Raw genomic sequence first — 69771 nt, 5'->3', positions numbered from 1 at the left:
CTCCCGCTGCCCGCGCTCCGCCGCGCTCGCACAGCCGGGATGCAGCGCCGAGCGCGCTCCTAAATTAGCTTTACCATAAATCTTTTAGGCTCTTAAATAAATAAGTAAATAACACTGCTCCCTTTTGCCCTCTTTTCTTTTTTTTTTTTTTCCTTTTTTTTTTTAGCATGTAACTCTTCATCAGCCTCAAGCCATTGGACTTCACTGACAGCAGTAACAGGAGACCCGTTGAGTTTGAATTTTAAGGGTTTTGGTTAGGTTGGGGTTTTTTTTTTCCTCTCGCCAGCAACTTGCTACTTTCAAACTTTGCACAAGGCTTTGGGTTGGGTTTGCTTCCCTGCTTTCAAATGACATTATGATTTTAATCAAAACGGACTGGTTTCTGGAGAAGGCCAGAGCAAACTGGGACGGGGAGGCAGCTCGGCTGGGCGGTTTACAGCAGTTCAGAAGAAGGTTTTGTAAACAAACACGGCTCAGAGGTAGAAAAGCAAATACAGTGGGTGAAATTTGGCCTCCTCCAAAGGCRATGGCACGGCTCAATGGGGCCAGTATTTTCACATCCACACACAACTTTTCCTCCAGCAAACACAAAACCAACAGAGACGCAGGTAATGGAGAAAACAGCTCCCAAACTGCATTATTATTATTATTATTGTTGAAACAACTTGATGCTGTCAGGCAAGAGCAACTAAAACACAAGTAAATGACTGAATACAGGGAGCAAACACCCTAACAGCTTTGCTGGCTAACAGAGACCTCCTGCCACTGCAGTCTGCCCCAAACATCGTGGCCCCTGAGCTGGGCCAGAAGGGGTCCCTGGAGCAGGGTCACAGCCCCCCTTGGTGCTGATCAGGGTTCCTGCACAGCGAAACCTCAGAGAAACTTCAGACACAAAGGTTTAACTTTCTGTTATCCAGATATTTCTCTTGTAAAGCCTGGGGGGGAAAAGTGGAAAATAAAGGAGAACTAGACAAGGTTGCAGGATTGATTCATTTGGGGCAAATAAGAGAGTAAAATCCCCTAAAATCAGCGTCAGGGCTCCTCTGGCCATTTGCACAGGCTGTGATTCCAGTGAGGAGCCCAGGCTGGGCTGTCTGTGGCACCTTTCCCAGCACACACAGGCTGGGAGCTCACAGAGCCCAGAGCCTCTGCACCTGCAGCTCTGTCACGCCATGCACGGGGACACCTGAGTGACAGAGGAGAAGCTGCTCCCAGGAGCAAGAGATGCATGCTCTTATTAAAAAGCAGAAATTAAAGTCCCCCTGCTTGGCTTGAATGTGTCCCATTTATTCCCACCCCACCTCACTGTGCTCAAACACATCACACACCTGATGCTGCTGGGGAAAGGGCCAAACTCTGCACCCCAACAGAGCTCACCCTGTGAACARCCTCAGAGAAAAGCTAAAAGAGAGAGAACCTCACAACCTCACAGGGTGAGAAAGGGCTCCCAAAGCAAACCCTGACTGCCTCTGAACCAGGGTGAAGAGAAAAATGAGTCAAAAATTGCCAAACTGCAGGCCAGATCCTGCCAGTGCTTCCAGGGCCAGTAGAGGTGGCCATCCCACAGCTCCTCAAGTCTCTGCTAAAGGATGAGCAAGCTGAGCTCTGAACTGAGATTTAGGCTCCGTTTGCAGATGCCTTTGTGACCTCTCAAAGCCAGGGAAACCCTTCCAGACAGGGAGAGCTGCTGTGTGACAGTTTTTGACATTAGAGCCATATCCCATCTACCTTTGTCCCTTCCTTCCTCCAGAAATGGGAGCATCAGATTTTAAAAAATAAAAAAAAAAAAAAAAAATAAAAAAAAAAAAATCAAAGGGAAAACATTAATAAATAATAATCAAGATCATCTGCAGTTTTAATGATAAGCTATTTAATGAATTATAAAGTACCTATAACTCAAAGTATGAGACTGTGCATTGTCAAAACTGGCATTAAAGTGTATGGAGATAATTAGGCAATAATGACCTCCACAGAGGGCTTTTCCTGGGAATTAATGACCAGTCGGGAGGAGCTGATGGCTCAAGGCACAAGMAAGGGCCATTAACCCCAGCTGGTCATTAATACTCAGGAAATGCCCAGCTCTGAGGCCGTTATTGTGAGTATATGATAAAATAAAGGGGGAGCTATTATGAATATCTGAATTTGTGGGCTGAYGGGAAAGGTGAGGCTTGCAGGTACTCGGGTCCAACCTCAGCCCTGGTACTCCTGCAGCTGGGTGTGCTCAGGAGGGCACCCCTGACACAAACACACCAGGTTTGGGGGCTCTGCCAGCACAAACAGAGCCTGTGAGGCACCTTTGCAACCAGAAGGAGTAAAAAAAAAAGAAAATAAAAATAATAATTTAAAAAAATAAAAATATAAAAACAGGGGGTTTGTTTCAACACAAATTTCAAGTATTAAATCCTTGTGCTATTAGCAGCTCCAAAGCCCAAGCCTCAGGCTTATGTAAGTGGCATGTCGTGTAACATACGACACAGTTTTGGGATCRTCACAGCCAAACCCAGCCCCTAGAGCAGGACCCCAAAGGCAGAGCAGCCTCATTTCATCCCAAACCCGCAGGCGCCTCTTCCCAAACTCGTCATGACTTCAGCGGGAGCTGGAGGAGGGAAGAGGAGTGTCACCTTCTGCTGGGGCAAAACAAAAGCTGATGTAAAGCTGATTCCGTATGCAGGACTTGCATCCTTTCCTGCCMCGCACGGCACTGCAGCAGCGGGCTGGAGCATCGACACAGAGCCAAACAGCAAATCTCTCCCGGCCCCAGGAGGGCATGGAAGAATTCGGGGAGCCAGACCCCTGGGATTGATGCCCCGATCCCCCCTCCCCGTTGTAAACAGAGGGAGGAATTAGCTTGAGCTGTTTTGCTGGGTAATGAAGCCCAGCTGCCCGCTGCCCCCAGCCGCTGTTTCTGCTGATCTCCGTGTCCCCCTCMCCGACACCCCCCAAGGAACCGGGGTTTTGTACCTCTGAAAGCTCTGAATCAACATCTCCATTTTCCCCTGGCTGCAGAGGGAGGGGAGGGGAGGGGGTGTCCATCCCCCGGCACAGCGCCCACCCCGCTGCAATTATCCAACCTTGTTCTAAATAAACCCGCAGGGGAGTGAAGGGACTTGATTTCCCTCTCTAGCCCCTCTGGTCATTTATTTACCCCAGTGCCATATTCCTGCTCTGAACACGCATCCGTGTGCCCGAGGGTGACAACCCCGGAGCATTTTGCCCTGTAGGATCACAGCATATGCAAATGTTCACCTCCACAAACAAATCCATGATGGTTGTAAATATTTCCAAATGATTCTCTGCAGCTATCAGCACTAATCACGCTGTTTGTGAGAACACAGCAGCGATGCTTGTTGGCAAAATAAAGGATCTCTAAGTTTCTTACAATCTGGAAAGGAATCCAGAGCAGCTCAGCCACAGCGTTCCTCCTCAACTGTTTACAATCGATCAGAAGGAAAAAAAAATTAAGTATCCCACTGGCAGTGTGGAGTTTCCAACAATCGAACATTAAAACCTGCTATTGCTCAGCATAGGAAAATCACTACMTAAGGAAAATTAGTGCTTGTTAGTACATGTAATATTCAGAATCACGAGGAGAATAAAAGCAGCAATGCAGAAACTGTTATCAGCAGAGGGAAAATTATTCAAGTATGCATTTGAGYAATTCTGCATTTTAATTTAACCCTTTGAAACATTAATCAAACCATGGCTAATTATAGGAATTAAGGAATTAAACGATGGAATCTTCTAAAAGATATTATTTAAAAGGCAGTTTATACAATTACTTGTATAGATGTTTGCTTTAAAGAGGGAAACATTTCTACTGTAATGAAAAGGGTCTTAGAAAATTAAATTAACAAGAGGGGACCAGGCTGATATGAAACTAAATTAGCATCAAATGCAAATTACAGGGTACTTAATGGTAGAAACAGGTGCAGAGCAGGTCCCTAAATGAGATAAATGAATAAAACATCCCTCTGCACAAATGTGGAAGCTGACACAAAGTCAATGATATGAATAATTCAGCAGCCTCAACACTGCTGTTGAGGTCAGCTTTCCTTGACCTTTGAAACAGGAAGTAAAATTCTGTCCAAATTTGAGTGACTGGAWATGCAGCAGTTATTTGTTGGGGAAGAAAAATAAAATTAAATTWAAAAGAAAACAAACAGAAATTTCAGATTATTAAAAAAAAAGAAGAAAACCAACAAAAATACAAATCCACAGTATGTGTGTGAAAATGTATATAACATATATAAGAGATTTTAAATCATGGTATGATCTAAACATGTTCAGAGCTAAACAGTTTCATCTTTCAAAAAATAATTTAGTTGTGCTAAAAGGGATATTAATAGAGTCAAAGTCATTGTATTCCAGGCATTAAAGAAATCAAATCATTTATAAGTAGCTGTTCAAAGCTCAGTGATCAGTCATTTACTTTGCAATAAAGTTTTTTAAAGGAGCAGAAAGATTTTTTTTTCTTGACTTTTTACCTAAGCTACCAATTTAGTCACTCTTGCACTTCAGACATTGAGAAGTCGCAATTTAAACTATAAACTTCCCTAACAACTGCGTGTAGAGAAACACAAGTGTGCAGAAGTGTGAAAGAAGCTTTAAAGTAGAAATTATACATAGGTAYATATTTTATATTGATATCTTAAAATGTAAATAAACCCTAGAAAAAATCCTTGTATTCCAAAGAATGAATACTTCTCCCCTAAAGAGAGAGAGAAATTAGGCAGCTGCCTTAAAGCAAGTGGAATATCTCAAAATTTACATCCTTATAACTAAATGAAGAAGATTTCTGTGCCTTTCCCTATGACAAAATACTCAGCTAAAAGCAAAGCTCATATMATTTCTGACTGCATGTATGGTCCTCATTTTAAATTGAATTTGGCACTAAAACAGATTAATAAGGTATGACAAATAACTAATTTCTCCAAGCTGGAAGGAAGAACATCACCCCTGCAGCTTGTCTTCTAGGGCAACAAAAGATGTTAAAATAGCATAAGTTACCTCRGCTCTTCYCTTTGTTGCATTAATCTCTCTTTACCTGCTCACCTGTCATCTGCAGAAACTTRTGTCTGATACAGTTATAAACAAAATAATTAATTTTATTTTCTCTGCTTTAGGCAGGTGAAGCCAGGAAAGGGACTGCAGGGTGCATTTCTGCCTCCAGAAACTTTGGTGAGGAGTTCARCCCTGGCAGAAATCACCCTGGAAATGCACATTAATGAGATAAACAAAACAAAAAAAATGAGATAAAAAAAAGGCAGCCCTGAAATGTCATAATCCCATGTGGCCAMGGCAGCAGGGGCAGTTTTGGGGCTRAGCTTGGGCTCTGCTCAGSRCTGGGGTTTCTGTGCAAAGTKGCTCCCTCCAAACGCSGGCTCTGAGAACCCAGCTGGTTCTCATTTCCAAACAACCAGTTTCTCTATCCCCAAGTGCTAAAGAAAATAATCCCAGCAATCCATGACTACACGCTTTCACAGGGACAGCAGTGAGAATTTGATTGTAGAGATAATTAAAGTCATTCCTGAAACTTCCAAGGAAAAGAAGCCAGGGTGGGGGGAGAGGAGGGGGCCAACAGGGACAACGATGCCCATGTTTAGTTTGTGTTTAAATTGAGCTAAGCTTGGAGAAGTAGCGGGACACACACTACTTTTGGGGAATTTGTTTTCCTGAAAATTCTCTCTTCTTCATTCTCACAGTTGCAATATTTGCAAAGAAAATGTAATAGGCTGTGGCAAGTAGGAAGATTAGAGTGAGGTTTGGAKCCTGGCTGTTCCTAATTTGGCAAGAGTATCCAGAGGGAAATGCTTTCACATTCTGGTAAACTTGAATAAAATTACGTACAGCCACTTCGATTAGAAGGGTTTAAAGGGAAATGATACCATAAAAGCAATAAACTCACTGCTATCTGCTTCAAACACTGAAAACATCTTTTTAAAATTAATGTTTCCTGCAGCCCTGCCATGAGTTAGGGCTGAAATAATTTTAATATTAACAACACTCAGGAGCAGGTCAATCTAGAGCCAATCACATGACTGCATTAGTYTTCTCCATCTTTCCAAATGTCCTCTGCATCTTTCCAAAACAGTGGAGTAATTTACACCACTCCAGCTGGTGTAAATCAGCAGGGTGTCCCTGRCATCAGGAGAGATGGGAAGCACTGGCCTCACTGAAAAATAATCACAATGATGATGATTAAATGGAAAAGAAATTTACAATTAAAAAGAAAAAAAAAACCAAACTCAAACAACAAAAATAAAAGCTTTGCTGCCAGCAAAGCTAAATTATACAACTGCCGTGTCACACGTCTGCTCTGACCCTCGTCATCCTGAAATGGGTGTGAAATTCAGAGATGGAGAGAAGGAGTTTAAAGCACTTGTAATCTCTCCGTCTGCACTATCTGCCTTGAGCAGGAAGGAGGGATCCGCTCAATGAGAGCTATTCAGGGCCTCTCAATTAACCTGATTAGTTCAGCACGCTGCTCTCATGAATGACACCTTATCTTGGAAATGAAGGGAAAAAACTTCCTTCTTCTGGAGATCCAGGCGGCCCCAAAGGCAGCGCAGCGGCGCCCACGGGCCGGGTCCCCATCTCCCCGGGGAGCTGCTTTAGGGGTGGCAGGGCCAGCAGCCCAGGTGGCCCAGGCAGGGAGGGGGTGTCCCTCTTTGAGGCCCATCCAGGCACATGATGGGATTTGGTGGCGGGGTGAAGGCTCCCGGAGCTGGCAGAGCCGGGGGCGGCCGCAGGTACCGCGACCCCCGGGAACGCTGCCGAGTGTCGGAGTCTGGAACTCGTTTCCTACGTGACAGATTAATGAGTAATAACTGGGTTACCATGGCAAAAAGCATTCCCAAAATTCTCTTTTGTTTCCCTGAGAATAGTCTCCCTATTTTATTTTTCTTCCCCCCTCCAAATCAGGCCACTTTGCAATAACACAAATATTAACTAACGTGTTATTCCTCCAAATGCGCACGGCTGCGGATGTCAACAAGGCTGATCGTTACACACAAACTCCGAGGATTAATCAGGGAAAATAGGTATCTCAATTACAATTATGATACTGAAAACTCAAATTTATGAATGGCCAGCCAACTTTGAAGACATTTATTAGGGAAATTCCGATGACTTCAAAAGTATTAATGTACTAATGAAACATTAGRGCATGATGTATTAATGTTCTTGTAATTTCTGACAAATTGAGTTACCATTGTCACAGCAGGGCAATCCTTCAGGAAAAAAAAAAAAGAGAAAAGTTCCTCTCTCCTGCCACGTGGTACATGACAGATGACAATTTACGTACACATAATGGGGTTCAGCGAGAAGTTTTCCTCCTACACCACGGTACAGTTTATTCCGTTTTTCAGAATGCCAGAGCTATTATGGAGCTCACTGTGCTTTAAAAAAAGAACCTAAGGATTGTCTTGCCTAAACAGCTCCATAGGGCAGASACTCTCCCACTGCATCCCTCGCTCAGCAGCCTCAGAGTCCCACAGGGCACAGAGACACCAGGCCTTGGTACCAACAGGAAGACCCAGAGAGAAGGAAAAAAAAGCTTTCCGGAGCTGCTTTAAGCACATAAACCCCAGCATGAGAAACAAATTCTGCCCCAGACCACAGYAAACTCCAGGGGACTCCTTTGTAATGCAGCCAGGCTTCCTCATTTTTCTTCAAAAAGGGGCAWATCCTGATCTGAGSTGCAGGTCCTTTCTCTCTCCTGCCWGTAAAAYSYCCAGCAARACATGTCAGGGGTGGATTCCTCTGTGCAGCCAAAGCCCAGCTCATGCAGGACTGTGCCAGAGCTGCAGAGGCACCTGGAGCAGCWGGGAGGAGATGCGACCATCACATCTTAATAGCTCTGAGTGTGGCTAATTTTATTCTTCTTTTAGAGCAAAGAACTTCATAATGAGTACAGAATACATTTCTCCTCTCCTTGTGTCATCTTTCTACAAAATTTGAACTAGGTAAAGTGGTTTTTAACATCCACTTATCAAAGTGACTTAACATCTGGGAAGTCAGCCAATGGTTATGTAGTGATGCAGATGCCAAAAAATCCGACTGAAGGATTATATTGAGGGAGTTTACAGAGAAGACCTGATTCAGATGGGTGGAAGGTAATGGTTATCCTGGTCAGGAGAGSCTGAGAATCTCCCTGCAAAACCATGGATAATAATTGAGGGAAAATATTATGTTTTAAATAGCTTATTTTTAATCCTTTATAGACACTGGCTGTATCCTGCACGAGTAACTTTTTCCAAAGGCAGATTTTGAAATCAACAGATGAATAGTTTGTCAAAATCCAATAGGAAATGAACAGAAAATTATTTCTGCCTCTGACAATCATTGAGACAACACGAAGAAGAAGATCATTTTTTGATTGCTAGACAACACACATTGGAATATTAAGTATTACTAACATTTAGCTATATAAAATTAATCCTTTCCAGGGTCACAGTCATGTCACTTAAGGGTGTCTTCTTTTCTTTTTTTTAATTATCTTTGAAAAAAATTACCTAAACATTCAGCTAATTGAATAATATGTTTARCTGAATGTTTGCAACTCTAATTAGAAAGTAAAGGTGAGAGGAGCACCAGGAAAACCCAAGAATCAAGCAGGCTTGTATGACCCTGGCATTGTAGCACCACCTTTTTTTTTTCAGTAGCCCCATTTTTCATCTCTTTCTAACCCAGCGTGGCAYTGGAAGAATTAAAGAAAACAATAAAAGAACAACTGAGTGTACAGGGTAGGATTTACTGGCATTTACTTTTAATTCTATGGTCCTTTGCTCTGTGGCTTATCAGCCCTATGTCAGCCCTTTTTCCTCCTTTATATTTCATGAGGGGACCCACATGCTGRTACTGAGAGACAGAGCCCAAGTGTCTGTAAGCTTTTTGTCAGGTAAAAAGAGAAGAAAAAGGCAAGGAACAAGAGGAAAAGCAAAGCTAAGAGGCATCTATTAGATGTCACTAGGCTTTTGTATTCATGTCAATGATTCAGGATTAGAGTATTTGAAATAATCTTATTGAGAGAACTCAAAAGCCCCACAGAGGGAAAGCCTGCTCGGTAGCATATGGCAGAGCAGCAGACAATATCTTATTAAGGATGTGTTAGCTAACACCATTACTTTTTATATTACATTACTGAACTCTGGTGCCTCAGCCCGTTAGCGAGATGCCGTAGTTGTGGAATGCCAGATTGGAYGTGTTGTTACAAACCCAAAAAGATTTGGCCAGGGGCAGGGAAAGGGGGGTGGCAATGGGATGCTGCTCCCTCAGCCCTCCCTGGGAAGGRGAAATGATGTCCCCAAAGGAAAGGATGGCCACACAGAGCTCAGAGTCTGTGACAGTACCCAGCTCCCCCCACTGYGGGTGACCCCTTCTCAGGGGTGCAGAGGGCGGGCAGCTGCTGCTCCAGCTCCCAGAAAAAATCCCAAACTATTGCCAGACTCCGCTTCTTGTCAGATGAAGGGAATTTAATTTTGTTATAGTGAATGCTGTTAGTCTAAAAATCTTTCTTTGCTCTTGGACAAAAGCTTGTAATTGGAGAAATAGCTCTTTTTAAAGTTATCTTCATCTGCCTACACCTTTAGAGGCAGCAAGAAACCAAAGACAAAACAGTACTGTTCATAGCATTTCAATGATTGCTCTGAAAGGCTCTATATCTGGGTCACCTTACTACAGTCCAGTCTATAATTTCAGTGACTTGATATAAAGCCTTTTAATAACTAATTTCATATCATTCACATATTACCAGCGACAGAAAATTCATATACTCGTTTCTTATTTCCAGATGCTGTTTTTAAAAGGTGGGTAGAAAATTATTCATTCCACTTTAAAAAGAAAAAAACTCTAAAATACTGTCCTTAGCAAAAAAGTAAACACCCAGTTGATACAGTAATATATTCTGATCACAAACTACCTATGCAAAGTTGCTAATGTGACACACTGGGAACTTTGTATGGCTTTTCTGTACTTTTCCAGAACTGTTACAGAAAAAATATCACGATGTTACAGGGAAAGAGGAAAAGTCATGCCAGCATTTCCCACTACTACTACAGAGACTTGCTGCTCTCCAAGGACAGTGTTAAAACCATTTCTAGAAACTTAGTCACGATTTGCACAGTAACCTGCAAGTGTTTCTTACTCTCTTTTAATTTYATTAGTTAGATGTTGTATTATAATTAAATATCTCCAGCAGGCAGAAGTGCCTTTGAATTTAGCATAGTTATTTTTGTAAGTGTGGCCAATTACTTACAAGAATACATTTYGGTGGCTGGAACATGCAAACATTTATGACAACTTGCAGGAAGAAAACTACTCACAYACACCTCAGCTCCTGCAGAATAAGGCTCAGGTTGTGTTTTTACCCAATAAACTCTGGGGTARAGCTGAGATACATTTTTCATGTTCAGAAGAATTTTAGCTAATCTGCATTAAAACTGAGGAYGATCTTTGCAAATACATTTCCCCATTGCTCTTATTCATGTATGCATTCCCACTGCGACAGCAAATATGGAAATAAATCAGGTGTTAAGATGGAACAGGAAATTTATCCACTCCAGAAACTATGTGTTTATATATATGCATATGAGAAAAAGACGGTATCTTTTTCCCCAAAAAATAAATCCTCACTCTTGAGAGAGAAGAGCTGGCACTGAGCTGCGTGGAGCCCACTGCGCCCAGCTCATCCTCCCTGCTGCAGGACATGCTTTGAAGTAGGAGTTCATATTAAGAAATCGATAGGTATGGAGAGCACATTTGAAGTTTTGTGACAAGAAACAAAGGGATGGATCACCCTGCCAAGCCCTGGGCTCCTACTGGGACCAGAGCATTCAGAGCTTTCCTGGTGCTGCAGGAGGTCACTGCATCAAACTTTTTTAAGCACCTCCAACCTCGGTTGCCCAAATCTTCCCACCAGAATGGAGCAGCAGAGTAATCAATGAGGTCTCAGTTAGAATCCTTTGCATAAGAAAATCTACAGGGACTTAAGGATGGACTTTGAGGACTAAAACAAACCCGTGCTGTCTCCTAAAATTGTTAACTCTTGCTGAACAGGACTGAGATTTTCAGGAARAGCCCAAGGGGCATTCAACACAAGCTTTTTATTTTCCATAGAAAAATCTCAATCTCAACTTTTRCTCTGCATCTGGAGAGCCATTTCTCTTCAGGAATGGGATCATCTCCCTGTTGAGAGACTACAGARCATTCAGCACAATGAGCCTGCTTTTCATTTGCTACATCACCAGAGATTTTAAATAGTAATAATCAAGTGTAAGATCACAGTTAGCTAAAGCCCCAAACACTGCTGCGGATTCAAAAGGCATCACTGAGAGGAGTAAGTAACTATTAGAGTAGTGTGAAATGTTTGCAGTGAAACCCAAAACCACATAAGACTTGCCTGGTTTGGGATTCAATAACAAACTGAAAACTCAGAACAGGTTTGCTGAGAAACTCACAAACCTTCTGAGTGAAGCTCAGACCAAATTAAGGGTTTGCATAATTCTTCTGAGATGGTACAAAAATTCTTATACTTGGAGGCAGAGAGAAGAGAAATCAAACAAACAATAAGCAGAAGCTGTTTTGACCCTGACTAAGTTCATTCAGACCCAAGAGCAAAATAAAGGAATTTATAAGCAGCAGTGATATGTGCCAACCCCAACAGRCTGAAACCAAGAGATTTTTGCAAGAATCCTCACAGAGTTACCCCCAGCTCTAGTGATTTCATCACCAGAAAGAGGACTGACACCACATGCATGAGGAGCATTGGTAGAGGGGCAAGCATGCAAGCCCAAATCTCAGTGTGAGAAGCATYTACGGATCAGAGTCTCCCATTTATCTCACAACAGCTCAAAATGCCTTTGGTTGCCTAAGTCATGTGGGAAATGTTCYGGGTAATGCTTCTCAGCTGCATCAATCACAACCAAATCCTGGAKGATGTGTGTTTGGGTCCCTCCCCTGTCAGAAATGTGTGGGTTCACAGGCTCCTGGAGCTYACATGGAGTGCTCGAGGCCAAATTCTGCCTCTCTGAACACCCTGCTTAGAGACCCGGGGGGGTTTAGGCAGCACAGCCTTAAAACACAGCCTGGGAGACATCTCTGTGCAGTGCTGGGGGTGGCCCTCTGTCACCCAGGTTCTGCTCCTGGGCCTCCCTCCTGATGGATCAGTAACTCCCATCTGGCTCTGGAGGGGGCCCAGCAGCAAGGGGGGTRCTTTCAGTACAAAATTCCGGATAATAGACCAATATTCAGGCCCAGGGACATTTTGCACCCAGATCTTGTGGTCTATCAGAGAGTTCCATGCCTGCCCTCCTGTTCCTTCTGTGTGGAAAACCCAGCCAAGGATGCAGCAGTGATGGCACCCCCAGGCTGYTGCAGCCCCATCCCTGGTGTGAGCAAGGGGAGAGCAGGGCACCAGCAGACACAGCTTCCTCTGACTCCACACAGCCAGGTTCTGGCACTGGTATGGCCAGGGGGACAAGATCTGACCAGGACAGGCCAGGAACTGGGACTCCTGCAAAGGAGTCACTGCCAGAGCACCTGGCATCTCCTGCCACRTCGCTGTGACACCGGTGCTGTGACAAACCCACGTTCCTGTGGTCTGGTGGGGATCATCTGCAGCACTGACCCCATCCCCTGCAGCAAAGCATCACTCAGCAGCTCCTCCCGAGCAAATAAACCACCTCAGCTCCTCAACAGAATCTCTCCTGGAGGGCAGGCTCTGCCTGGATCCCCATCCCCATCCCCCCAGACATGCAAAGCTACTGCAAAACACATTATTTGCCACATCTATCTAAGCAGTGTGTTTGTGGGGAGGATGCAGGGAGTGTGATACAGACACTTTTCCACCTGCCTGGTATTTAGGATGAAAATATTATCAGGCCTGTAAAATACAATCCACTAYGTGATGACTTGTAAAGTGTTAAAACAGAGGTAATGACTTTCCATGTCATTGCACAGTGAAATCCTACCCACAAACATAAAACTTTTCAAGCTAAAGGCTGAAAGATCTCAAACCCATCTGTAGTAAGTTGGCTGGGTGTGCTGGSACAGGGTACAGAGAGCCCAGATGAGCAACCTGCACATATCAGAAGCACAGAGACCTTTCAGACATTGATAGCAGGTCATGCATTAAAATGTACTTTGATGTCATCTGATAACAAGGCACAGAAAATATTACAGCCTCCAATCCATGGGGCCCCACCCCTGCTCCATGGACAAGTGATGGCACTGCAAAGCCACAAACCTCTTCATTGCCAGAGGGAGCCTCATTGCTCCCAAATTGCATCCAAAACGCCACCTGAAGAACCTCAGTGAGTTACCAGAGCAGGGCCAGAAGAAGCCCTGACCATCCCCATGGTGTTCTGCCCCCAAAGGTCACACAAACCCACCCAGGGGGCCTCCAGCATGAAACCTCTTGGTTTATTCCTCAGCTAAAGATTATCAATCCAAAAGGCATCTGCTTGTTTYCAGCCCTTTTTCCATGCAATGTCACAGGCAGGATATACATGATGTATATGGTATATATATTTTCTGCCACTATATTTGGGATTGCAGTGGTTATTCCTATTTTATCAGTCAATAGGACTCCTGTTTACTGGATGCTGCCATAAAAGGTAAAGAAACCCCAGAGGCATTGGTAACACCATTAAATATCGGTCCTGACAATGGGAAATTGAGTTTAAAAGTTTGGAACGTAGTGCCAAGAGAGGAGCCTTTTTCCTGAACCAAGGAATAACATAAAGCCCCACTTTCTCCCCTATGTGACTTTTGTCATTATCATCTTTTCTGATTCTTACAAAGCAAACCTAATTAGGAAGCTCTCTCATTAGTCTTCCAGAAAAATTAGCACAGCTTATGCTAATTACTCCTGTAAAATTTAATAAACTCGTTGAAATGGGAATAGTCTAATGAGGTTTTATTTATTGAACTAAGATAACTGTAAGGAAAAAGGTTAGGACACCAGGATATCCAGAGTGGTAATAAAACTACAATTTATTCAATTTCTTCACAGGAATTTTATTGCGAACCTTTTAAATTCAAATATGAGTTACAATTTGAAAGTTAAATCAATCTAGAATTTAATTTAATAACAGGAAGTGCTCTGTGTTTTCTTTAAGTGTGATTACAATACAGCTCTGCCACTGCACTCGTAGGAGAAATTGTGCATTTGTATTGTGACAATAATACCCCTTTTAAAATGAGTTCCTGTTCATCAGATCTTCATCTCACCACATGTAACTGGATTATTGATAAAATATACAGGCTATGCTAAGAAGATGATACAGACACACACAGGTTTCCAAGAAATTTCCTTGGGATAACTGCTCTGTAAGCATAATAGATTGATTTTGTTCTCCAGAGCAAATTTAGATCACTATTTTATGTGAGTATAAATTTCTTTCCCTTTCACTGCTGTATTTGCTGATACTGTACTAGAACAAAGTATAAAACAATTTGATAAAGGATAAAGTCAGAGACTGTTTCAAAAATAGCTACAGACCTTTTTTAAATCCCACATTTTCATTTAATAAAAATAAAGAGTTTGATTTCACATATAACCAGGGTTTGAAGAAGAATACAGCAYATGTAACTCTGAAGCTGCCAAAGCGCCTCTTTTCCAAGTTCACCAAACCACCACAAATCTGAGCCTGCTCTATCCTGAGTCTCTCCAGCCTCATCAAAGAGAATTTATCAATCAAAAATAATATTCCAGCTTGTCAGAGGAGGATAGCATTTCCATGTAAGTACATATGTCAAAAATCCCATGGATAGATTCTATGTTAAACTCTATGTTAGGTCAGAGTCTGTGGATTCACAGGATTTGATGCAAGAGTTATATTAAATCCATAGGAAAAGACTTGATCAGAGCGTCAGGCATGTGGGAGTGCTTTAGCCCAAATGGTAAATGAATTCTCTAAGCTCAACRCAAATAAAAATAACTAAATATGGCTTTGCATATCAATTGACATAACAGTTAAAAACTGTGTGCATGGAGAAGTGACAATGGAGTACAACCAAACACATGGCCTGACTTGTGCAGGCATTTTCATCAGAGAACAATTTTAAAGGACTCGTTTTAAGGTAAAAAGGCTCCGGATAAATCACTTCATCCTTTCCAAACCAAAGGGGACAAGAAAAATGAATAGGATAAATGTCACAAGAAACATCACTAAAGCCACTAACTGTATAAAAGCACATACTTGCTTGGCCTAAATTGTTTGAACTAGCCCYGGCCAAGAAAAGGTTTTAAGTACCCTACTGGGACAGATGCGAAGCGGCAACAATAGAAGCCACACTAATGCAATCCAGGTAACACAATCCTGTTTCAAAAACACGGGGAGGGCTAATTACAGTACTGCTGAGTCAAATTTCTTATACCATTGCAACCCACAGGAACAGGTCAAAATCAAGTGTTATTCAAACCACAGTCATATCAACCTTCTGTATCAAAGTCACAATTTAAAACCAAGCGAAGAACTTAAAAGCTTAACCCATTCACAAGCCAAGTGTGATYCAGTGCGGGTGGTAAGGCAGGGTTTGTGTTATCAGCTTTGAATTGTGTTTAGCTTGCATTTTAAGAAGAAACTTCAAAATTKGGAATTATTGCATCAATTCGTGTGAATACTGAGGAATGGATCACTGCTAGGAAGCTAAAGATGTTTTTTTCCTGTACCTATTTTCYTCATTTTGCAGGAAGCATGTAACAGACAGCATCTCTGGCTTTCAAAATTGAAAATGATTTGCAACTGGCAGTTTTGCATACTAGATAGTTAAACAAAATATTTCTGTAAACCTGCCATTAGCATCTTAACATCTCACTTTCCAGTACAATGAAAAATTCATGTGAATTTTGTAGCTTTCATGTCACTCAAAATGCCACTCTAACACCATGTTTATAGTGTTCAGCTCTGCAGCATGCTTATAAAACACAGCTCTGTACAGGTTTCACTGTGGGGTTTTCCCCCCCACACACTTTCTCTGGTGCTACCTGATGCTCAGAGAAGATGAAAATATGCCTAGTTAAAATAGATAGAGATATCTTCTGAGAGTTAAACATTCTCAGGATCACTTATTACAGCTAATCAAAACATCTGCTATAAAGCATCCAATATCTGCACTTTCCTACCCAATCCATCCAAGAACAGGGAGCTGGGATGAGCACAAGGCTCTGGACTGCTCTCCACGTGGGGCCCCCAACACATCAAACCCTCCTCGCCTCCTTTCTTAAAATGGATGCTCTGGCATGGAAGATAATTCAAAGTTTATGCAGCAAACATAACTCAGACAGGAATACAAGGAGAGGCACATGCTCTGTGCCCTCACCCCTGTGTGTTTGGGTGGCTCCCTYTGGGGTCCCTCTATCAGTGCAAGGGTGTTGCTCTCCCCAGCTCTGACAGATGCTTTTGGTGCTTCACAGTCATTTAACTCCTCTAGAGTGACCCTACACAATACCCTGGCTACCACACGTGGCTTTGGACAACGCATTTGGACAATTAAAATGCAAAAATGGCTTTTTGGCTACCATCTTGCATGATTTGCAAGCAACAGAAACTACACATGGCTCAGAACAACTGGAATAGATGCATTGTGCTACAAATGATTGACTCAGATTAGCAATATGGATCTGTTTAAAAACACAATAATTATGACAGGCAAAAATGAATTAATCAACTGACAATACAGTCAAAATTGTATTCCAACCAAAGAAAATAAGAGGAGGAAAAAAACCTTACGTTGCAGATCTRTTTTCTTAACTGTTTTTATGCATAAATAAAAGCCTTAAAATGTAGATGGATTGCATCCAACAGAACTACAGTAGCTAAGTGATAATGATTCAAACATTTTTCAAATAAAAGTTAAATATTTATAAGCACCCRACCACATTTCATAAATCACAAACTATTATTATTTTATTCCTGAAGCTTCCCTGGCATAGCATGTGAATTGAGTCACAGAAAGTCAGAAAGAAAAATCTCCTCTTTATGCACATGAATCAGTTACAAGATCTGGAGCTCTCCACAGAGCAGGGCGCTCCAGCATCCCTACTTTATCCCACATATGGCCCTTCCAAGGCAATCACAACTGCAAAGCACAACTAATTCTGCATCAAAAAAAAAAGCAAAATTTCATCCGTATATCCTCCTAATTCTTCCCCATTAGCAACACAGGGCAGGTGTTTCATTATAATGAGGAGAGGGAGGAAGGAAAAAAAAAATGGAAGGAAACAATAGCAGTCCTTACCTGTCAATTATCACTGGATCTGATGGAGTCTCATTTCTGTTGCCACAGCTTTTCTTGTCACAACAGCGGCTAGAGAGCAAAAGCGAAAGGATTTAGTGCRACCATTACACTGTAAAATCATCATTACGAACATGGTGGGTTCAAATTGCCGGCTCGAGTTACCCTGCCGGCCCTGCCTGCAAATCAGTCAAATGTACTGGGTCACATATGGGTTAATTACGATGTTTAACTTCTTGCACAGCTGGTTAGCAATGGAAAATATAAAAAGAGAGGGGTTTTGCCCCTTTCACAAATAATAACTCAAGGATTGCCCGAAACAGGGAGAGCTGCCTATTCGTAGGCTCTTTTCCGAGGGGTTTAACAGTTGTCCCGCAGACGCTGGCACACAAAATAAGGCAGATTTTTCCCTGCTGAGCCTGGTTTTTACATTTGCTTAACGCTTGTGTTACACATGTACAAGATATTGCTGCTTCCACGCAATTCCCAGCTACTGGCAAGCCTCCCCCAAACTCCGAAAGCACAATTATTCTCCCTCTAAGAAACGCTGGTGTTAATGGGGGAGCTAAAATGCAAGCAGCAGCAGCAGGAACAGCTTTTTATGCTCGAGCGCGCCTGTTTCCCCAAGTTTTCCGAGCATGTTAATGATCACTAATGCCATGGAGAGCTCTGCTCTGGCGGCTGGTGCCCTGCACCAGGTCAGATACAAAGCAGGCTTGTGAAATATAAGCTCCATCWCCCAAAGCACTGCTCCATGGCTGACCTCGAGGCTGGGATTCTTTTGAACTAAGGTGGCTCATTGTTTCTTAAGAGAACTTAAATTGTTGTTTGTGATGATTCCTTGTCAGGGGCTGTTTTCTGTAAGGAGGGCGTAAATATATTGCAGGTGAGTTCATAGGAGAGGTGCACGTTCCTGCTCAAGGTGGGAATTCCTCCTGGTGCCTCTGGAGCTGTGGTGGGGAGCTGCCCTGCTCTTCCCACCAGAGATCAAATCACAGCTACAAAGGTCAGCAAAGCCTTTAGCTTTCACCCACCCACTCAACCCAGAGAGGGAACCCCCATCTTGCAATGAAAGCTCCTGTTTATTGATGTCTCTTAACAGAAAATTCCTCACTGAAGCCAAGTCTTCAAGGGATAATAAAAAAAAAATACAGAACAAAAAAAAAAAAATACACTGCAAAATCAAGAAGCTCCCAACTTTCCCAAGTCTTTCTTGATCCCCAAGGACCTGCTTCAGGGCTGCAGGGACTCCATCCCATGGTGACACCAAGTGTCAGGCAGTGAGGACCACCCCAGCAGCTCTCCCCGGCCTGACCTGAGCACATCTCCCTGTTCAAYAATTTTCTGGCCAGCTTCAACCACACACAACCAAATCTTTGGAAACCGCCAAGCTCATTCCCAATGGCATCCCGGGGACCTGCATCTCGCCCGTATTTCAGCAGCRGTCAGGAGCCACCACTGCCCACTGTCCCTCTCAGATGAACTATTTTCCTTCCCCCAGAAGGTGGAAGAACATCAGGGCAGGAAGAAGCCCTCAGAAGTTCCACGCTATATAAATAGCCCTGTTGGGAGTATGACAAAGGTTCCCTTGTGTTGCTGAACAATAGAGTGAATAATATACAGTTACCCACCAAGATTAGCAATAAAGCAACTAACCACACTAAAGATAACAAAAAAGGGGCCTTTTACAAAAACAGCCTGTTTAAACACGGSTTTAAAAAAAAATAATAATTTTGTTTTCAAAGAGAGGAAAATACATAATTCTTTTCACCGCAAAAAGCTTCAAGGCAACTATTCAGGGCTGAAACTTTTCACAGTTAACACATGTGCGGTATCTTCATTTCGGTGGAAGTTACATTGTTTGGGATTGCCAAAAAAAACTGCTTAATTTTACAGCACAATACCACAATTGATCCACCAGAAAATGCCAGAGCCTTGGCACCCTGAAAGTATTAAAATTTAGGAAGGAATAAAATATGCTGTAGGTAAATAGTCATGGGGACATTCAGGGGCTTTTTTGCCTATAAAAGGACTTGTCATTGGAGTGCAGCTAGAATGTGTGGGGTGAGAAAACTTACCCACAAACAAGGCAATAAAAACTGCTAATCATTTTTAAATGATTAAAATGTAATTAGAAACAGAGTTGGCACAAGTTAAGACAATGCAGTTCTTGTGACTGAAGCGAATCAGGRCTAGTCCTGACATTCTCCCAGCAGACTGGAGGGACAAAAATTGCCACACTTACTCAGGCAAGCAAAGGTTCCCAGGCTCCCAGCACGAGATGGGCAGATACCACCACTCCTGCACCACCAGGGTGAGAGGTTGGCACCTCCCTGGGGCATTAACCCAAAGGGAGAGGTGTCCACAGGAGTTTGGGGACAGGGACACTTCAGTCTCACCTCCTGCCACMAGTGGGATGGGGTCAGGCACTGACCAGTGTGGACAACCTGACTTTAAGAGCAGGGGAAACTGTTCATTGTTCTTCAGGTGACACCTTAATTGGGTAGAGCTTTCCAAAAGTGCACCCCAATAGTCCCAAGTGATAGCAGGAGACCTCAGTCCTTGGCCACAATTTGAGGTGATGTGGAGGGGCTGCAAGGCTGGCACATCCCACCATCTGGTGGCTTTCTGGTGTGAAAGGAGAYGCTGAATGTTCTTTCATGATCTAGAGAATTATATTTTACAATTTAATTTGTCTTTTGTGATTTCCTCCCCCCCCCTCAAAGCAAGATTCAAGGCCTCCTCATTCTAGTTTTTCTATGCAGAGAATTAAAACATCATGCAGMTCTTGATTTTCAGACCTGGTTAAAAGTGCTTTTAATTCAATTTCCCTCAAAAGCTTTGGCTTTTAGTRCCTACTTAGCACTTGGAAATAAGTTCCTAAATATTCAGCACCCTTTCTCCTTTCCCTGAAAGAATTTTAAAATTCCCAGGAGCTTCTCCAAACCACTCAGAAACACCCTGCATCTCCCAGCAAGGCTCTGTGCGAGAGCAGGGAATGCAGCCAGGAGGACGAGGACTTGTCTTTGCTGCTCTCCCTAAGCGGGGCCAGGAAACACAGCTCAGASACAATGCCAATGTAGGAAAAGCCTACAAAAATTGAGTTTTGGGCAGGGTTTGCTTGTTTTTAAAACAAGTAAACCTTGATAGTAATGAAGGCTTCCATCATCTGCAGTTCCTCGAACACCCCGCTGCTGTTGCCATCCTCGTGGCTCATTCCCGAACCCCTCACCATCCCCATTCTGCTCCTGCCCGGGCTACCACCACCCCCAGCTTTTATTGCTGCGTTTCTCCTCATCCCAACCCTTCAGGGACCTTCTGCTCTCCTGCCTTTTTGCTCCCTGTCTCCCTCCTCTTCCCATCCAYRGGGAGGATCTCRATCCGCGCYRCYYGGGCCTGCAGGACGAGGYCTCCTCACCCCAATGTCCRTCACCCCAAACCCTCCCGTGCCATCCCCACCCCAGTGGCTGGAGAGTCCCCCAACRAGAGTATCCCTGCTCTGTGTGTCCTGGGGACAATGAACAATGAGAAATTAGGGGCCTGTGGCTCGTGGCCAGGCCGAGACGCCTTCCCCACCATCGCTGGCCAGCGAGGCCTTGAAGGAGATCCTGCACAAGGTGCCATCGCTCCCACCAGCGATGCCAAACCCACTCCTCACCCTGGAGCGTGGAGATGCGGGAGCCCCTCGCCAAAACAGCTGTGAGATCTTATTTAACACAGACAAAACCCATATTTTACTCCAACCTCATTCTGAGAAATCACTGAACCRTTTTAGCTGAAACTTTCCAAAGAAAGTCAGCCCGAGGCTGACACCCTGCAAAGGATATTTCAGCCAGAACAGTTTAAGTTTGGCAAAGCTGTAAGCCACTGAAGGTTTCATAATGGAAATTGTTGAGGCAATATTAACTATGGATGTCCCTCCCCAYGCTGCCTACAATACTAATAAATTCCACTGAGGTTGTGAATTCTCCCCAGCTATTAACATTTTCACCAACAGTGTAGATTTTTAGATCTGACAAAAACRCAATGAAATCCTTTGAAATAAACAGCTACCTGAAGCAAACCTCAGCTTCGCTCTCCTACCACAGCCAGGACTCTCTTATACATTTGAATTCTTTGTCTCCTCCGTGCCGTAGCTGTAGTACACTATAAATACCCAGCTTTGTCACATAAATGCAAAGTTTTATTGTGCAGTTAGCCTTGATAGAAAGCACTGCTGAAAGTTGTTTAGAAATTAAATATCTAAAACAAGCTATTTTAAAATACAGAGCCCTCACTATTTCATGTCTGAAATGAAGAAATTTCATCTTAGGGAGAGCAAGCTGTCTTTCACACCATATGGCTAATGGTAGTGCATAGCAATTAGCTGGGCTGATTAATGGGGAACAGACTCTAATTTTATGCTTATAATTGAGGCTGCATTTGCACCCCTGGTGCAAATTCAGCACATCCCAACTTCCACTTACAACAGGCAAGAAATCAAGAGAAACAGAATGGTGTGGAGAGAGAATTTTTCCCCCTTCTAGACCCCTAAAGAGCATCAGATTTGCAATTTAAAAGCGTGTTAGCAGCACAATAGATGACAGATTTGTGCAATAGGGTCAAGCGGCCTGGTAAACAAACAGCACCCTCTCCCACATGTATGGGCAGCAAAGGAAATGGGGAATATCTAATATGAGCTGTAAGAAATTTGAATATGTCTCCCCCACCCTGTCAGGAGCACAAGATTTGCCTACTACAGTCAGTTTGGGGTTTTTCTACCCCTCCACCTTACAGCCATGAAACACAAAGCAAGGACTAAGAGTAAATAAATAGGAGGATAAGACTAAAGCTTCTGAGCCAGTGAATTTAAGAACAAAGAAAGTGCAAAGTGCTTTAATAAAGGGAATAACTGCACATCTTTCCACATTCCCAGAASAGAAATAATTTTGTCTCAGTCAAGGTATATTGAACGGCTGTAAATCTGTGATGTGGGCACTCAGTCTTCTGGTTAAAACTCAGCCCACTATATAAAGTTTTAATCTACTTCTCACACTTTATGTTTCTGAAGYATTTGTAAGAAAATTAATGCTTTAAAGTAGCTGATTCTGGCTCAGTGAGTAATTCCAACACCAAACCTTGCTGGTTAAGGATCAGGAGGGCACATCACCCAGGACTAATGGCAGATTCAAACCCTGACACTGCAGGCACTTGAACATGTGCTTAATTTTACTCATGTGTCCAGTGCCACTGTTTTACTGGYCTGTTACAGGAGAAAAGTAAAAGGCACTTGAGTCTTATCAGGTCAGGGGCCTCCTTTAATATTTCCACGAATTGTTCCTAGCTAGGTACCCAGCGTGAAAGTCATGCTAATTGGGCCAATGAATTTTAGGGCAATTACAAGTTGTCAGCATGACTGGGTTTCCATTTGGGAAGGCAGAAGTGGCCTGGAGTCCTCAGCAAAGCWACGARGCTCCCAAAAMCAGCACCTCTTGGAGACMCCCAGCTGCTGATTGTTCTGGAGCTGCAAAGGGTTGTCTTTGGTTTCCTGGAAGAAGCCAAACCCACTGAAGGAAGCAGCCTAAAAAAATATGACATGAAAACTAAAACCCCCCAAAATCTTGCTGCAAGGAAGAATTTTGGGAGCGGGGGACGGTGCAGGGTTTGACCCAGGATGGCAGAACAAGGACAGCAGCTCCTTCTCTGCCTTCATCACGGGGTACTACCCCCCAGAAGAGTTTTATCAGGAGGAGCTGTCAGTGGAGGACAAAACATGCAGATCCCAAGAATGAGAAAAAAAAAAATTGAAAATAGAAAAATCAACCAACAGAGAAGTTTCCATCTGAGTATTTTGTCAAAAACTCTCCCCTGCCACGAAACCCTCATCCAAGTTTATTCTCTTAGAAGTGGGCACTAGTTTTTACCCTCAAGTTACTCCTTTTTAGTAAATGTGTTTTGTAAAAGTTACAACGCATGCAATGGCATTTTTACAGTCTTAAAACAACTGATTGTAACAATGAGCTTATGCAAGAACGCTTCGTCTTCCACCAGGCATAATTATTTTCTGCCATCGAATAACATGTAACAAATGATTTTTTCAGACATGCAAAAAACACCCACTGACTTTAATGAGACWGAGAGGTCAAGCTCTCTGAGGTGTCAAAGGGGTCTGTGGTAAAAAGGAAGTAGAAGAGGCTTCACCTATTTCAACCAGCCAGAAGAGAGAAGGAAGCAGCTGCAGAAGTTTGGGGGASAAGATATTTGACTGAATTAAAGTCACCAACCCCAGGCAGAGCAAGAGAGCACAGGGCAGAGCCCAATGGGGAAGTTTAAAGAAAATCAAGAAGATGACATTCTTTTTCATCAGCTGCTTCACCCCGGCCGAGCRGGGACCTCACTTGAGCAGCAACCAGGACAAAACAGCCCCCTGACCTCACTCCTTAATGCACATCCAGAAAAAAAAAAAACCAAAACCTACTATTTTGTCATTTTGCYGAGGAGTTTTTGTTGGGAATTGGGGACAGAGACGTTTATTGCTACAAGACTATAATAGACTGTTAATTTCGGTGAGGAGACCTTTTGTGGGCTAYAGTGTCTAAATGAAAACCAGCAGCRTTCTGTTAAGAATAACTCTTTATAAATAATTGAAAACTAGTGTGACGACTGAGACCTTGCTGCTAATTACACACACTGAACTGTGTTATTTTGGGATTGTTTAATGCAAGAAAGATAAATTTAAGTCCGAAAATAGCTGTAGGTTCAACCTAGATTTTGGGAGACAGATTCATCTTCTCATCACTAATTAACTGGAAGAGGGGTATTTCTTACCTGCACATTATTTCATGCGTGAGCAGGACTCGGCACATTTCTGGGTTCTTGTCTTGGCCTTCATATACTATTGCCTAGAAATAAAACATCTTTTTAGTTGTGCATAAAGTTTTTGGAGAAAATAAAAACACAACACAGTAAGCAAAGGCCCAGCGAGTTGCAAACTGCAGCTCAGGCTAAGGAAACCACGGCATCTCCACCAAACCTGCTCCAAGGCTTGCAGCTGAAAAACAACACAAGCTGAGTACAGCTAAATTCCCTTCTCTCTGTTGCACATCTCTCCAGCGGTGTGTAGGATGGGTTTTATCAGTAGTCAAGACAACCACAATTTTCTTTTCAATTCAGAATAAAATATAAACCTAATAGCATTAAAAGGAAGGGAGAAAAAAAAGAAAAAGAAAAAAACAGCAAGGCTTGGTATACTTTGGGTCCTATTCATTAAAAAAAAAATACAGAGAAGAGAGAGCTCATGCATTTTTAATTACAAAAGCTGCACAGCCCAGGCGTTTTCCTGGTAGCTCCTGAGAAAGCATCTGGGCCTGATTCTTCCCTTGAACCTCCTGATCCAGCGCTTTCCAGAGAGCACCTCCGGAGTTACGGGGATATAAATAAGTGAGGAGAAGGCCCTACCAGAGCAGAGGAGACCAAAACAAACAGAGGATCAACCGACTTGAGAAATTTGACTCTGAGACAGAACGGGGAGAATCCTTTAAGCTAAAACCGTGGAAAGGCAGCGCAGTTCACATTTCAAGAGGAGCCTACATCTGCTCCCACCAGCAGCACCAGCGGCGAGGGATCGGCATTACACACGGGCTGGGTTAGCGTTCACAGCCCTGCGGGACAGGGTTTCCATCTCTTCCCCACAGAGTCATGTTTTCCAGCCACCCCTGCKCCAAGGCACAGCCCCCCCAGCAGCAAAATAAGCAGGAAAATAAGTTTCCTTTGCAACAGCATCTTTTGCTGGCACTGAGGTTTCTAAACCTTGTAGGGTGCCACTCCAGAGTTGGGATCGGAGCCCCACTCTTGGAGGGATGACCATTCCTGCATCCAAGCATCACCCCTGAGTTCGGTGTGACCTTTTGAGCCTCTAAAATACAGGCTTTAAAGGAAGAAATGGGGGAAAAAAATTCAGCAGGTAAAATGACATCTGAGATAGGTCTCCCTAAAGCCAACAATAAAATACAGACTGAAATATGGATGAAATAAATTATAGGAATGAGATCAATTTGAAATGAAAATGTGGAAAATACTGACAGGAAAATAAGCTATCTTAACAGAGGGTAAAGTAGGATCATATGAACTTCTTTACAGTCCTTACAAATGTAACCCACCAAGAAAAAGAGGTGTTGTACCTCCAGAAGGAGCACAAATCTCAAGACACATAAATCTGAAGAAACATAAGTTGACCCTTGCACAATTTAAATAGCAATATGTTATATTAATATTATGCATTATAAAATTACTTCATAGTTCCATAAATAAATACCAAGAATGGGGCTATATTGTCTTTGCTAGTTATAATTCTTTAACTTTGGTATTTTAGTAGCCTTCCCCTAAAACCTCAGAGCCCGTGGGCTGCGGTTTTATTGCTGATGAAACAAAGGCTGCCACTAATTGCCACAAATGGGCCAAGTCTCCCCTGATTTCTGCCCCCCATTTCCAGCAGTGAGGCACAAGAGCTGTGAACCCAGCACTGGGATAAAGGAGATGCACAGAAAGTGTCCCCAAAACAGAYACCAGCACCCCCAACCCCAGCTGGGACCCCCACCTTGAGCTACTTCCACATCAGTGCCCAAGAGAGATAGAGATGGTTTGCAAGAAGCCTTGGAAAATGGCATTACATGTGGGACAAATTCAGAAAAGCCTCATTCCCAGCATTGAAAGAGAAGATGGGGAGAAGCTTCTCCCGGGCAAAGCTGGAGAACTGAAGTWACTGGCTGACACCTGGTGGGGTCAGTCAGCGGGGACATCGCAAAGGCTCCAGAAAAGCCCAGATCAGATTCCACCCGGCAGTGGGACAGGCCGGGCGAGGAGGAAGTTCATGGCACTTTTTGGACTTCATCAACAGTTAAAAAACAATCTCCTCTTAAAATGCAAAGCAGTAGGGGAAAGAGCAGATCTACCCCTGAGGCCTTTAGTGGGGACCAACACCTCCAGCCCCCCATCACCTCCAGACAATCACAGCGTGACACGGGAGGAGAGGGCTGCTGGACTTGGCTCATTCTTCTTCTACTTCCAAACATTAAAATAAATTTACCCAGGATGGGTTAGCTTGTTGCCARCRGAGCCAAGGAAGCGCTAGAAATTAYAAACCAGAACACAAAATTTACTTTCTCTTTTTCCCCTGCCCTCTCTCCTCCTCTCCCCTTCCTGCTGCTGTGCTTACTTAACCTCCAGGTACTCGCTTAAATAACTCAACTAAATAGCAATAATGAACGGGCAGAGTCAACACTGTGGTACATAATCACCTTGTCTGTTGTGTTTAGCATCAGTGATCCCTCCTTTGCGTGCATGACATCCTTCTGCCTCCCTCCAGGTTCAGGATTTGCTTTTCACTTTATTTGCATTCAATTATCGAAGTTGCACCCGYGCACATTTTGTTTTCTCCGCGTTAAACGCGGCTCCTCTCGCCTCCCCTATTCCTGCAGGAATTTCTAGGAAATTCTAGGAATCAGGAGGACGTGCCGGGTTCATTTCTGAGCAGATCATCCCCATCTCCCTGCTCCCGTGTCCCAATTCACTCGTGTGAAGGCACCAACTGTTTGCCCCCATGAATGGCTGCCCGAGAGCCCTGCAGATACTCGACCGCCTCGCAAACCGCGCCGCTCTGAAGCATTAATTCTACAATTAGTTTCAAAAAGGAAACAGGAACTGCTAAAGTTTCAGATCGTTAGAGCTGCCAGAAGTATTTTTACAGGAAGGGTCTACTACGTTACTGTTGTGAAAATGTTTAGCTCTCGGATTTGAAAAGCTACTATTTTTTAACAAAAATATCTTCATTTTTTTTTAATAAATAATGGCAGTTTTAAGTTCACACTTTGAAACGGGGCGATTGCGTCGGAGTTCCCTGTCATACTAACGTTGCCGTGATTTTGTCAAATAGGGATCACATTAATGAGAGACAAAGTGAAAGTTACAGTGCATAACTTAGACCACAGCAGAGCTAAAAATAAGTCTGCAGATACACATCAGAGTTGCACAACAAAACACCRGCAAAGGAAATGCAAAATTATAGACTTAGGTTTTTTTTCTTTTTGTTTACTTCTTGTCGCTTTAACTCGGTGGTGTTTCATAAGCACTTGAAAATAGCGTTTCTCCTCCTGAACAACTCAAACATCTCTCCACAAAATTTAACTTCCATTTTGCCAGCTGTTACTCACCCAAGTAACCTTTCTACAAGAAATCCCAATCACTACTACAAGAAGTAACAATCACTCATGCACAAACGGACTTCAAAACCAGGCCCCGAAAAATTAGCGTCAAAAATGTAAAACTTCCTCACTTCCATTTAAATAAAGCTGCATAAAAAGTTAAATCAAATTCAATTCACTGCTTAACAGCAAATAAAAATTACTAAATTCAGCACATCGCAGTCAAGTACGCCCAAAAATTCACCTCAACTTTCCAACGACAGACTTCGTTATTAAAAAGAAAAAAAAATTAAAATAAAAATATAAAAAGGAAGGGAGGTAATATAAAAGTCAAGGCTACAGTTCTCATTTAATCCACTTTTTCCCCAATAGATGCGGTAGGATAAAGCAATAAAAGAGTTGACAAATAAGATCGAAAAAATACAGAGACAGATTTTGTCCTTAACCATTCCCGAATAAATCCAGATTTATGCTGGTACAAGTGAGGGCAGAATCGTCTCRTGGTGTCAGTTTGCCAGTCAAGCAATCCTGCTTTCAGAACTGGACGAAAAACAATCTTGAAGGAATGAGATCATGGTCATTATATTACTCAGTTATGTCATGGCCTTGATTTTAAAAGAGTAAGAGAAGGAGAGAAATCACCAACGTGCATCTAAATCCACTTGCTTTCAGATTCCGTGTGCCTCACAAAACAAAGTATCTCCCTTACAGGAATAAAAGAGAAGGGAAYACTCATTAAAATTAGGGTCTTTTCCAAAACAGAACTAAAATGATTTGGAATGACGTTTACAGCCGTACACACAGGGAGAAAATAAAATCCTGGCCCCACCGAATTCAATAGGCGCTTTGCAATTGACTTCAGATGGGCCAGAATTTCACCCAGAGAGGATTAGGCTTGTATCCACTATATATCTACAGAGAAAAWACTGTGAATTACATTTATTTGGCTTTGAATCCTTAACCCTCAATTACCCGAGGCTTTACCCCTTCCCCAGGCAAAACCTCGACTCATCCCAGGGTGGTTTATCCCGGACAAGCAGCGTGGAGCTGGTCCCGGGGCGAGGACGGGGAGTTCTTACTCTGCCTCTTAACGCACAATTCAGAAGCATCTGATTATTTTATCCAGTCTCCCTCTGCCTTTGATTCACAGCCTGCTTATCGACGTATTCACACAAATTAAATAAATTTATCTCTCCTAATATGTTCATTTTTAATGGTTTTCAAACATTCACATGGAAACAGCTCTAGCGTAAATATCCCAGAACAAATGGCTGTATATTATACAGGAGGGAGCAGTTGGGCTGCCAGACTGGGAATGCACCAGGCCATCTGGCTCAGGCAGTCTCTCCAAAATCCTCAGCTTTGTTTTCACCCTCAGACTCCAAACAACACATTTTCCACTGTGATGAGTTTACATTTTCCCAAACACAGGTCCTGATCATGCATGCAAATTCCAAACTTCTCCATTCCTCTCTGTACAAGAAAATTAAAATCACCTGCGCTTCTGACATCTCACCAAAGGCACAAGAAAGCTGCTAAAATCTGGCGCAATGTAAACTTTCCCYGTCACAGGGGTTAGGTTTTGTTTTATGTTTGTGTGAAATTTCTCYGAGTCTGCTGAGGCTCCTCTGAACTTATTGATAACATTTTTTTTTCCCATGCGTGTAGCTGCCAGAGAAGGGCCATGCTGAATAGAGCACAGAATAGAGCTGATCAAATATCTGCAGACACCAGAGAATGACAGACAAGTCAACAGAAAAACCATTTGCATCCAGAGTTATAGCTCTGAAAAAAAAAAAAAAAAAAAAAAAAAAAGCAAGACATAAACAGGGTTTAAGACTGAAGGAAGGATTTTTGACTCATGAGGGCTCTCAGCAATAGACAATAGTCATCAAGCAAAACTTATGATTTTTAAGATGCCTGAGCCATATTAGCATCCGTTATGCCTCATGGATGAGAAAGGCTGAAGGAAAAATGGGTGGGGAACAAGTATTTCAGATTTATTTCCTCCATCTTTCCTAATAGTGAAATATCTCAACTTTATGAAAATACAGCCAAAGAAATAGAAGGCATCTCCTCTCCRTAAACATATTAAAATCCTCTGACTTGCCTAAAAACTCCAGTTTTATTAGAGCAGACATATTTCACATTTTGCAGGCAATTTCAAAATGCATCACTGCTAGAGCCAGATCTTCTGCGGGAGGAGCTGCTGCTTTACGGAAAGCAACAGCTATAAAGTTTGGGATCCTACAGGGTTTYGAGCGCATTAGGAATGTGATCCTGACATAAAATGAGGTGCCAATATAACATAAAAGAAAATTTAATTAAGCCAGTATTGACGCCGAGTGCTGTTACCCGAACTGAAAAGAACTTCCCTGCCACAGGAATRGTTTGTGCGTAGTATTTATAATTTTTAAGCGATGGGAACGCATTTGGGAAACTTAGCGAGACCCCCGAAAACCACGTAATTCCCATTTTACTCAGCGCTTCTGTGGGGCCAGCACCAAGGGCCAAGTGCAATATCCCAAATACGACTCCGAATGATGCACTCTGAGAGCGGAACGGGCTGGGTTTCCATCTGGAAGTCCCCCAGCCCAGGCTCCCAARGAGCGCTGGTGCAGCCCAAGCTCCTGTTTGGGGCAGTGCGTGCACAGCTCATCCCACAGCCCAGATCTGCCCTGAGATGCAGCTCACTACAAAACTCCTGGTTGCTTCAGTGGTGTCAGTCTCCAGCCCCACTTCCCATCCTGGTCCCCAGCTGGCAGAGAAACACACGCACCAGGACACGAAGATCCCTCTGCTCCACCCAGGACAGCACTCTGGCTARGAGTTTCTTAGCTGGGCACAGCCAYTCGAATAAATCCTGGATTTAGGCAGAGCAGGAACATCTCCTCTTTAGTACATACACAGCCCCCAGCGCAGCCAAGCCCTGCCTACCTCCTGGTAAAACACATGCTGCTAGTGGGACATCCACGTTAAATCTCTGAGCAGCAGTCCGATGTACAGAAATCTAGGTCTGATTTGCAGAAGGGCTTTTATTTTATCTTACCTAACTTAATAATCCACAACCGTACAAAACCTTGCAATTTGTAACTGCGAGACAAAGGGAATATATTTAAATMTGATGTGTCCATATTAAAAAATAATTTAAAGAATAATATTAAAAAGAAAAAAAAGCCACAGATACTTTCCTGTATGATCTGGGGAACCTAACTCATTCAAGCTTTGCTTCTGTGGGATTTTTAATTTGCCACCAGAAACCTCAGAGTAGCTGTAATTTCGGTCTGGGAATTCACAATTATCGAGTGTGTGAATGTGCRTGTGTGAGGACTGAGCAGATACTTGCCAGCTGAAACGTGTACGCTTCTGCAACAGTTTCATTTAAAAGTAATCATTTCATTATCCAATTTGTTCTGAGCGTCATGCATTAAAATACTACACCTTCAAGTAGACTGACAATATATATTTAACTTTCATTAAAAATTAAAGAATTTTCAGACAGTCTTTGCAATATTTAATTACAGTTTGATGATTTGAAAGTTACTTGAGAATCTTCTATATAATTCACTGTCATAAAATATAAATGATATATTCAACATTTGGGTGAGCTTCTGTCATGTGTTGTACTTCACTTCCTAATAAGCATTCAGTAACCGACGCGATCCCAACTCTGAAATAATTTCACTTTTGAAAAGAAAGAATTAAAAAAGGAGAAGAGGGAGAATTTAGCGTCTGGTCCCCCAAAAAATTCAGAGCAGCACATGCCACAATTTTGACGTGACAATGCCCTGTTTTTCATAAGCAATTATAGTTATGCCTAAAGAAACTACAGACATGAACTTAATATGTAAGCAAACATGTTAACGTCTAAAACAGCCTTTCGCTCCCCATTTTCTATTCTAAGCTCAGAGAGCTTTTGTTCTCAAATCCTCGCTCCTCAACCCCACTGCACTTTTCCCAAAATCTGTAATTTGCACTAACTTTGTTTTTCTAAGACTTCCTGAAATCAGACAGCTTTTTTTTCCCCCTCCTTCTTCATTGTGAGCGTGCTTTAAAGCTACACGGTAGGTTTTTACAAATAAACTGTATCTCGGGGTTTTTTTTCCCCCTTTCTCTCCAAAGACCCTCTGATGACTTGATAATAATGAGAGACCAAGAGGTCAAACAGTGCCTTAGGATGAACTCTTCATATGCAAGATGCCTTTGTTAAGAAAATTATTTTGAATCCACTGCTCTCCATGAGTTCAGGGCTCTGTTTTCAACAGGATTATGAGCAGAGGCTTCTGCATTTCCGTAACGATAGGAAAGCTATTTAAAGATAATATTTATTGATAGTCTCTCTCACACGATCTACACTGAAACACACAAGCTCCAAAAGGACTAAAAAGAGTTCATACATCAGGAAGATTTTGTTACTTTTAACACAAACTAACCAATTTGTGCCTGAAAAACAGGGAATGAYAGCAAACGCTTTCCAGGATTTTTTATGAAGAAGGATATGTTGTTGCTGTTTTAATTCCTACAGGGAATGGGCTCTGTTTGGAAGTGTACAGTGTAACAGAGTTCAGATGCACATTGGATTGTCTAATAAAATTCATCCAAGTTCCTTTTTTCTTTTTTTTTTCTTTTTTTTTTTTTTTTCCTGCTGAAAGACAGTCTTCAATAGCAGGAAAAGATGTTTTGAGACCATCAAAGAGAGTTTTGTAAAACAAACTCAGCCCTTAGAGCTTTATGTTTTGCTGTAGAAAAGAAACCCAAATACAAGCCAAGAGTTTTGTCCCTGCAGACAACATACAGGGACTGACATTTCCTAGCAGTACAAAAAAAAAAAAAACCCTTAATGTTTTTCTTAAATAAAATTTAAGAATTTTCTTTAACAAGTAAAACAGATTAGGAAGGGAAGAAACATATTTTAAGGATGGAAAGACTTAAAAGCGATCCCAACTATTTAAAAGAAACGTATTCTAAGAGAAAAATATTCTGGCAGAAGCAGAAAAAAAAGCCAGAGTAACAATTTTTAAAAAAGGAAAAGAAAAAAAAAAAAAGAAAGGAGAGAAAATCAATTTGTTCAGATAGTCCCTTTGTAAAAATACTGGTTTTAAACAGAAAAGTATTTTTTACATGTAGGCACGCACGTTATTACTCTGTTTGGGAGGCTAAAGAACAACYTTAAAATGAGGATTAATCCACTGACAAGCCCTGCCGCCCTCCCTGAGTCCAACACCGAGCTGGCCGCTGSCCGCGCCGCGATTCTGGGGGCTATTCCGACATGCAAACGTGTCACGATACAAGCGCCCCTCCTTTACCAGCGGAGCGGCGGCAGCGGGAAGAGAGAACGGACCGACAGAGCCCCGCACCGGGGCAGCGCCTTGTGCTGGCGGTGCTCGGGGGCTGCCGAGGCCGGAGGTTAATTCTTATTAATTAAGCGGCAAAACCATCCGCAGCCCTGACTAGGACGGCTAGAGGGTCTCCAGTATTTTTCTCCCGCAGCCCGGCAGCAGGCAGGGTCCCGCGGGGACCCTCCGCACCAGTTGCAGCCCGGTCGGTGCCCGGAGCGGGGAGCGCGGCCGTGCCCCGGGGAGGCGGTGGCTCCGTCCCTTCCCCGCCGGGCACAGCGGGGGCGGGTTTGGCCTCCCGGGGCCGCCCCGACGGCTGCCACCCCCCTGCTCGGCGGCCGCCCCGCAGCACCCACCTGCTTGGTCATGGAGTCGATGAGTCGGACGTAGAAATCCTGCTCCGTCCTGATCCCTGAAACAAGGCAGAGGCGTGAGGAGCGGGGGCAGAGAGCCGGGGRTCGCCCGAGGGCTCGGGCCTGCCGGGGCCGCCAATGTCCCGGCAGCGCCCCGGCACCGAGCGCAGGGAGCGGGGGAACCGGGGCTGCGGCTCCCCGGGCGCTGCCGGGCTCTGCAGCCGCCGAGGCGGCGGGGGGCGATGGGGCTGCCACCGGGGGCTCCCAGCCCTTACCATTGCTGTAGAGCAGCTGCAGGCGGTAGTGGATCCCGTTGTTGGTCTTTTCGCTGTTGGCTTCCTGAAGTCAAAGAGGACACGGGAGGCCGAAGGGGAAAGGAAAACGGTATCAATGAAGCTTCTCCATCACTCGCACGCCGGGTGTCCCCGGGGTTCGATGGGACAGCTCTCAGCATTCTCCCGTGCCACGAGCATTGCGAGGGATCAGGGGACATCCCCTCCCCGTGTGCCCTCCGGGACAGGGTAAGACTGAGGCGCCCGTGGCTCCCGGGACCAGTCGGTGTCACGGCCCCCGGGGGAGCGGAGCGGGGAGGGCCCCGGAGAGGCAGCCGAGCCCCCGCGGGGCTCCAGGGTACTCACCTTCTCYTTCTCCACGAAGCCCACGAAGGCGGTGCGCTCGATCTCCACGGGCTGCCCCTGCCGGTCGTACAGAGCCAGGACGAAGTGGAAAAAGTTGGACTTCCTCAGGTTGGAAGGCGGCTGCTTCTCGAAGTGAGCCCGGGCCAGACCCACTCCGCTGGGACCAGAGACACGCGGGTTAGCGGCAGCYCCGGCGACGCGGCCTCACGTTCCCCCAGCCGCCTCCCGGGCCCGTGCTTTCCCCCGCCGGGCCCCGGCTGGGCCCCCCCGGACCAGAGCATCCCTCCCTCCCCCGGGTCGCCCCGGGGCTTTTCCTCCGGGCACGGAGAAAGACTCGAGCTCCGAACCCCGCGGAGCCCCGACCCCATCCCGTCCTGCGGCGAGCCCGAAGCCCCCAGCAGCCCCCCCAGCCCCGCTCCGGTACCCACCAGCCCTCCCCGGGGGCCGTGCCMGCTCGCAGCCGGCCCTGCATGGCGGGGAAGCCGCGCTCAGTCCCGCCGGCGCGTTGCCCCGCGGAGCAGCATCGGTCCTGCCACTTCTCAAACTCGGCTCGGAGCTGTCACCCCAGCGCCCATGTCCTTATCTTGCAGCCTCAATCCTGGGAGCCTTTCCTCCCGCGCCGGAGCGGTGGCTAAACACCGAGCCCAGGAGACAACTTGAAATATTTCAGGGTTGTCCCTGCAGAAACTTTCCCTTCCTTAGAGGGCTCCAAAGGGAGGGGTGCGGGGCGAGGTGGGAGACACCGGGAGATGTCAACATTAAACTGATGCTGGATGATGCCGGCTCCAGAGCTCAAGCTGCGAATCATCCAGCATCAGGGTTTGGTTCGTGTTTGGGGTTTTTTTTTCCGAAGGGAAGAGGATGGGAAGAAGGAGAAATAAGAGAGAAAGCGAGGCTGGGCGTAGCTTCACCAAATCCATCTCCCATTTATAGGGGATATTTTTTTAATCTAAGATAAGTGGCAGTAGTTTTACAAAGGGACTTCAAATTAAATTTCTCCCGGAGTACGCTTTGCAAACTCCCTACTGATCGGAGGAGAAGAAGGGGAGCTGCTGATTTTGAAGAGAATAAGAAAGCGAGGTAGAGAAATATATTTTGGATACATCCTTGCACAACTCGCTGCTTTTCGGAGGAGGAAATTGTCATTAGAAKATCTTAAGACTAAATCAGCAGCAAACATAGTTTTGAAAACTCCTTCCTCCGAGCGAACACAAGGAAGAAGCCAGAGAGATGAACCCTACCTATCCGTACCTAGCGAAACTCGCCACTTCCTTTATTGTTATCATTATTTAATAAAAAGTCATTCCTACGGGACAATAGGGATAAATATTTAACTGGCGGCATCTACGCGAAACTCACTGCCGGTAGCAGAGCTCCAGAGCCGGGTTTTTGTTGGCGCGGGGGGGAAAGGCGCTGCCGGCGGGGAGCAGCGCTGCGGGCGGGGAGCGCCCCGGGGCGCGGAGCGGGGCGCGGGCGCGGAGCGGGCGCGGAGCCTGCCTACCTCTGAGCGGCCGTGCTGGCGTCCAGGACGCCGGCTCCCTGCATCCACGTCCGCACCGCGTTCATCCCCGCGCCGAGGGGCTCTTCCTTCATGCTGCTCCCACTCCGCTGGATGCTTTCCTGAATCCCAAACATGAATCAGAAACAACAGCGCAAATCTTCCTTCTTTATTCAAAATTTTAAAAAGTGATAAAATCGCCAGGCGGACTGTTATATGTGGGGTTTTTCTTTCTTTCTCTCTTTTTTTTCTCTCTCTCTGCAGCTGATCGCTGGAATCAAAGCAAGTCGGAGAAAGCAAACACAGGCACGCACATTAAAAAAAAAAAAATCCAGAGGCAATCAGAGCCCGGTTTTGTTGCTGCTGTTTGCTGCGTGTGCAGTTTGTTTGGGTGCTTGGAGGGGCTGGCGGGGTGCTGGGGGCTGGTTGCAGCGCTCGCAAGCCGGAGGAGTACTTGAAGTCCCTTTTGTATGAAGACACCCCTCGGATGGCAGCAGGCAAAAAAAAAAAAAAAAAAAAAAATCTCAGATGGCAGTTTAAGAAACAATAGGACGAACGGGAGCTGCGGCAGGCTCTGCTACATCAAGTGTCATTTTCCAGTGACAAGAGAGGCAAGTCCCCCCCCTTTCTCCCCTCTCTCTTTTCTTTCTTTCTTTTCTCCCTCTTTCTTCTCTCCTCTCCCAGCCGAAGCGCTCTCCGCTCCTCTCCTCTCTCCTCCCTCCTCCAGCCGCGCAGGAAGCGAGTTGCCGGAGCCGGGCGCACGCCGGGAAGGGAGCGAGAGGGGCGCACCCGCGGCGGCGGCGCGGACGGACGGCCGGAGGGAGACCCTGGGGCTCCCCGTGCCCCCTCCCTCTCCCGCAGCGCCGGGCGGACTCGCCGTCTCTCCCTATGGGAGCCACTTTGACTGTCCCCGCCGCCGAACACGAGCCCCGCAGCCCCGGCGGGCGGGGGGCGGGGCCGCCGCGGACACGCCCCCTCATTTGCATCGCGTCACCGCCCCGCCCCCGCGCCGCCGCCGCCAATGAGCGCCCGCGAAGAGCGGCCGAGGGGGCGGGGTCACAGACCTCGTTAGCATAGCCCCGCCCCCGGAGCGGCCGGCCCGGGGGAAAGTTGCCCCGGAGCGCCCGGGGCGGGACCGGCGCAGCGCGGCCGCGCCTTTGTTCGGCGGAGCTGCCCGGGATCACCGGGGGGGACACGGGCACCAGCCCCGGAGGGGTTCCCCCGCTCCCCTCACCGACCCCCGCCGCACGGGGCTGGCCCTGACCAGGAGGGCACCGCGCTCCCGCACAGCCCGCACAGCCCGCACAGCCCGCACAGCCCGCAGCCGGTACCGCTAAGTGCAGGGTGGCAGAGCCCTCCCCGCTTCCCCGGGGATGCCCCAACAGCGCCAGGCTGCCCGCCCGGACTGCCCGAAGCCGGGGATGCCCCGCTGGCCCGCCCTGCCCGGTATCCGAGCCCGGGATTGTCCCCCGCTGGACACGCCACTGTGTGGGGCGACTCCGCTCCGCAAACCCCGCTGATCCCCGCCGCTCGCCCCRGCTCCTGCCCCGCTCCTCAGCAGCGGTGCTCTGCTTTGCGGCACAAGCTCGTGATTTCCGAACAGGACAGTTCGCGGTGAAAGTTCCTTTTTTCTTCTTTTTCCCCTAGGAAGTCCGATTTTTGTTTTCCCAGGGAAAATAATAATAATAATAATAATAAAAACAATTCCTGTCCTCTCTAGGGAAGAGCCGGGCTGGTTGCGCGGCGGCGGAGCGGGTGCAGTCCCGCACCTCTCTGCGGGCTCCCCGACCCGCCGCTGTCCCCGCAACACCCTCCATCCTTCCCCTGCCCAAATCGCTCCGTGGCCGAGCCGCTCCCGCCTCGCCTCTTGCCGGGCTCTTGCCGCGGCAGGAGCTCTCTGTGCCGGCCGGGTGGGTTATGCCTCCCCAAACACCGGCTTGCCCATCTTTGCACATTTAATGGAACAAAACCCTGCGCATCTCGGCAAGCCGGGCTACTCGCCCTCTCCACGGCGATGTCRCACGGCGGAGGCTTTGGGGAGGGAACCTCTGAAGTGTCTGGGTTATTTCTGAATTGCTGCCGTGTCCCTTTATCCCGCCGCTCCCCGATCAGAGGTGCGGGAGATGCTGCCCCGGGGGATGGAGGGTCGGGCGGCTCCTGTCCGCTCCTTCCAGGGATGCAGAGCCCCGCGAAGGGCAGCGGAGCCCACCGGGCTGCATCCCCCAGCCGGGAGCCCAGCTGAGGGCCCGGAGAGAGGCCAGTCCAGTCTGTCAGCACCTCTGTACAGCCCCGGAGGCACCCACGGCAGTCCCAAACTGTACAGGACCCTCTCCCGGCCACCTGCACATTATTCTGTGTGGCACAGCCGCCTGAACCCGCAGCTGAGCCTCGGRAAGAGAGCTCTGACTCCAAAGCAGGCACAGAGCCCGCTGCCAGCGCCTCGCTGAGAARCTGCGCCCGATCCTTGGCTTTAGGCGGGTCCACACACAAAACATCCACATCCCCTGTGCTCTGCGTCCTCACACAGCAACTGTCACAGACAGCAAGTTCCCACATTCCCTGAAGATGCCATTTGAATCTTGACATGATGCTACTGTGTCATATGTCAGGGAGATGTGAAAGAACACGGACACACAGCCACAAATGAATATTTACGCCATAGGTACGGCATAGGAGCATTTTGGCTCCTGCAGCGCTCCGGCTTATTGGGCTTCCTCCGGCTGCTGCTGTATCKCTTGTATCATATCCAGCCTAAATGCCTCCATGGTGAGATACATTCTGCAATTAAAAGCTGTTTGCACCTGCACTGATTGCTCCTTTCTCTGGGCAGGGATCTGCCCGGGGAGGAATAATGCATTTGAATCAATATACCGAGCAGTTGGCAGATTTCGCCCTTCAAATCTGTTCAGGGGATCAGGGGACCGTTTCCATGCCTTTTCCAGGATGTTGRAGGGAGCAGCATCCCAGCAGCAGTCTGAGGGCACCTCCACCGGGCAGGGACAGCCAGCAACCACAGTAACAGTGACAAGTTTTTCACTGTTTTTCTCTTTTATATAAGACTTGTGTCGCTGTGCCCCACACACAGGGAACTCCAGGAGGCTCTGGCTGAGGGCTGGGGGAGATGCCCCACCTGGGGCTTAGGGACAGTCTCACAGTCACTGAATAATAAGGATGAAAGAGTTAAACACTGGCTCGACCCCCACAGGAGGAGTGTGAAAGAAAAGCAGAAGGGAAACAGGGAGGGGGTGAGAAAGCCAGGACTTTCAAAAAAAAAAAAAAAAAAAAAAAAAAAAAAAAAAAAAAAAAAAAAAAAAAAAAAAAAAAAAAAAAAAAGAGGAGGGTGAAAAAAAGGAAAACACTGGCAGCAGGCAGGGAGACTTCTGTGCTCCATCCACCCCACAGAGGCCAACTCTGGAGTACTGGAGCTTTGATTTGAAAGAATTCCCAGCTGCCTTTAGCTTTCCCTTTCTGCCCTCTGCCTGGGTCCCCTCTCTGGACCAGCACCACCCCACTCCAAGTGCAGCAGCACACGGATCACTCCAGGCCCATTATGAGGAGCATATTCCTGGTCAAAGCTGTGTCCATCCTTTCCTGAGCACAGCAAACAGAGCTGGAGGACACTCCACAGCCTGCCAGGGGGAACCCTTCATGCTGAGTCCCAGCGTTTCACCCTTCTGCTGCAGAAACCAACTGGAGCACATTGCAGTGAGGTTTCCCTGCAAGCCCCAGTTAAATGCTCCCAACATTCAACGTTCAAGATAAAACACACACGGACATGCAGGCTGTGATGTGCTCCCAGGGGTGAGGAAGCTCCCAAAGCTGAGCCGTGGATTTTGCCCAGCAACACAAAGCCAYGAGCTGAGACTGCAGCACAGGCAAGAGCAGCTCACAGACAGGACTGGGACACGGTCACAGCGTCCCTGGCCATGGCAGATAGCAGCGATGGAAGCACAGGAGGAAAAGCTGGCCCTGGCTTGCTCATCCTATGCAGGAAAAAGCAGGGGTCCCGGGGATTGAGGGGGACAAACACAACCTCTGTGAGGCAGGAGACAGAGGTCCCAGAGCACAGGATCTCTCTTACATTGGGAAAGGCCTCTCCCCTGCCTTGATGCCATTTCCAAGTGGGCCCAAGGCCCCTCTCCCCTCTGACCTGGAGTTGATCCAGGACAACTCCCTCCTCCTGTCTCCAGCCCCTCCTCTCTTGCCCTGGGGCTCCCGGCACAGGGGGGGACAGTCAGGCCTCACTTCCCTCTGCCCAGACCCCAAGGGAGGGAAGAAGTAGCTGGAAATGGGGATTTCTGAGAGAAAAGCCTTCTGCTCTCTCATGCCCGACCTTTGCAGCTGGATGAGGCATCCCCCAAAGGGACAGCGCTCCTTCCTGCCCTCGGAACAACAGACCCGCGACAATGGGGGAAAGGAAAAGCTGCCTCTCCTCTCAAGTGGGAGTGAAAGCAGAGCACTCAGGTGTTGAGCTCATACCTGCACTTTTCTGAGGGTTTGGGAACAGTTCACCCTTATCCTGCCCAATGAAAATGCTTCTTGTATTTTCCTCACGGCCAGCAGGCTCCTGTGTTCATCCAAAGACTTTCCAGCTGCAGATAAACCCAGTGCCTGCCTTGGCAGGTGATGATACTGTTCAGCTACTTGCGGTGTTCCTCCTACCTGCCCAGCTCCTGGGGACAAGAAGAAAAAGCCACAGAGAACTGGGAACTGGGATAAAATACTCTGCCTGTCCTGTTCAGGAGGGTAGAGCCTGGATTCCTCTGGGAGCAGCAGAGGATCGGTGCACAGCGATGGTGACAGCACCCCACTTTCACTCCAGCCACCGTTAAACGCAGCAGGAGACCCCGATGGAGAGGTTTCATTTGGGATCTTTCCCCCTCCCGCCTCCCTTGGGGTACTCCCGGCTGGCCCCCGGCTCTGATGCGGTATCGGGGCTCTCCCCCAGCTCGGGGTTCAGTCCTGCGGGTGGGAAGCAGCGAGTGCCGAGCAGAGAGTTTGCTTCAAGGGCCGGGGAAAGGGGGAAYCCTTGGGGATGCATGGGGCGGGGGATGTCAGGGAACAAGGAGGATCCGGCCGAGAGAACTCCTCAGAGGGAGGACGGGAGGATGAGGCCCCCCAATATCAACTGCCCCATTACTACCCGGGACAGGAGCCCCTCATGGCAACCCCCGGCAGCGGGGGGCGAGCAGCGCTGCGGGATTACATCGGGGCGAGCACGGAGCGGGAGAGGGAAGGGAACCACAACTGCACCCCCGGGAGTCGGGGAGGGGGGAACGGGACGGGTTCCGGGGGTCGGGATGGGTCCCGGGGATCGGGATGGGTCCCGGGGATCGGGATGAGTTCCGGGGGTCGGGATGAGTTCCGGGGGATCGGGGCGGGTTTTGGGGATCGGGGCGGGTTTCGGGGATCGGGATGGGTCCCCCCGGTGCCCCCGCGATGGAACCGAGACCCCCGGGGKGGGCGGTGCCGGGGCGGCCGCGCCGCGTGCCCACAGCTCCACCTGGTGGCCGCGCCGGGAACCGGGAACGGGAACGGGAGCTGGGAACGGGAACCGGGAACCGGGAACCTGGAACGGGGCGAGCCCGGGGCAGGGGGAGCCCGGGGGATCCAGGGGACTTCGGTCTCGGGGCGGGGAGGAGGCGAGATCCCGAGGGGACCGACGATCCCGAGGGGGCGATCCCCGGGGAGGACCATCACCAGGGGAGACGATCCCGGAGGAGGTTGATCCCGGGAGGAGAATCGTCCCGGGGGCTGGTGAGACATCCCGGGAAGACGGCAATCTGTGGGAGCGGTCCCGAGGGAGGGCGATCCCGAGGAGGAGATCCCCGGGGGAGGAAAGCAGCTCTCACAGCCCCTCCCGGCATCCCGGCACCGGCGGACCCCCCGTTCCCRTTCCATTCCCGTTCCTGTTCCCGTTCSCACCTCTGACAGCAAATGCGRTTCTGARCACGGAGGGKGCAGCGCCCAAAYTACCCAGGGAARTKRTGGKTGCCCAATCCRTGGGAGTGCTCAAGGCCAGGCTGSATGGGSCCCTGGGCAATATTTTGGTTCCTTCAACKCTCACACAAGCTTGCAATCCATTTTAGTCTAGCCTGTATTTATTTGCCTGTGCTGGCAGCCACTGGACGGATTACGGTTATTTTATCACACAAAAACTCGCTATGATTTTTACATTGTGAGYTCAGCAAAGCATTAAACATCCAATCAACTGCTATCGGCTTCAGGGAGAGGRAAGCACTTGTCTCCCATTGAGGAGYGAAGGGAGAAATCCAGAGGCAGGCACTCCCTCCCTCTGAGAGGATGAGTTTAAGCATATTACATGGAATGGATTTAAATACCTACTAAAGTTGTCACACGCTTTGCTGAATCAAGACTGAATATTATCAGAAGTATTTAAGTGGCTCTGGAATCTACATCTCCTTTTAAACACTTCCATAAACTCTGAGGACTTTGCCTCTTGGGATTTCGGCTTAAAGGTGCAGAAGCTCTTGTGAAGGGTGCCCTCCAAAATCCCGGGAATTTCCCAGTTGGGGAATTGGAGATTCAATGCTTGCTGTGTTGCAAGCATGAAGTTTTCCATATGAATAATCCAATCCATAGGACTGGATTATACAAAATTTGGCTGCTAATTTCGTGCTGAGCATTTTGAAACCTGTTTCCTCTGGCATTCCTGTTCACATCAGAAGGTCCTATGATTTCAGCAGAAGCAAAACTAAGTTAGTTCATCATCTGGCTCWGAATTCTGCCTGGAGCCATAGGCACACCTTTGAGCATTGAGATTTTACCAGAACACAGCACTGAAGTACTTTGATTGCAATGAAGTTTAAGACACGGGGGCACTCACGTTTATATTGACTTTCCAGAGCTTCGGACAACTTGAACTTCAAGTCTCGGCTTTGTGTGATCCAGATCAGGGGATTTCTTTGTTTTCATCTTTGTCTGGGATCTGTGTGACTCGAGGCAGACCAAAGGCATTCTCCTGGCTTTTTTCATGTCCCTTCTCAGGACCTTTTGTTAAAAATATCCAACCTGTGTGAAAAAGTTCTGATTAAAGGATGACTGGGCAGTGCTGGTTACACAGGAAAGAGGGGAATTCTTTGGGAGGTCTGTGTTGTTTCGTGTTAGTCAGAAAGCTCATACCTGTTTCAAAGTCTGCATTTTAGCAGAGGCAAAGCACGTTTGAACATTCTTACACACGGAAATTTTTTGGGAGTCGCTGTTCACTAAGTTTCACTCGTGAGGAGTGAGACATTGAGATCCTGAGTGAAGCTCAGCTCTACTGCCTTTGTCCAGGAAAGGGCAGCCTGTCTGAGCGGGCATCTGCGWGCACGTGTGTTTGTTCCATATGCACACACATCCATTATGGATGGCACACAAATGCTGCTCCTGCTTCCCGAGCAAGCTCTTAGGGCGAGGCTCCCATCCCACTGATCCCACTGCAGGGCTTGGGAAGCGTTCAGAAGCCTCCCAAAATGTGTTAGAAACCATGGATGGAGGAATAACTTCCTCCAGCACTGAAACAGAGCCATTGTCACGGTGTGATGGAGGARCTGTTAAACAGACACAGCAGCAGCTCTGGAGCTGGATCCTGGCCAGGGTATTTCAAACAACTTGTAAAAAGTTTGCTGATTCTTTAATGACTCCACCTGGTCGGAGCAGGACCTCTGGTTTATGTGCCTTCCAGAAGATATGCTGCAAGAGGAGCGTGTCSTAGCTGATATGAATCAAACCGGTTCCTCTAACATCATGTGGGTCTGGAATAGCTGTTGACCTGATGGAGTGTTAATGGGAACATTTATTTGTTTCTTTATCACTACAAAGATGTCATATATACTTACCCTGCTGCTGCCACCGTTCCCAAAGGGCTGTCAGCACCAGAGCCATTATAACACGACTGCCAGAGGTAATTCTTTTTCCCCCTTCGCACATTATTTCCTCAAATGATTSTGCAAAGAGAGAAAGAACTCGGATACAAAAATTGCTGTAAAAGAACAGTGCAGTGTGATGTGAGCCAGAGAAGCTTTCCTAAATGCCTGTCAGTCTCTGCCTTTATTGCTTACAGAGAGCAGCACAGCCCGGATCTGTCTTGGCAYGGGCTGTGTGCTGTGCCTGCCACTCTGAGGATGGGATTTGCCACTGGAACTCTCCAGTCCKTGGGGAYARGTGACACTTGCACGGACTGTGRGTGCAGGCAGCTGCCCTGGCACAGRGCAAYGTACCCCATATTTGTATTTCTTCATATTTCTTAAGTGAGAACACAAAAACTTTACCAGAGTGTTTCGGTAACTCGGTCATTAGTAAATCAAAATTAGGCAGAAACCCACTGCCTTTACCTGSGGAAGAAAAATAATCCCATCGCATTTCATTTGTGTCATGCAATGACTTGACAGTTTAAGGAAATTGCTAATGGGACCTTTTACTGCGAGGTCACGAGTTCAAACCTGGCTCTGTCGGTAATGACCAGCAGTATCTGATGAATGTTTGATGACGTGAGATTAAAATATGGGTCTCGATCCATTTATCAGGAGAAAAACCCTTCAACAGCTCGAGCCCCTTAAAGCTAATCCCGACAGAAAAGCCGGCGAGGCTGGAGCGGGAACGARCCCCGGCACAGCCCTGCAGCAGATCAAGGTCAGGATGGGGCCGTGCAGATGGAAAAGCTTYGAGCAGCGAGGGCCGGGCTGCACCTTTCTGTGTATAAATAAATTTACCGGTTAATGCACCGAAACACTCCCACAGCATTGGGGACGAGAGAGCCAGAGCCGGGATTGCTCTCAAAGGGACCACGATCCTGGCATAAGGGGGGAGGTGCAAAAATCAGGAAATCCAGGATCAAGAGCTGGCTGATATTAGTGCCAAAAATCAGGAATTCACGATTTTGCAAGCTGAGAAGTTCCATTTAAATTTCTCGATACTATAACACTACCGTAAAGTTGAATATCAGGGTAAGAAGTAAGTAAATGTCCTTTTTAAATGCCTTTCTTCTGGTTTGGATTTTTTTGGGTTGGTTTTGTTTTTTATTTTTTTTTTTCCTTTCTGAGATCAGCAGAATCAGCAATTATTACCAGATTCAGTACTTCCCAAGCTGTCCCTTTCTCTCAAAAAGTGCAAAAGCACGGCTGGCAGAATTTGGCAGCTGCAGAGAGGCAAAGGCTGATGTGTGAGGGGGACACAGGCGGTGCCTGCAGAGCCCAGGAGCGTTTTTGGGATGTGCCGGTAACTCAGCAGTGCAGGGCTCAGCTCAGAATCGCTTCCAGAGCCTGCTCCGCACCTCCTCAAGTCCCTCAGGGCTGCTCCTCCAGGATTCAGCCCGGAGATTCAGGAAAGGAGGGGACGGAGGGATCGGGGGGTGTCAGCCCCGGGAGCTGCCCGATCCCGCAGAAATCCTTAGGAAAGGCTCGCGTCCCTTGCGAAACTCACCGGGAGCTCTCAGAGCTTCCCCGGGGTTTAGAGGGAAATGAAAAAAGCGTGAGGGCCATCTGGTGGGAGCGAGGAGGGGATTCCGCTCTGCCTCATTGTTCTCCGCAGCTTTGCCGCGGGCTCGGTCCGGCTGCAGCACCGGCGGATTGGGAGCGATCGGGGAACGCTGGAGGGGCCGCGGCGGCGTCATTCCCATCAGGAACACGCCTGGAACCTCAAAACCTCCTTTTTGGGGGAATCACAACTCTGGTGACTCGGTCMCCACGAAACGCAGCACACTGTGCAAGTGTAGGTGATGCGGCCGGGAGTGCAGGACCTCCAAAAACACGGGAGGACCGGCGGCAGCACCAGCAACCCCCAGGGATGGAAAATCTGGAGCCACAGGGGAAAAAAGGCTCCTCAGCAYCTTTAACAGGGTCAGAGCACGAGGKTTTTTCTGCCCAGTAAAGCTCAGCACTGGCTCACTGAAATCAGCAGTCTCCAAACCTTCATAATTCTCTGATTTTAGTATTTTCCCCCGTCTATATGACATTTCTACATACGACTCTATTCCTGTTCATCTTTACAGTTCCTGGGATTTGATCGATATTGATCCATATGCGCTCCTTCCAGGATTTTTTAAGGCTTCAGAAATGACAATTTCCACACTTGTTRCAAAATAATTACCCATAATAATTTAATAATGAGCTTTCCCTTTAAATTATTAACATAGGTAGCCAAGAAAATTGTCAATTTTAACAAGTTTAAATTCAAATGATAAATGCCAAATCCGTGYTAAATGAGACCAGCAAATTAGCAATTAAAATATTTATGCAAGAAATATCAAGGATACAATATCAAGGAGCTGAAGAGCAGTTTCCCATCAGAGCATGTGACAGTGGCCTGTGTTTGCACATCCCAGCTTTAAAACCCTCTGCAAAAGGAAGAGGGGAAAATCTCTRAACCCTTAATTGAAGCTGGACAGTGTTGACTGGCATCCAGTGGGATTTCACCAGAATCYAAGCAATTCTCAGAATACCCCTGGGTTACCCTGAGCAGAAATCCTGACCCAAATKAAATTATTTCTATCCTACAAATCGTTATCTGTGGGAATCTCCAAAGGAAGGAATTGCCTTTCTGGTCCCTCAGAGCTCTGTCGCCGGGAGCAGAGTCAGCTGTGCTGAGCCTGGGTTTTACGAAAGGAGAGAAAAAAAACACTTTTCAAGCTGGAAGAAAAGTACCAGCKTCAAAGCAGATTTCTGGTTCCGTGTGAATGTAAATCCCAATTTTCCAGCGAACTCGGCAGCGCATCAGCACCACGGAATGCGGCGGAGCAGCTTTGCTCACGATTTTGGTGGTGGAGAATAAAGACGACAATAATAGTAATAAATACGACAATCATTATAATTTTGAGGTAGTAATAATAAAAATAATATTTATAATAACAAAAATAACAATGTAGTAAGGTACTGTTCTTTCCCCTGTGAAACTGCCGGCGCTGTTGGATTTGGCCGAGCCGCTGCCGGAGCTCCCGGAGCCGATCCCGCAGTGCCCCGCCGTGGCAGCCGCCGGCACCGGCTCCATCCTCCTCCTCCTCCTCCTCCTCCTCCTCCTCCTCCGGCTCCAACCTCCTCCCCGCTCACCTCTGCCACCGGACAGAGCAGCCAGCCCTCTGGAAAGCGACCCCAGGCTCCCAGGAAAGCGGGATTTCCGCCGCACGGGGCGAAACTTCATCCAGATGTTGGTGCGAGCATCTTTAGGGCAGGTGTGCGAGTGSTGGATCCTCTGAAGTGATGCCCAGAGAAAAGTTTGATCTCGCAGGCTGATGGAGAACARCATCAGAGGAGCGAGAACCCAGTGMAGCCAGCGCTGTCTGCTCCTCCYGAAARCACATTTGGGATGGATGCAGAGCACATTTGTRCCCAAAACCAGAGGGAACCGTTCCAGACCCATCAGTGCACCCAACTGATAAACCCCCAGAAGAATAAGATTTGTATTTTCTGTTGAGAATAAGACAGGGGAGAAGAGGCCCAATTTTTGGTGAAAATGGCTCTGAGAGCATCAGTGAACCCTCCCTGTCCCGTGTTACAGCTGGATACAGAGACAGCCCAGAGCCCCCAGCTGCCCCATCGAGCTCAACAAGTGCCCACAYACTCACTTAAAATCGATATTTAATCACATCAAAGCATAATGAGGAATTCTAGTAATGCTCAAACACTGTGTGTGAGGTTCTCCCCCACGGATTGTTTCCTCCCACCTGTGCCAGTGGAGATCCTCACCAGCCTTTGACCAGATCACCTGGACCCCAAACCCAACCACATCCATGCAAAGATTTTTATCTCAAAAGAAAGATGTATTTTAGCGGGTTACAATTTTCTATTTTTCTTTACTTATCAACACACACCTTCTAACATGGAGGGCCCTGTGAGAAATTAATTTCCATCTGAAAACAAACAAGGGCTGAAACAGTTTACAAAGGAACCCATCTTTCAAGGACATTTCCTTTTAAATTGCACAATGTGGCTCTTAGCAAGGAAAATAAATAAAACTTAATCCCTCTGCATTCCAGCTGGCATTTTTTCCCCAAGCTAGAAGCGAACAATCAATTTAAAGAAAACTCAGACTATGGTCAATTAAGAAACTGTATATCATTTCATTTATAAATACCAGATACCTATTCAATTGATTGTTTTGATCCAATTAAGTCAGTTTTACATTTTAAAATTCCCAAGAATGAAGTAATTTAGCCACATCCCAGTCCTGGGCTTTTCACATCTGTTGCTGCAAAATTCTGCAGCTCGTCTGGTCTTTGGCTGTGCTGTTAGCTGAGAGTGTTTCAGCTACCAGATTTATTTAAGGATGTGGATTGTAAGCCTCCAGGAAATGGCAGCTACTGGGAAAATTTGTGTCTAAATACTTATAACACAAAGATTTTTATTTTTTTAAGTTTGGTTTGGTTATGTATTTAAATTATTTTTCTACTACAATTTCTCTCTGTATGGATTGTCATCTTTAGGTTTGTGTGTGTGTGCGCCAGGATGTTCTCTGAACATTTTTAATGAGCTGCCAGCCCCCAGCCCCTGCTTCTCCCCTTCCCARCCTCCCTTTTCCWCCTGACTCCATCCTCTTCATCCTGYTCAWCTCTACCRGYGAAAAGGAGAAGGCAAAACCCTCTGGACAGCAACCTGTGGGCTTTTGGGAAGTTGTAGGGAGCTCACCAAGTCTAGCAGGCAACCTGTTTCTCTAAAAATGTTTGTTTTCAAGAGAATAGCCAATTCCTTGGAACCAGAGAATGCATTTGCTGCGTGGTTTATCAGCTGGATCAGAACTTGCTTTGTGAAAATGATGGAATTTCCCTGGGTGGAGAGCTGCACCAAGGAGAGAAGCCAGCACACCGCCAGCCTGGATCTCTCGCAGGACCCAGAAAGTAAAATAGCCATAATTAGAAGAAATAGGTATTTTCAAAAAGAAAAGTGGTATCTTTAGGGTGTGGGACTGTGAATTGTGATCTTTAATGTGGCTGCACACGCATATCACAAAAATGGGGATCAGCAATACTGCCACACTTGGCATTGTAACAGTAAGAAAAATTGAGTTTGAGGTTGCATTAACTGACAACTTTATGCCAGCAAAGCCAAAGAGATTAGTGGGGAAATGTATTTGTCAATCTTTCCCAYAAATGTTTCTGTGGGGTGACATCGCAGGCAAGGCTCAGAATGAGCAATCCACACACAACAGCTCCAGGCACTGCAGCGACTGAAAAGCTGAAAAATTAAAGGTCTTTTCATWCAAATTTAACATGCAGGAGGAAAAAAGCCAGCACCAGTCCTGTGTCACCTCCACAGCCATCCTGAAAGCAGCACAAACCTGCAGAGATCCATGGATTTTTCCTTCTCGATTCCTTCCAGCCCAGCCCTCACTGCACCATCCTGCTGGCTCTGAACACGGGAGGCCTCCTACACCAACCCAAATAAAATCCAGCGACATCAGATCCACCCCAACTTGGTTCATTTCATTCTGAATGCTTCCCAGCAACAGAAAATGCTTCAAACAGCCAGTTCTTCCCCCCCCAAAAAAGGGGGGCCTATGCACTGATATCATTATTCTTGTATTTTGACCCAGCTGAATTCAAACTCCTTGCCTGTCCCTACTGGTTAGGAAAAATGTACACGTCTGTGCTCAAACATTCAGGCTGTTTAAGCCAAATTATTTTTGTCTATATTAGAAAATGACTGAGGCAACTTAGAAAATTATTTTAATCAGGAAAAAGGGGACTCAGAAAGAAGAGATTTTCCCATGCTGGAAAACCGTGTGTGTTTCAAGAATTCTCAGCCTTGGCTTAAAATGAAGTGTTTCACTAGGAACAAGGAAGGAAATAGATTCCTCTGCTGCAAAACTGCCAAAAACCAAAGAAGCTGAGAGCAAGGCAGCTCAAAGAGAGGCTTTCAAATCAAACTCCTCGCCACAGACTTGTTTCTCTCCTCATGGAGTCATCCCACCTTGTGTAAATCCATTTATTTCCCTGAGCCCAGAGCTGGGACACCCGATAGGASTGACTAGACACACACCACCACACCATGTGATCAGCACTCCTATTTCCAACAAAAAACCAACCAGCCATAAAATTCCCAACTGTTCCCATTATATCACCTAGCTGGAAGCATCTTTTTCAGTCCAAATGTTCATCAATCACACCACCATCGTGAGCCCACATGAAAATGATTTCAAGCCTCAGCCTCCAGTTACACCCTGATCATAAACACTCCAAAAGCATTTTTTTCCCATTTACTCATGCACAGCTGCAGAGAAAAGGAAAATCAGCTCAAAGCAGTGTCCAAGAGGGAGTTCTGCACCAGACAGAGCACAGAGGTCAGCAGTGTTCACCCAGATGCTCCACAGAGCACTGAGACAGCCGTTTCATTTCATTCCTAACCTCCCAGCTCCTCCAGAGCAGCCTTCCCTCTTTTTCTCCTGTTCATTTCTTCTGCAAGATCTAAGCTGGCCTCAGTTTTGGCAGTTCTCACTTCATCCCTGAACTTCCTGACCTGCAAGATACGGCCMGCTTGGCTTATCAGTATTTATTTCCCACCCACCCCCATTCTTTGCAAGCGTGTTTTTAAGTTCCTCCTAGAGCTAGCTGTCCCYAGTTTTCAGAAAATGGTATCCTGCCAGCATTTCTGAGTTGCCAAAAACCAAAAATGAAGCRAAAATGAGCACACACCACAGTCCTTAAGCGTTCTAGTCCAGATTTTACCAAGCAGTTCCCAGCAGCAAGGCACACACTCCACCTCACTCTGCTCCTACAACTCTTTGTAAAGGTGTTGGCACTTGGTGGAAGTAACTCCCATCTTTCAAGCTCTGTTCCTATGAACTCTGCAAGYCTCTCTGAGCTCCCCTTCCTCTCCTTTCCCCCTTGAAGGGATCATTTTTTCAGTAGGAWGTGCATCAGAGCAGTTTTCATCCCATCCCACCCCACTTTGCAGGGCGCAGGACTCTGCACAGAGCAGTCACTGTCAGTTCCCTCCTGTGGGAATGCTGCAGCATCATTTTTCCTAAAAGATCACGTACCTTTCTGGTCTGTCAGGCTCCCTTCCAGTGCCACATCCACATTTCCAACCTAGAATCCTGGCAGGCAGGGTTTTTTTTATTTGTTGAACCTGCTGTTGGCCTTGATTCCCAACCAGTCTCCAGGTACACTCATTGCTGTAAATTCGTAGTCCTTTTCTATAGTTTTTGCATTAGCAATCAGCTATGAATAATTTAGGTTATAAAGAAAAAGGTCCATGGCCAAGAGATCAGTCAGGCTGAGGAACAGCTCYTTGGCATCAGCAGTGAAAGCAAACCTTGGGGGTTTCCAACACCAGTTCCTGTGTCTGTAAGAATGATGTGAGTGTGGAATAAGGATGATCCCGGTGATTTCTCCCTGCCCTACTGTCCTCAGCTTATCCCACAGGTGAGTTCCTCTCCCTTACTTCCCCAGGGTCACCATGCAGCCAGCACATCCCTCCAGCCTYCCTTCCCAAGGCAGACCAAGCCTGGCTCTTCCCACCTCTTCCCAGTCACTTGGGGTAACCCTTGCTCCGTACCGTGGAAGTGAGGTGATTTGACACACAGGAAAAGTTTCCCATCCTTTGTTTCACAAGTGTATGGGATTATTTTTCCACATTCAGTGACAGCAAACAGAGTTTGGATGTATCTTACAAACTCCGTGCATTGGGAGAAACCCTTTCTCCCACCCTACGAAGGAGCATTCTGTAATAGCARTGCCCAGAAAATCCCCATTTCCTGACTCCACAGACTTTTACATGTGGCAAGAATGGGAACAGCCTAAATTATGCAGATTGAAAGCTTGGGCATGGACAAAACATCCTTTTGAGAGAGACTCAATTCCACAGAAATGCAGGCATGCAAGAGGAGGACCCAGACCATGGACTGACAGGAAAGAAAATATGAGTTCAAGAAAAAYATTCTCAACTTTTTTTCCCCCTCCCCAAACACACCAAGCTGTTAATAAAAGTTTTGGGATGATCAGTGAAAGCACATGATAAATCCAAATTTCTGATTAATAGACAAGAACACAAAATTGACATAGAGAATCAGAGGATGGKATAAAGATGTTCCCATCCTGTCAGATGGAAGAAAATAGATTTGGGGTTTTTTGGGCTTCAGTAGCAGCAGAAACAGCCTCCAGGAGCAAATGTGCCTTTGTATTCTGCATTGGCCAAGATCTGGTGGCAAGAACAGGGAAGGCCAGGAGGTACCAGCAGRACACAGAGCACTGAAATGGAAATGGGGGAGAAACACCCATAGGGAGTTTCATTTATCCCCAGGGGGAACAGTGGGCTATCACTCTGAAAGGGGCTCTCACACACTTAACTCATGGAATTTCAGTGCAAGAATCACATAACCAGGTGTAAAAATCTTCAAATGTAATTTATTAAGACATTCAGCTATGTCTGTCAGTCTACATCCAAATTTACTACTAAAAATAAAATAGTATCACATTTCACATTAGGAATACCGACTTTGAAAAACACTTGAGTCAAGCCTATCGTATAAATAAGTGACTAATTTCTCTTCATATCAAAATTCACATAAAAAAATTGCCTGCCCCCTACTCCCACCTATTTCCCCACCCCAGTCCCTTGTTCTACTTGAAGCCATGATGAATGTAAAAATTTAAGTATGGACATGTCCTTGTCAAAGAAAAAAAGGTGCAAACCTATTAACAGCTTTTAAAAGTGGCATTTGCGGAGTCTGATCATACACAATAATGTACTCATTCCCAAAGTGCAAATATCGCCAGAGTTTAATACTGTTTTAATTCAGCTGCAAGGGTTAAACATTACATAGCACAGTCCTGCAAGGCCTCTATCCGTGCCCTAAAACTCATCCCACTTTCCTCTCACAGAGGCAAAGTGTTCATGAGAGCTTTAGTCTACTTCATGCAGCCCACACTGTGCCCATTATTAGCAAAAGTTTCATATACATCAAAATATTGACGACTCTGTCATAAAAGTCAAGAGTCACTATAGATTACATGAATTCAAATGCAACTGCCCCAAGAACACCCAAAGCATACACACGACGTATTAAGAGTGCTTCCATCTCCTGGTACAATCACTGCTGTTACATCTTTGATTTTTGCTTACGTGCCATAAAAAATGTCTGCATCCAAAGCTGCCCGTCGGTCAGAGACCAACAGCTCGCGGCCCGTAATGCCCCTCAGGACCCTGGGACATGGCTCTATGCAACTCCTCGCCCTGACCAAAACCAAGCCAGCCTCCTGTCCTTCTGGCCACAACCTTTCACAGACCTCCTGCTCCTCTCACCCCTCATCTACGTCTTGAAAACACTCTTTCACTGCTATTTGTTCCCAGACATCCTTCCTATGCCCGCAGTTCAGAGAGCTTCTGGAGTCATTTCTACTACATCTCACTGGAGTTACCGCTACCAAGCAGCCCATAAAAATCAGCATGGGAGATTACATTTTGACCAGCATTAATAGCTACACTTCTTTCACAGCTGTGGAAGGATTGGTTTTCTTCTGAGTCAAACGTGGATCTCTGAAATGTGTTTGCTCCCGTGTCACCCTCTGTAGGCTCAGAGCTGGACACAAACCCCGGGATCTGGAGCAGGGTACCCYGCTGGGGCTGCAATGAGTTCTGCAGCACAGGCTGCTCCCTGGCTGGCCTTGCAGGGGCTGGTGCCACTGTCCATGCTGTGAGACMCCCCTGGCTGGGCAGAGGCCTCGGGGCTCTCATGTCCATCGTGGCCTCTGCTCGGGCTGTCCTTCACACTTGGCCTATGGTCACATTCAGCACCAGGCTCRGCTGCGTCTCCAGGCCTGGCGTTTTGCTCTGCACTTGGATTTGGCTGCTGCACTGGCTCTGGTCCCAGTCCCGGGAGCTGTGAAGGGCTCTTCAGTTGGCAGTGGCACAGAGGGCAGGTTTCTTGCACGTACAGCCATTTCTTAAGACAACCCGCATGAAAAAAATGGCTACATGGTGTGATTACAGCAGTTTTCATATCCTGAAAGACACACACACACAGACAAAAAAAAGGAAATATATTATTATTTGTAATCCCATTCCTCCCTTCTCATCCTGCATATCTAATGAGTTCACCAGGCATGGAAGAGACAGAAGCAGTCCATGGGTGAGGAAGAGGATGCTTCTTCCTTCACATCCACAATGAGGAGCAGCTGAGGAGGCTCAATCTGGAGAAAAGGAGGCTCAGGGRAGACCTTCTCACTCTCTACAACTCTCTGACAGGAGAGGGCAGCCAGGTGGGGCTGAGTGTCCCAGGGAACAAGTGACATTTCTTCCCAAGAAGAAATGGCCCCAAGCTGTGGCACGGGAGATTTGTTTTGGGTATCAGTAAGAATTCTTCACAAAAAAGGTTGTCAGGCATTGGCAGGGAGGTGGTGGAGTCACCGTTCCTGGAGGTGCCCAAGGAAGGCCTGGATGTGGCACTCAGTGCCATGGTTTATTTGACAAAGTGGGGATCAGTCACAGGCTGGACTCAATCTTGGAGGTCTTTTCCAACCTTAATGATTCTAAGATATACACACAATTGGAATAAAGGCCAGGTCTTGCTTTTTTTTAATTACAGGTATCAAAAATAAGGCAGAAACCCTTTGTTTATAAGATATTATTAAACATGACATTTTGCAAGATGAGAGTCACAGGACTGGTTGGCTCAAGAAGCAATTGTGCAAGTCAAAACAGCACAATGACAGATACAACATGTAACAACACCAGAAATGAAGTGACACCACGAACTCTGTCAGCTGAGACCCACATTATCCTAGTCTGGTGTTTTGAACACTGTCATTCAATCTGGCAGTTTYACTCTTCAAAGAATTTGTATCAAGTTTGGAGCCAATCCAATCACACTCTAACRGCACACTACTAATCTTAGGATGATTCTTTCACTGTCACACATAACTAYAAATTCTATTCAAGAGTAAGAGACTTTGGAGCTAGAAGTGTGATAAAGATATTACTTTCAGCATTAATGTCCAAGGTCCTTACATCTGCTGGCTTATGTTAGCAAGACCCTTAACCTTTTGATAATTAGGTTTCTGCTACAAAACTGACACTGCACATGAAGTAGCAATGTCTGTGGAGACTGAGCTGCTTCTACAGAATAATAACAAATCAGCTACTGAGAACACGTTGTCTTTCACTAACAAAATCCTCCAGTAATGAAGAAAGGGCACATTTGCTGCTACAACTGAGACCAGCTCAACACAAACATGAGAGGTGTCAAAGCAGCTTAAGGACAGAGTTTGCTGTGTAACTGAAAAAAAAAAAAAGAAAAAGGCAGTTTAAGCACATCCAAGCTCTTCATTCCTAAGAACTACCTTGGTGACAGCACTCCAAATCAATCTGCACAAAGCAGAAAACTGGGTATTTCCAGTAACTTACAGGGCACAGTATTATTCATTACACATAATTCAAAGCACTTATTGTACTAGTTGAAGACTGAACTTAGTCTGGGGGTATTTCAACTCAAGCCAATCCTTCAACACTTCCATTCCTACCTGGTAGCAGATGGCACAGATGTCATTGTGCTGCTCCAGCTGCTCCTTCGTGGCCACGGGCAGAGATTTGATCTTATTCACAGCGTCTCTGCGAAGGAGGAAACTTTTCCAGCCCAGCTGGGCCCGCAGCCACACATTGTAGTAGGAGTGAATGAAGATGATGACGGAGCCCATGACAGTCCACTCTCCAAAGATGGTTTCTGAGACCCCATAGGCCACCACACACAGAGCCACCAGGAACTCCAGCAGCCGGTACGTGCCGTTCACGTAATAGATCACATCGTCCATGTTCTCCACTGGCTCTTTCCTGAACTCCTCCACCATGAACAAAACGTAAATGAASAGGGTCCCAAGCACCTGGAACACAGTGCAACACCACAAGCTCAGCATTTAATTCTGAACTGAAGCTTGAGCTACTCAGTGCTGTCCATCAAGTTCTGCCCACACAGCGATCCCAAGGTGGACAGCAGGCAAGCCCCAAAATAGTAAAATCGTTGCTGAACTTCAAGACAAAAAAAAAATTTGCTCTTTCTTGCAAAGCATTTAAGCTTGTTCCCAAGAACTTCCCCTTCTTGACTTTGCTGAGTCCAGAACACAGCTGAGTTGATTAAACAAGCTTGCTGAGCATTATAAGGGGCAATTTGTAAAGATTAATAATGAAAAGCCCAAGTAATAACAGATACTTGTAGTATAATATACTTCTGGTATTTACACAACTGTGTTTTGAACATCAATTTGCTTTCAAGGAGTTACAGCTAAGTAATGACACAGAAATGAGTACTCTGGGAAAAAAAACCTTTTTACTATGATAGTCACACCCTCAAAWGCCTTTTGGCTTTACAGTTTGAAACAGAATTCCATTCACCTCTGTTCTCAGCCTACCCAGAAGCTCCTTAGCTTCAGATACAGGACAAATAGAGATTTTGTATCATCCCTTGTAATTTTGCCTTTCTCTCATTCCTGCTCTTTTCTCATCATGTATTTCCCCCCTTTAGAGTGACAGGATCACAGTTAATGCAGTGCTTCACAGGGGTGATGCTCTTACCTGAAGAGAGGTTAGAATACTGCTGGAGATAATGATCAACAGCCAGAAATCCATGTGGAAAAACTGACAAATCATGTAGGCCATGTACGCAGGGAACACGAGTAAGAACAGACAGAGGCTGACTGCTCGGAAGTGCTTCCACAGGCTCCTGCAAACAACACAATAGGTTTTTATTTTTCAAGTCAGATTTGAGTGTCAGAAAAAGAATAGGCTGACTGCTGGATGTAGGCACGTTAGATGTTTGCTCAAGGCTTTAGCTTGTTGAAAGGAGTTTCTATTTTACTTGGGCACAGTCTCATTCTCAGCTTGCACACAAGCCTACAACTGAGGAAAGTTCCCTCTCATCTGACCTTTGCTGTTTCCAAAAGAAAAGACAAAAATTACAGGCAAAATAAGTACTTGAGATACTGAATGTTACAGATGGAAGTCTATTAAAATRAATTATTAAACGTGTGACTGGACACTTCTCTAAGCCAACGGGGGTCTCTAAATTAAATAATTCTTGAAACTCTTCATCTTTTTGCTAATACATGTGAGGCAAAGCTGTTCCCTTTCATCACCAGATTTAACCCTGCTGCCTTTAGAATTATATTCCCCAATTCAGAGATCACAAAAGAAGAAATGTAGGACATGAACATTTATCTCTGCCAGTCCTTACTCTGCTCCTATCATCTRCTTCTTCCTAATCTCCTCCCCCACCTAAACACATCATCAATCTYCTTTCATTCAGCCATCCATTTCTGAAGGCTTTCAGACTATCTCTAGTAATTTACTATAGCACCTCTACTTGTTCCTCAGGTTGTATTTTAACATCACTTAGGACATGAGGTACAGAAAAAGTCAAAGTATTTGGGGGCACAGGAGAGCCGCACAAACTTTCAGTACAGTCTGAAGAAACATCAGAGCAATTCTGAGGTCTGMAATTSTGTGTCTGTGGGTGAGGRAGGAAGGGAGAGCTGAAGCAGAATTTATCMTGTTCCTTGCTGATTTAGAAGTGCCTGGGARATTTGGCAGAAGAGTTAAAACTCGCTATCAGCACAGTCTGCTTGTCTAAGCTGGGCAGATGCTCCTACCCTGGCTCCACTCCCTTTCCCTCTGTTTCTGTCCTGGAAGTTAACTTGCTGCAGGCAGAACACAAGTAGCCTCTAAGCTAAACAAGCTCTACACATAAACAAACCTTCTCTGTTCATTTCTTCACCCACAGATTACAGAAAGGGAAAAGGCAAAGGCAATTAACAAAGACACAAACAGATAAATATGAAAACACCAATATGATACCACCAATACAGCTCTGCAAAAACACAAATGAAACTGAACAATCCCCCAGGATCCCAACATRTGGGACACTAAGGCAAAGCTTCCATCTCTTATTTTGTGCCAGAAAACCCTATCATTTTGGGATCACAGGCTCACAAAAAATAAAGGTTTTGCAATACCTAACACTCCTAGAAACTTCCCATCCTCAATAGCTGTGTGAGATCACTGCTTTAGAGGGAAACCCACCCAGCTGCAGAGGAGRTTAAGAAAAACCATTCTGCAAATCCACACAATGGAGTGTGGGTGGGGAGAGCAAAGCGCTGGATCTGCTTAACTGGAACCACAAAACTGGACAACTTAGGCTAGAAAAGAAATCTGCACACAGAAAAAAAAACAGGGCAACTTTACAAGCTACTAAAAGCCATCMATTACTAGTTTATCACCTCCTAAAAGAGCATTGAGTAACTTTCAGTTTAGGAAAGCAGTCTCTTACTTGTCCCTTGAGGCTCCCAGAGCCAAGACAATGGGATCAGCAATTTCCAGCATGGACTGAAGGATGGATGCCACCACAATGAAAAGAATAATACTGAGCAGGAATGCTCGATGCACAACTTGGAGCTCAATCAAACCTGTCTGCACAGCCAGGATCAGGAGTGTGACTCCTTCAGTCATCCCCCTGCAGATCAACATAGTCAAAAAAAAACAAACAATCACATCTCTGTGTCAATGTTGCTTCAAAAGTACATCTAGAAACACCAGGAAATAAGCTGCCYGCTTCTGTCACAACCTTTCATATGTCACTGGTTTTGGGTTTCACTGGTGCCCCTGAAAGGCTTTAACCAGGGAGGGATGTCTTCAGAAATGCTGAAGTGCTGGGCATAGGAAACCAGCAGATTTTGCTCTTGACAAGCAGCAYTTGGGCTACATCCAGCTCAAACACCACCCAGCACAAAGCATTTTCATGACCCAGTTTAGGCAAATTACCAATTTTGCTATTTTTCAGTTTATTCCCCCAGCTGTCCACTTCTTTCTCTCTTGGAACCATAGAGTRACTTTAATCCCTCTGGGGATCACCATCTAGAGCACCACTATTTGATGCAGTAAAGTACACTTAACCCAGACGAACACAATTCACCAAAATATGCTTTTGTGTAGTCTATGCCTAGGCAGCCCCAATTTATACTCTTTTCTTCTTGGAATCCGAAATGTAAAACATTCTTTTGCAAATGGTTTCAACTCTCTACAGAGTTAAGGGCTGGAGTAATAGAAAAGGCAGTGTCAGGATCCCAATTTCATGTAGACAAGTTGGGACAAACTTGAGTAAAGGCATTTTGGCTATTTCACATAACAATTTACAACCAACCCATAAAATGCTGTGTTTTAAACCTCATAGATTAGTAACRTTTCATACATGATTAAAGGGGAGATGAGGAAATGAAAATATSAAGTGTTCATATTATGCAAGCATGTGAAAATTTTTCAGTGATTCACAARAACAAAAGCAATTATAAATCCAAGTAACAGCCCTGAATTTGTTATAGGAATGAACCATCTATCAAGGAGTCTGTGACAAGTATTTTCACCTCAAACCTTTCCAATGCACACRCAGACTGGCATACAAAAAGCCTGTCAAGAGGTCAAAAGTAAAAAAAACTGCAATGCCACTTGTATATTTTTGAATAAATCCCCTTTTTATCTGTTTCTTTTCAGACACTAGGCACAACGAGGCACTTACCTGTTCATAGCRGGATCATTCATGAACGCTCTGTAACCCTGCAAGTAAAACTTGCAGAGAGTCAGAACTCCCAAAGCAACAAAAGAGACAGTGAAGACCAATCCCAGCAGCGAGTATGGAGTGCTACAGCATTCGGCAATACTGGCAGGAGAGAGGAAAACCAAAAGAAATGGTTGATCAGTCAAAAGCAATGTGATGAGCTCTCCCCTTGTACCTGTTAAGTGTGCAAGTTGGTTTTAAGGCAAAATTGGATGGGTTTAATGAAAATATTAAAACTTCTACACCGCTATTAAGTCCTACAATAAAAGAAAAASATGAGATGGATTCTATTCTTTCCAAGAGAAAGGTTTATCGAGCTCCCCCTTGGAGCCAGGGCTGTGCTGTGACATCCCTGCAGTCCCCTCAGTGCAAAGCCACGTGGTGGCACTGTCCTGCTGCTGCYGGGGTTCCGAGTCTTCCAAATGACACAAGTGTACATGGGCTCGAGGGCAGAAAGCACAAACTGATGGAAGAGTTTTCTGTGGGTTACTGAAATACTTATTAACCACAAACAGTGAAGTTGGATACAAGACTGGATGAGTCTAGGAAGCATCCTGTTTGTCATATAATGGGTGGGTGTCCTTCCAGGAACCCATTTACAGCCACTGCTGGGAAATGGATCCCAGGCTCTCTCAGGATTTGGTCTGACCCAGCATAGCCACTCTGATCTCCTCATGAAAGTCAGACACAGCTGCTGTGCACACCCCAATTGCTCCCACCTGAATTCCAGCCTCACTGTTTTAAGCAATCATTCCATTGAAATGCACAGATGCAGAATTCACTCACTTTCATGGAARAGCACATCTTTTCTTCCACTTTGTTGAACAGCCAGCACTATATTATTACCTGACCTGACAAGGTACTTCAGCTCCCTCCTAGGGGGCCAGAGGCTGTTAGAGGTACCACTAGAGYTTGTGTTTTTAAGATGAGTGTTTTRTCCCTGATTTGCCACAAACAGAAGTGTAACAATTTGGTGYAGGAATAAAGTCAAACTCTAGGAGAAGGATTGCTTCCCACACCTCTGCTAAGTGCTAAGTGCAGTACTCCATTGTAACAAAGCTAAAATCRCAGAAGAAATTAACAGAAAGAAAAATTTCAGACCTAAATGGTTTAGTTAACAACGAGGTAACAGTCAGTGCTTCTGCATAATGCAGTGTGACATCATGAGCAGTTCTAACACTATATGCAGTAAAAATCCTTAGCAATTCTCCTTAATGATAATTAATTTTGACAGCTWACACGATGGCACTATAGACAGATACACACAGCAAGGCAAGAAAAAGCTCAGGAATTGTAAAATCTGATTGAAAAACTGTAGTGATGATGAAGTGATTAATCAAACAGCAGAACTAATGATGTATGATCTCTAAAGACTCTGTCCTGTGSTAGCTGGCTCTGTTTAAACAACTGTTACCTCTCTTTTCCCCCATCCCATTATGACACTGTATCTAATCTGACTAACCACTTTMTACAGCACCCCCAGCTCCTCCCTCCCTGCATTCCTGCTCCCTTTGTATGGACAAACTGCTGAAAAAGACACGTAGATTCCAGCCAGGAGAATCCCTCAAATGCTGCCTTTCAGTAAGAGCACTAACACAGACCTCTATCCTTTATCTTACAACCTTTAAACTTCATAAAACTTTATAGCCCATAAAACTTTTTACGTTTTTAGAAAGCTTTTACWAATCTGGCACCTTTCTGATCTTCACACCTCTGCCACATTAACCACTGGGCTCAAAAGTTGCTTCAGAGCTGGTTGCTTTGGCTGCTTGGATGAACTCAAGAATGTGTCCCACACCAAAATTAAGTAGTAAGATAACCAAGGCTCAGAAAGCAACATGGTCATGAAWATCAGTTGGACTGAACTTAAGCTGAAATATCTCAGACTCAAAACACATTTACATACTGAAAACAACTTCAGGACTAATTACGGCTATTCCTTCCTCAAAGGAATATTTTGCTTTCTTTGGGAGCTCTCTCACAGTTCTATTAATGTTGTCTGCTCTGAATGGGATCTATGACTTTGTAGGGACAAACTTAACAGGGTTTATATGCATGGTCACTGCAATTAGGATGAATATTTGTTGGGTATCCAAGTGCAATAAAGCCAATATCTCTAAAAGAGATCTCTAAAAGAGAGAGCACAGACTCATTTTAGAACACAGTTCAAACAGAAAACCAACCATGTGCAGACTCCTGAATTACCTGGTCAAGAAGAGAAAGAGGAGCCTCTCTCTGGAGGCAGGCTGGTCCCGTGTACTGAAATAGGAATAGATCTGAAGAGCAAATAAGACGAGCCAAAACACCATGAAAAGCACKGGGACCACCAGCTGGTTCCACAGAGACATTCCCAACGCCAGGAGYCCGTACACCTCCACCACCTGGGAAGACACAAAAAAGACAGATTGTTATAGGGTCACAGAATCTGGGATTTGATAACAAAAGAAAAGTCAACAGTATAGCCACAAGAAAGGCAAGATGATCCATGTGGTATCAGCCATCCAAAAGGAAGAGAGGAGGTACATCCAACTACTGTGACAAAGACAGAGCTCAGGTTCAGTGGTGACAGATTTCCAGTCTGTCAGGCAGCAGGGAGAAGTACCTGACTATGCAGCAGCAAACCCTCAGGACAAGCTGAATGTTCCTTCCTACGAACACCCGGCTTGGAGCTGCTCCCTGCAGCCCACTCACAGCCAGAGGCATTAGGACACACAGCTCCAGGTCATGACAAGCCCCTCAGACCCTCTTGCCCAGGTAAAGTCACACCAATGCTGTTTTCTCTGTAGCTACTGTGAAGTCACAGTACAATCTAGACACTGAAATGAGTCACACCATTAAAAAAATAGTAGATCTACTTTGCTGACCTGTTTTTAAGGAAAAATGTAATACTTCATGCACTTTATGCAGAAGTATCTCAAAAGGTTCACATATCTAATCCACTAACTGTTTTGAAATTCATGCTTAAGACTTACATCAGAAGACTCTGAAGCTCAAAGTACTTCCTTTGTATTGCAAAGACTAAGTTACAATCATTTCCAAGAAACTGGAAATTCATATAGCTGGACTTAATACAAAAGGTCAAAAGGAAATCACTCATAACTACTAATTCCTCATCACCTGCTTCCCACACTGACATAAAAGCCTCATGGAGAAGAAATTCTAGCAAATGCTAAAAAAGCTGTCAGGCACGAGGGATATGACATTTACGGGACCTGCTGCAGTCCTGGGGCTGATGGACAAGCAATATGCTGCTGGCAGGGACACAGTGCCAAGCTCCTGCATTGCTCACAGRCTTGTCAAGGAAGTGCACCTGCCCTCAGGAGACTCCCCTGGCCTGGGACCAAGGCAAGCAATCCTGTGCAGCTCCTGGCAGAGCACTCCACCAAATCGGAAAAGGGTCATGCTACGCTCATAACATAGATTCATAACCGTGAGGCATTTCTGGCATCTGCTGCTGCTAACAGGCAGCCAAGGTTCTGGGYCTGCTTTTAAATTATACCATTAGGCACCTTAACATGCACACAAACACAAAAAGCTGCCCTGGCCCACCTGTTAGGGCTCTCAGGAAACACTCCTGGTGTTTAACATCCCAMTATTMMCTAGTTTTTGACACTGACATCAAASCTGCAATCAAATCCAGCCTAAAACAGCAGTAAACTCACAAACACCAGGATAGAGACTGTACTGAAAACCAACAACTGCTCAAAGTTACAGCAAAATACAAGTAGGAAATACAAGTAGGAAAAAATTCCAGTTGGAACGGCAATATCCTCCTCTGGAATACATATCCAGGCTTGATTTGCAGTGGAGTTGCAAATAGTTACATGAACACACCATGAGCCAATGTTTTTTCTGCTGTTTCAGGAGMACAAGCAAAGAGCAGCAAGTTCTTAAAAAACAAAAATCCTGGGTTTGCCAATACAATGTGAAAACCACTCACAACTATTCATTGCAACTCTACCACCTGCACTCAGAAAAGCAGCATCYAACACCCTTACAAACCTAGGGCCRCATTTAAAAGTTTCTGCCATTTTTTCTCTATTCTCAAGGGAAAAAACTTTATGCTTTTTGTATAAAAAAAACAGGAGGAGTACAAAGARTATCCAAAAGCCAGGAATACAAGYAATATTTCTTCCTTGTAATTACAACACTGTAAGACAGGCATGAAAAGATTTTAAATACTGAGACAGGGCAAGGGGGAGATGAGCAATTCTAAAGATGAGGAGGCATGGGTAACAGCAATATTTAAAACTTAATTCTGATAAAATGTCAGTAAGAAACAACTATTGTCYCCCTCAACCTGGAATATATTTGCAATTAAAACATTTGTAAGATATTGAAGTGTTTGAAACATAAGAGTCTAATAAAAAATAGATCAAATCCCCATCTAATCTGAATTTGACTTCAGGAAGCCAAACTGTGCATCTATTCATGCATATGGAAAATGGAAGTGCTGGTTCCAACCCTTTGCAAGGCTTTGAGCTGCACAAAGGCATGCAACTGTTTTACCCCAAATGTTACCATCATGCACAGTAAGCATGATATTTCTATTCTCACTGGGGAACAGGATATTGAAGCTTTGCCAGTTAGCTCCCAAATTTGTTTTTAATTGGCAAATCTACAAGCCAGKGGAGGTTTTGATTGGATTAGGAAAAATTTCTTCCCTGACAGGGTGGTCAGGCATTGGAACATGCTGCCCAGGGCAGTGGTGGAGTCACCATCCCTGGAGGGATTTAAAAGATWTATAGATGTGSCACTAAGGGACATGCTTTAGTGGTGGCCTTGGCAGTGCTTGGGTTAGTGCTTGGACTTGATGATCTCAGAGYTCTTTTCCAACCTAAACARATCTGTGATTCCACAGACGAGGTCAGACCATGCTAGGTGCTGTACAAACACAAAAGGATAATCCTGCTCTAAGGACCAACTACATGCAAAATAAATAACCAGACACCAATGATCAACATGACAGGCTGAGACCTTGGCACAGCAGACACCTCCTGCTGCCAAGTTTTTGTTTGTGTATGACAGATATGACAGCAAACAAGAGCTTTAAAAGAAGGTTTTGAAAAAGCTTAACAAGTTCATTTTCAGACTGCTTCCAGACTGAAGAGCAGAAGGCAAAAGAAACCTGTGGCTTGGTATGAAAAAAATCCAGCCAGTGGTGAGAGCTGAAACAGTGGCTAGATCAAAAGTGAAGCAAGCATCAATATTTTTATATTGAAATATATAGAAGGATGTATATATATATATATATTTATATATATTAAAAAAAAACAAGTACTGGTTTGTGTACCACTGAGAAAGTATCTTTTGAACTAAACATGTATCAGATGCCAAAGCATTAAGAAAATGCACACATCAGATCAGTCTTCTTGTTTGAGGTCTCAGTAATGCTGCTGGTCAAAAGAAAATACTACAAACGTTTCAAATCACTGTGCAAGTTACAAATCACTAAGTCAGTGACTATTAGAGTCAAAATCAGCTTCAGTGTCACTCCCTATTTAACACTTCTATAAYTACGAACACTTTTCATACAGAAGGCATTTCTTGAAATGAACAGCTACTACAATGAATGCCCAGGGATTACCTTCCTCACTTAATAAGGCTGCAAATAAATTCCATTCTGACACAATCTTGTCTTTTAGCCTGGATTTAKAAAGAAATAAGCCATGTCCAAGCAAAGTGGAGATGCTCAGCTGGCCAGCAGCATAATTCAGGCTAATGTCTTAACTGCTCACCCATCCAAAGCTATCATAAATTAAAGAAAGAAGATGCTGTGGGTAGGAGCCCATTTGTTTGGCTAAGAAAGCGTGAGTTAGCACACACACACAGAGGTGCACAGAAGCCAGCTAAAGTGATTTTTTTTCTTCTGTCCTGCATAAAAGGCTCAGAAAACGGAATTGTTACATTCACCGTTTTACCTGGACAAGCTCTCTGTACGCAGACTTTGCCAAGTTATAGGGCACCAGAAGATTTGACGCCAGGAAGTAGAGAACTTCCAAGCCGGTGAAAATCATGGCGAATTTGTTGATGATGACGATGGTCTCGAGCGGGACGAGGCAGAGCCGTGCCAGGAGAGGGAGCATGTGCGCGGAGAACAGCCAGATCTGCTTGGTCTTCATGACGCAGGAGCAGAGCGTGCACACCACCAGCTGCCCTGGAAACGCGACACAGCAGTTCAGAATCAAGCTGATTATCCCCTTCAGGAAAAAGCGTATTTTAATACGTTATCTTTCCAGAACACCGTTATCAACATCCAGCATATTATGACGGTTCTAACTAGGACATCTCTGTTATGAAACCAGGCTCCTCTCCGTGTCTTTTGCTGGGTCACTAAAGTTACCCTTTCCAAAGTGCGCACAGCGAATGCTTTCACTTCGCAGATTAGTGAGCTGTAAACCCAAAACACATGCAGGATCAGATTAATAAAGCCCCAGGAATAAATCATACAGAGGATAACCCAACAAGTCAGCCCTCTTCTTTCTCACCACCCCCAGCTCAGCTGAAATCCCATCAGTATCTACACACAGCAGCTTTTCTGAAGCCCAGCTACACTATTTCATCCTGACCTACACAAAAAAGCAATCAGAGGTCCCAAATGGCTTTTAGAGCAACAATATTTACACTGTCAAGAGGAATTAYTGGCCAAGAACAGCAACAGGAGAACAGCCAGGTCAGCAGCTGAGATTTCAATAAATTCATAGCGCCCTGAGGCACTTGCTCAGAATGATCACTGAAGCTTGCAAGTGACAGATAATTAACAACTAAATTCTCTTTAATAGCTGRTGGGGACACAAGCATGACCACATCCCCCCCACACACCCAGAGATTTGGAGGGTGGTATTTCTAAAGCACTAAGACCACKCCAGTACAACTGCTCCCATCAGAAWCACTGAAGTTGTACCTTTGATCCCAGAGGAAACTGAATGGGGCAAAACKCACATTGCTGGGCTAAGAACAATCCTCACTCATCATTCTGCAGTAAGGAAAATTTTTACTTTTACTGCATATTACTCCATATTACTTGAAAACATACTCTTGTTCTCCATCTTTCTTGTTTTATATCCAAACAGCACAATACGTGGTACTAAACCCAACTGTCTCTGCCCTGTTTTGGAACCACCTCCGCCGATGTTTGCATGTCATAACTCTCCCTGAAACCAAGAGCTGGCTTTAGAAAAACAGAGGAACCAGAGCAAGGCTGGTAACATCTCTAGGTCAGCACGAACTCCATGTGCTCMCATAAGCTCACTGACCTTGTAAGCCCTTCTGGACTGGCTCAGGAGGGAAGCTGCGAGAGGAGAAACAGCAGTACCAGGGTTTTGCTTTCATTCTGCCAAGCTTCCCTACCTAGGGAAGGACTTCTGCTCTCAAAATAACTGCAACTGAGCTGAAAGCAATCTCTAATCTCTACTACTTAAGCATACAAAGTTCTCCCTCCTTCACGCTGTCTTCTTTCAAGTTAAATTCCTACTGTCAATTTGATAGATGTGTTTTTGAATTAGCAGATGTCTCTACAGAACAAGCACCCTTGCTCTCAGCAAGACACTATCATCATACTGGGTTTTCTGAGCCTCAGAGAAAGTTACTCTACTCATCTCTTTAGATGTTCAGCAGACTCCAGCTCTGAAGCATTCTCCCTCTGCTTTGTTGTTCTCTGCCCACACACACATTGCTACAACCCTATTTAAGACACCACCAGCACACTGCTGTGCTGTCATATTCAGGAGCCTGGCAGGCAGCTTGCGAGGATTTCTGCAACTCATGGTAACTAAGGCAACTCAGCTTCACACACAAAGGGACACAAACACCAGCATCCAATATGTTCTTCAGCATTTAATAAGAGTGTCGTCATCTGAAATCAAATACTGCRACAGCATCACATTAAACAATGCAGTGCTCTCTGGAATTACTCTGGAGCTCTCCAATCACCAATTACAGCCTCTGAGTCTGGTCTCAGTAAACAGCAGAAGCTGCTTTCCTCCAACAGCCACGTGTGGATTATGCTACTCATCCCTGGCCCTCCTGTGTTTTTCATTTAACACTGATCAGAAGTTACTTGTCATGATAAGGAGAACTATACACATCATCAACGGAAAACATGGAGTACTTTCTCTGGAGGTTCCAATCTCCTCCCTCAAGTGTGCACCCTGTCAATTCCCAACCCCTGCAGGAAGGGCGTGAATGTCTCCAATGGACCTTTCAGTGCTGGTATTTCCCATCTTAAACTGKGGTAGCAGCACCTTAGTTCGGAACAGCCAATGTCCCTCTGCAGCAAATCTCACTTTATGTCCAGGTGGGGCTATACAGCATCAGTCATCAACAGCACACAGCAGGATCCCCTAGAGAAAGTAGCCTGCACCTCATATCAAAGCATAGATTTTAACACTCTAGGTATCTGCTAAGACTATCAAATCCAAGTGAATGTTCGCACTCTGCAAACTGCAATGCTGTGGCCTGAAAACTGACAGACACAAATAATGAACCCAACAGCTGGAACACACCAACCCTGGAAGACACCAACCAGGTTCCTCTGCTACAGAATGGAGCAATAAGGAAGAAATCCATTGTGTGAACTTCCTGTCCATTCTTTTCCCTTCTCCAGACCTCCACAAATACATTAAACATTGCTGACAGGTAGCCAGAGCCTCTCAGCTCATAAGCTAATGGAAAATGTTCAACAAGAAAGCTGACATGGCACAGCCACTGTACAAGCCACTTGGAGCAGAGAAGCATCTCTATTCTATTCACAGTTTTAGAAAGCTGATGTTACCAAACTCCCTGGCTACATCAGTGACTGTTACTCAAAAAACAGGGTATCCTAAAGTTACAAAACCCCATTATTGCACTAAGAAGAAGCAARTCTTCATGGTAGCATCACTTCCAAAACTATGCAGCAGTTTTGAAACGTTCACAGCTGACATGTTCCCACAGTAGCACACTCATCCAAGGGGTCGTCTCCAAAGACATTTATTTCTTCCATCAATGAACTCAGGAACATGTTAGTATCCCTAGACAGCAGTCATCAGACTGAGTTAGTGCAGAGGAAGAAGTGACTGTGAGATCCTATTCTGCACCTACTAATGAATAAAAGCATCAGCAAAGGTTACATTTGTGAACGAACTGATACTGTACAYCATTCCTTTAATTCTGACCAGAACTTTAGGAACCAGAGCTGCAGCAGTAGCACCATTATTCCATTCCCTCATGCACCTGCTTTCACCTGCTCACCACTTTGTCAGCAGTGCTGCAGCACAACACCCTGTCAGAATGTGTGAGAAGAAGATGGAGCAAAGCACCTGCACATTCATTTTGCTGTGAAGGTGACACCACTCAGAGCTGTGCATTGCTGAGACTCCACTGAATAAACAYCCTTGTATACAACAAATCTGAGAAAATATTTCATATTTATACAAAACAGTGTCAAGCCTCACAGACCACTTTCACAAGTCTTYCCCAAAGATGACTGCTTGTCATCAAGACCAAAATTACACTTTAAAGTTGGCTTTAAAATAATAAGGAAAATTAAGAATGAGGATATTAAGTATGTTAACACATACACACATGTTAGTACAGTCACAAGCACCTATTTCTGAAACACAATTACAATAAGCGGACACTTTAGTCTGACACCCACTACAACCCAAAACTGTATGGGATAAAATCATTATCTTCTTCYCAGTTGTTTTCAATCCCTATTAGAATCTGGATGCAGCATACTGGTTGGACTCTCAGTTTAGTTTTTATGTGTTACGGAATAACACAGTGCCTGCTGACCTCTTCCTGCCCAGGCCTGCCTRCTGCTTTGTGAAGCTCACTGAGGGATTCTGCTTTAACATGGAACCCTGCACCTGGGAGAGATTCACAGGACTAATTACAAATACTTTCTCATAAAAAAAAAAACCACACCAAAAGCTTTAGTTGTACTTTGGTATCATTTGACAAGACAGAAAAACATACCTAGACATTCAGAAGAATCTGAATTGAAACAATATTTCCTTTAAAAATACCAATGTTACTTATATTGAAAATTTTAAAAACAAAGACAAATGCCACATTTGAAAGCAAGAATGCAGGCAAACAGGAGATGGATAAATTCTGTCAGATCTAACATACTGTAAAGCAGAAAACCCATTTCTATTTGCCAGTAGCAGCTGCAAGTAAACAGAAAGCAGCTGAGTTTTGCCAACAGTACATGGCTGACTAAATCTGTCAATAATCTGATGAAAACCATAGATCTTAGTGAAAGGAATTAAGGAAGATTTTTCTTCCAAGCTTGTCTCATTCTAAAATACGCATGGTGTGTGTGTGTGTGTATTCCAATATCCTCTCACGAGAACATATGGTTTGCTGCAGCAACCTTAACGCTGAATTTATTCTCTTCCAGTCCAAAGTTCAAAGGGTAAGGAAAMACTCTGGGAAATCCAGTTCTTCATGATTTATTTGGGATTTTTAGGTAGGGAAGTCACCTCTGCCATTAATCAAACAATTTAAATGTGTTTGACTTGCTATCCCTTAACTCTTTAAATAAAAATATCCCCAGGACTATGCCCAGGACTCTGTAAAAAAAAACAGTTGCCATAGTCCCTTGCACACATCAACCAATGTATTTCACCATTTTTTGTAAGAGAATGACAGTGTTCAGCTCTAAAGCCAATAAAGAATTAATGTGTATAACACCTGAGTTGAGAAGAACACTACAAACACACGTTACTATTGAAATTTCTACAGTACTTTCCACRTAAAGGTTATTATAGACACTCCAGTTGTTCTGAATCAGACTGCAAGTCTGAGAGTAACAAAGACAGAGCATAATAAAAAGACCTGGAAAATATTTCAGAGCTGCAAGGATGGGGTACTGGTAAATCAGTGGCATAGAAAAAGCCAGGCAGGGTACAGCTATCCTCTCATGCCTCTTGCATATTAATAAGAATCACAACAAGTTAAAGTAATAAAAGAGATTTGAAACCAAGAGGTAAAACGTGCACAGGTTTCAATGAAGAG

General features: G+C 45.4%; 2 protein-coding genes across 9 annotated transcripts in view; both read right to left on the bottom strand.

Annotated features, from left to right (window-relative positions):
- Positions 1-17237: 17237 nt before the first annotated feature.
- On the bottom strand, positions 17238-36184 carry LOC130585149 (transcription factor COE1-like). Of its 2 annotated transcripts, none has more exons than XM_057385509.1 (6): positions 35245-36184; positions 33744-33900; positions 33381-33444; positions 33109-33164; positions 24046-24119; positions 17238-17310 (listed from the first exon to the last, which is right to left on the bottom strand). In XM_057385509.1, the coding sequence occupies exons 1-6, from the start codon at positions 35376-35378 to the stop codon at positions 17238-17240; spliced, it is 558 nt and encodes a 185-aa protein (XP_057241492.1). In that variant the 5' UTR covers positions 35379-36184. The 2 variants fall into 2 exon arrangements, with proteins under 2 accessions (XP_057241492.1, XP_057241493.1); XM_057385510.1 differs by lacking the exon at positions 35245-36184 and adding an exon at positions 34172-34365.
- Positions 36185-51557: 15373 nt separating this feature from the next.
- Positions 51558-69771, bottom strand: part of RNF145 (ring finger protein 145) — a 51642-nt gene continuing 33428 nt past the window's right edge. For all 7 annotated transcript variants that reach the window (XM_057385500.1, XM_057385501.1, XM_057385505.1 and 4 more), the window contains 7 exons: positions 64689-64924; positions 60973-61148; positions 58729-58869; positions 57487-57669; positions 55737-55884; positions 54692-55048; positions 51558-53175 (listed from right to left, as the gene is read on the bottom strand). In XM_057385500.1, the coding sequence (XP_057241483.1) occupies positions 52747-53175; positions 54692-55048; positions 55737-55884; positions 57487-57669; positions 58729-58869; positions 60973-61148; positions 64689-64924 (1670 nt within the window). In that variant the 3' untranslated portion in view covers positions 51558-52746. The remainder of the gene's footprint in view (positions 53176-54691; positions 55049-55736; positions 55885-57486; positions 57670-58728; positions 58870-60972; positions 61149-64688; positions 64925-69771) is intronic.

Source organism: Malurus melanocephalus, unplaced genomic scaffold, assembly GCF_030028575.1.
Source record: "Malurus melanocephalus ecotype Western Australia unplaced genomic scaffold, MMel_1.1 scaffold_835, whole genome shotgun sequence".
Classification (NCBI taxonomy): domain Eukaryota; kingdom Metazoa; phylum Chordata; class Aves; order Passeriformes; family Maluridae; genus Malurus; species Malurus melanocephalus.
The sequence above is the reverse complement of the archived record's forward strand: the minus strand, read 5'-3'. Positions and strand labels throughout refer to the sequence as shown.